Source organism: Micromys minutus (assembly GCF_963924665.1).
Source record: "Micromys minutus genome assembly, chromosome: 10".
NCBI classification, from domain to species: Eukaryota; Metazoa; Chordata; class Mammalia; order Rodentia; family Muridae; genus Micromys; species Micromys minutus.
Genome location: NC_137979.1, coordinates 59,254,010 through 59,325,099, shown reverse-complemented (window position 1 = coordinate 59,325,099; position 71,090 = coordinate 59,254,010). Strand labels below are relative to the sequence as shown.

At 49.6% G+C, this 71,090-nt stretch overlaps 2 protein-coding genes across 3 annotated transcripts in view; both read left to right on the top strand.

Moving 5' to 3' along the window:
• The window catches only part of SDK2 (sidekick cell adhesion molecule 2), a gene marked incomplete at its 3' end in the record, with an annotated part of 267,015 nt that extends 255,121 nt beyond the window's left edge, over positions 1–11,894 (top strand). The window contains exons 43-45 of the mRNA XM_080924572.1: positions 1–64; positions 2,208–2,334; positions 11,541–11,894. The exon at positions 1–64 is cut by the window's left edge and continues 75 nt beyond it. Coding sequence (XP_080780698.1) covers positions 1–64; positions 2,208–2,334; positions 11,541–11,894 — 545 coding nt within the window. The remainder of the gene's footprint in view (positions 65–2,207; positions 2,335–11,540) is intronic.
• Positions 11,895–38,921: 27,027 nt separating this feature from the next.
• Positions 38,922–63,209, top strand: CDC42EP4 (CDC42 effector protein 4). 2 transcript variants are annotated; one of them, XM_080922781.1, is made up of 2 exons: positions 38,922–39,050; positions 60,467–63,209. In XM_080922781.1, the coding sequence occupies exon 2, from the start codon at positions 60,569–60,571 to the stop codon at positions 61,625–61,627; it is 1,059 nt and encodes a 352-aa protein (XP_080778907.1). In that variant the 5' UTR covers positions 38,922–39,050; positions 60,467–60,568; the 3' UTR covers positions 61,628–63,209. The 2 variants fall into 2 exon arrangements, with proteins under 2 accessions (XP_080778907.1, XP_080778908.1); XM_080922782.1 differs by lacking the exon at positions 38,922–39,050 and adding an exon at positions 39,725–40,044.
• The last annotated feature ends 7,881 nt before the right edge of the window (positions 63,210–71,090 follow it).

Genomic DNA, 71,090 nt, shown 5'->3' with positions numbered 1-71,090 from the left:
AACTGAACAACCGGCGGCTGTCTGTAAAGAACTCCTTCTGCAGGAAGAACGGCTTGTACACCAGGTACTATGCCTGCATGTGGGACAAAGGACAGGGACTTGAGGGCCACATACCAGTGACCAGCAGGGATGGCTAGGAAGGAACATGGAACATACTATGCCCCCTAGGGCTTCCCCTTTCCTGGGAAATAGCATCCAAGCTTCAAGGCTGACAGTGGTCAGCAGAAGGTCATTGGGACCCCAGGAAGACACTTAGGGGTTTGTGCTTGTCCCACCAGACCCAATCACAGTTTAGAGAATGTTGGAAAATCCAAAAAGAGGTGGATACTAAGAGTTTCTGCCAATAGCTGCAGAATGCAGAAGCACACAGCACTGTGGAAAACAACCTGCAGTTATTTGGGGTCAGTAGCACTAGTAACTGGCCTTACAGATGGCCATACACTCCAGGAGTAAGCTGGACCCAGCTGAGGTACCTCAGTGGGAGGTGCCAGGGACAAGCCCATTGCTTATGCCTTTCTTAGAAAGGGGAGAGTAAAAATTGTCTTCCCTGGTGTCTTAGTCAGAGTTTCTATTCCTGTACAAACATCATGACCAAGAAGCAAGTTGGAGAGGAAAGGGTTTATTCAGCTTACACTTCCACATTGCTGTTCATCACCAGAGGAAGTCAGGACTGGAACTCAAGCAGGTCAGGAAGCAGGAGATGATGCAGAGGCCATGGAGGGATGTTACTTACTGGCCTGCTTCCCTTGGCTTGCTCAGCTTGCTTTCTTATAAAATCCAGGTCTACCAGCCCAGGGATGGCACCACCCACAATGGAATGAGCCCTCCCCACTTGATCACTAGTTGAGAAAATGCCTTACAACTGGATCTCATGGAGGCATTTCCTCTTCTGAGGCTCCTTTCTCTTTGATAACTCCAACTTGGGTCAGGTTGACACAAAACCAGCGAGTACACCTGGGTGTGGCTTACTTTTGTTGAAGTAAAGTCAAGATCCTGCCGCCATCTTTCAGCCTCTGGAAGCAGCTAAGGTGGAAAGGCCTTGTGGTATATAACCCAGCTGCCAGAGAGCTTGCCTATCACGCTTGAGGCCCTGGGTTTGATCCCCAACATTATGAACATGTTGGGTGTGGTGGCACATACCTGTAACCCTTGGGAAGGGCTTGGGAAGGCAGGCTCTTGGGAAGCAGAACAATGGGTATCATACTGAAAGATCAACCCTGAATTCCATAGCGTCTAAGGCCAGCCTCCACCAAATGGGGTATTCTATAAAGCCCAAAGCAATGGAGTGTAGAGGCCATTTTGGTGGGACCCAACTACCATTCTTGACTTCTTTCTGACTCCAGTCTCTCCTGGGTATTCTTCCCTGAAGCCACCAGGCTGTCCATTTGTAAGGGTCAGGGATGCTCCTGGGACCCACCTGGTCCTTCTCTGATAGGACTCCCAAAAGCTCAAGGGAGGTTGGGGCCACAGCCAAAGGGACTCCTGTCTCCAGCCTCAGCATATTGACATTCACGGTTCAGTGGAGGCAGCAGGCTGGGGCGGGGGGGGGGGGGTGCGCGGTGGGGGAAGCGGGGAGCGGGCAACTACTTTGAGCGAATTCACAAAGCTTCTCTCTGTCTCCTCTTGCAGGGATAAGCCATGTGTACTTCTCCAAGGGGGTGGAGGGGAAGGCTGGGGGCGGAGCAGGCAGGCTCTCATCCCTCGCCAATCCAGCCTTCCAAAGAAAGAAACATTTGAAGCTGTGGTTAAACTCACCCAAGCCTGGCATCGCTGCCACGGCCCCACTGGGCAGGCTCCTGGGCCTGCCACAAGGAACAAGGGGGCATTTCACCCATGGCTCCGCCTCCCCTTGTCCCCCTTCCTCTCCTACTCGTGGGACACACACACAGAGGCCTGCATGTTCTATGCCCCCATGAGAATGAGAAAAATCTTGTTCTTACCAAACCAGATTCAAGCTGAACTGGTCTCAGTAATGTTTGTACATACATGTATGTGCCCGGGCACATAGACACACATTCCATTTGCCCTGTATGTTCAAGGACATTAGTGCAGCATCCTGTTTTTTCTCATCCTCTTCTAAGCCCTCCACAACTAAGGTCCAGGCTGACATAGTTTGGTCACAAGGAGAAACCCAGGGTAGAGGGACTGGTGTGTCCCTCCAGACTTCTCTGAGGCTACCTCTCAGCCTCACTCCCTTCTCTCTCTAGGTCACCTCCCAGACCCAGTCCGGGCAGCCTGCATTACTCTGATGAAGATGTCACCAAGTACAATGACCTCATCCCGGCTGAGAGCAGCAGCCTGACTGAGAAGCCCTCGGAAATCTCTGACTCCCAGGTGAGGGGCACAAGGACCCAAGCCGAGACAGGGGGTGGTTGCTACCAAATGTGGGTGAAGGGATGAACTGCATCCATCATCGCTCAGCCAGCCTCCTTCTCCCCTCCCCCCTCCCCTCTTCCCTTCCTTGACGACACCAAAGGGGCTGGATAAGCTGTCCAGGGCATGTGGGAATCTCATAGGCCAGTGGATGAGCACTTGCTCGGCATGCTAGAATCCCGGGGTTCAGCCTCAGCAGCTCAGTGGATGAGCACTTACCTAGTATATGGGAATTCTGGGGTTCAACCTCAGCAGCTCAGTGGATGAGCACTTACTTAGCATGTGGTAGACCCAGAGTTCAGTCTCCCGCTCATTTACACCAGCCACACCCCTAATCCCAGCACTGAAGAGATGTAACTGGAAACCCAAGACCATCCTGGAGTTCACTCAAGTGCGGCAGCCTGGGATTCCAGCTCCTTTGTTTCAGGGCCAGATGCTACCCTGTGCCTGCCCATAGAGTTGGGTCTGAACCTTGCTTCAACCCTATCCCAAAGCCTTGCCTATGGGACTTTCTAGAAAAGTCTTCTGCTCTGTCCAAAAAGCCATCTAAGAGAACCAAAAATTCCTTCTACTCCCCAGAGTCATGTTTTACAAATAACTTGTGGAGTTTCAAAAAAAAAGAAAGAAAGAAAGAAAAGAAAGAAAGAAAGAAAGAAAGAGAAAAAGAAAAAAGGAAAAGAAAAATAACTAAGTCCAACCTTTAAAGGCAATATGTGCTCTAGGCACTGAAGTTATTCCCACCCCTCCCAACCCCCACACGGCTTTTGTAAACACACTCAGATGATAATCCTATCTCTCCAGAGTGCAGTTATGGGGGAATGCGTTCATGTGAAAGATAGCACTTGGTTGTGTGATATGATGCCGAAGCCCTCCCTACAGGGTGTCTACTCTGACCGGGAGGGTCTTTAGGAGCCCTTCGCACACACGAGGCAGGAACCCTGAGCAGGATGAAGCTGGGCCATGTGGTACCTGGCTCCTCACAGGCTCTGGAAAAGGCACGGAGTGGGAATCGGGTCTTCTGGCTGTAACAGTGTTACTGAAAACTAAACATTTGGCTTTGGGATCACCACAGAGAACCCAGATTCTAAACTCCCTAGAACCCTAGCATCTCAGCTAGGAGTGCCGAGGAAGACACAGAGAGACCTCGGTGTGAGAAACTTGCATTCTATACTGTGATTAAAATGTTTACCTAGCTGCTGGTAAATAGCCACATTCCGGAGCTCTTAACTGTGGCCAAAGGGACCCCAGACAGACAGCTTTACCACTCTGTAATTACCAGAAACACAGGACCCTAATTCTAGATGGCTTTCTTCCGTGTTTCTAGGCTTGACAACCATGGGAACTGTGTTTCTACATCATCCCAGGGCTTAGGACAGCTCCAGCACATTCATAGGGAAAAGCTGTCTCTGACTTCTCTCAAATCATCCTGTCTTTCTCCCTGTCTCTCTGGTCCTGGAAATGGGACACAAGGGCTCCCACTTGCTAGATGAAAACGTTACCCCTGAGACATATCATCTGCCTCTGGCCTACTTCCTCAGCCTATTCTCAGAACATGGAGGTGATGGAGACATGGCTCTGAGCACCCCACCCCCACCCCCACAGGAGCTCCTTGGAGTCCACAGAATTACATCTGGAGGTAGAGCAGCTGAACTGTCCCTCAGACACCCTTGTTCCACACATGCCTGCCAGAGCGCTCTGGATTATCAGTCAGGGGCTAGAGTGTGGCGTATCTACCCTGATGGCTGTCCTGGGCAGATGACAAATGCGGGTCCCTGAGGATTGGCAACCATTCCCCTCCCCTCCCCCCCCACCAGTGTCTGCAGAGGCTCTGAGAGAATCACTCCCTCTTTGAGGGGTCCCTTCCTCCAGGTCCCCTGTGCATGCCTGGTTTATGTTCTGAGTCAGGTCACCCGAATCTCATTCTCTAAACTGATACAAGTCTGTCCAGCCCCTATCCTGTGAGATGGTCATAAACAAAATGTCAATTTGATTTTAAAATAAACATATATGATAAGATGCGGTGTGAGAAAGGCCTCCCCAGAAGCTGGCTCCTCCCAAGAACCCAGGGCCATGCCTCAAAGAGGTGCCAGAGACAGCACCTCCCCCACCCCGCCACCAGCACAGGAAAGGCACACACCCAAAGAAATTTGCCTGTGTCTTGTTTGGCGAAATGTCTAAAAATGCAGCCTGGCTGCATTCCAATTCGATTCCAAAATAACAGCACAAGTTTAGTGGGAAAAAAAAAAAAATGTATACTTAGCACACAAATACATCTCAGGGGAAAGAAGCACTAGGCCTGCGGCCCATGTCTTCCGATCCTAATATCCAGGTCCTAGCGGATCTTGGTTTGGCCAGCTTCAAGCTCATTCTGAAAAAAAAATCAAATCTGTGTGAAAACATTTTAAGAAAATGCATGGGGACCAATCACATCTATTTATTAAGGACTATGAGTCATCGATGGGCCCTGAGAATTGTGGGTACATAACACTCTAAATCCCTGGAAGATCCTGGTGACATTATGATTATTAATTACTTCAAGAAACAGTGTTGGTAGTATGGGAGGTGGTGGCCATACACACCTCAAAAGTTCAGACCCCCCCCCAACTCCCTGTTATACTTTTCCTAGTCCTTTATGCGGGTCAGACACACTGAAGGATAAGGGTTGACTTCCTGTCTCTGTGGAATTCATTCTTTGATCCACTGGTCCCTTCCTTGGGAAATGCATTCAACAGTCATTGGTCCACACCACTGAATGGTACCAGACAACAGGTTTTCTCTGCCAGTGAAATAAGCCAATCTGAGCCAAATTAAAAGTATAGAATTGGGTTTATTGGAGGCAGCTCTTGGGTAGGTGCACTGGTCTCAAAGAACGAGGCCAGGGAAATCGCTATGCAGAGACGCAGGCCAATGGGATAGGGGTAGGGGTCCCAGGTTTATAGTCGAACACCAGACACATCAATGGTAGTAGCTGCAGCAGGAAGCAAAAGATGCTTCGTGACATTCTATTATGGTCTGTCGGAGAGGGCTAACTGTACATAAATCATCACATGTCTCGATTCTCAGATACCATGCAACCATAATGGCTCACTTTAGGAAGAAAGGGATGTCCAAACTTCCTTCTCTTTCCTGCTGTTTGAGGAAGTTGAGGCACTGAAGAGACCTGAGGAAAAGGTCACTACCCAAAGGCATGTGACAGGGGCATGAGGGTGGTGCTCCTGGAAGATGCGGGTACACACTCGGTGTGTGCCAGTTCCAGTCAGGTACACTGAGTCAGGTACACCGTCCACTTTCCCACAAGGCCTTCGTCTGCTGAGTGTTTCTCATCTTTTTGTCCATTTTGTTTCTTGTCCATCAGGTTGGGCCATCCCTGGAACAGGCTCAGCTAAGGCCCTGTCTATCTCTCACTACTCTCCTTACCACAGGACAGAGAAGTTGGTCAATACCTTATCCGTGCCAAGCCTCGTGCTTTATGCATCTCCTTTAGAGCCCACAGTAATGAGCTGATGTCCCAGAAGGCAATGGGGGACTTGGACACTTGGAGATGGCCAACATTAAGCTCTTGATTACAGAGCTCAGAAGAGCAGGTGACTGGCACTCAGTCTGTCCTGATGACTCTGAGGAAACATCCATCCCAAACCTCCCTTGGGAACCTCCCTCTAGGCCCTTGAATGCAGACATCCCAGACAGACAGCGAGGCTGCGTAGGCTGACATGTCTCAAGCTGTTTTCACACAGGGAGTCCAAAGTTCTAAAAATGATCTCTCACAGGGGTGTCAGTGAAGTCCCCTGAAGATTCTCAGGAGCCCCTTAGCAGGTCAGCAGCCTCTCCAACTCCAATCCCCCAACACCCTGCAGAAGGTAACAACAACTCTCCCTCAAATGTTAGCATATCCAAGGGGCAGGGCCAGAGTACTGTGTCCAGAGTGTGGTCAGGCAGGACAAAGCCCCTTGGGACCCCAGAGAGGAAGGGGAGTCTCTTAGTCTCTGAAGTTCTTAAAATAAGAACTGGGACACACACACATACCCACACCACACACTCACACATATACCACCTGCCTGGTCCCAGATCTCAAACCTGTCCCTTATGCCCTGAGTTTCTCATCCAGCACCTTCACCAGCCGACTCTGCTACAGGAAATGAGCAAACAGGCAAAAGGCTTTTTCTCCTCGTTGGGATTTCAGCTTTTTCTCTAGAATTGGCCCTCCTTCTGGGTTCCTCCCCCACTCCTGTCCCCCAGCCTGGCGTCTGCCCTCCCGCTCCTGCGACCGAGTAATTGCTGATTGAGTGGTTTTGAGGAGCTGTTAAGAGGCCAGGGAACCGAAGCAGCCGCTTGATGGCCTGGCAGGACGGTCCCTGAAAGCCCCCTTTGTGTTTGCCCGCTCCTGGGATGCTGCATTCAGTTACTGAGAGAGGCCTGAAAGCTACAATTGGAGTCCCTGGTTCCCCTCACACTCTTTCTTGTCACCCCACCCCCACCCTGAAAAGAAACAGATGTTCAGGGAGGTGGAGGCGGGAACTACCCCGTTAGTCTGAGGCAAAGACACCCCCCTTCTTCCTTGACCTCCCCCACGTGGGGGGGCTAGAGGAGGGACTAACCAACAGCTCAGACCCCACCCCCTGAGCACCCCTCACCCCACTTCCCATCTGTCAGGGCTGCTGTCCCAGAGGACTAGGCATCCAATAGGTGCTCAAGAGACAGCAGCTGCTGGTCTGAGATGGTATAGATAAATGGGCTTTCAGATTTGGGCCTGGAAGAGCCAGAGGGGACCCACCCCATCCCCAAACCAGACCCCACCCACTGTTGGCTAGCAGGGGAGGCTGTCCCATTCCAGTGACATCACTGAGACAGTCTCCAATCCCTGACCCCTTGGGATCTCTCCCAAGGGGGCTCTGAGTCCTCACACTGAAACCCCACCCCTGCCCCAGCCTTTCTCCCCAATCATAACACCATTTACTCTACTCTTGTTGCTTTGTCTACTTTATGCCTAACTAGGTAACAAGCTACCATTTTGCAGACCAGTCCACCAAGGCTTAAAGCAGTGGCGGTTACAAACATGCTTTGCTAGCAAGGGCCATGCCACCACTTCTGACCACAGAAGCCAGTGCGTTGTAGAGGTGGCACACCATGGTCTGGGACTCCTTCCAAATGTGCGCACGCCTAGGGCTAGCCCAAGTCCTAGATGCCTCGGAGATGGCTAGCAAACTTTCAAGACAGGAAGCCAGTAGGAAGATCTAACCTGGTTCTGTACACTCCCAGACCCTTCCCAAAGAGAGACACCCACCCACCCAACCACACACACACACACACACACACACACACACACACACACACACACACGCACCACTGCCATGACCACCACCATCACCCCCAGCCTCCGGCCTCTGTATTAGCCTGGCCTCAGCATATGGACCCCTCTTGTTATATGTCTTTTGTTCTGGGCAGGCAGCTAGCCAGACACACACACACACAATTGTTCACAATGTGCTGCCTTGAACCCCAGGCTAATTGCCTGGAGGGGCTGTCCATTGCGGGCTCTACCCTCCGGGAAAGATGGCTACTTGGAGGCTTCAAGTGGGGGAGAAGCTGAGACTGCAGGAAGATGGAGAGGAAGGATGGATGGAAACAAGGGGAGCTAAATTAGCCAATGGCTGAGGAGTGTTTGTCTCCCTGGGAGTCAGGGAAGGACTCTCATTCTCCTGCAGGGGCTCCAGGGGAGAGTAAGCACAGGTTATATGCAAGGGTGGACATCAGAAAATCAGGCAGATCTGAGTCCCAGCAAACCCTCTGCCTCTGCATTCAGCATCAGCACACAAAGTCCTCAAGCCCAGGAAGCATGAGTAGTAACATAGCACCAGTACCCAGTCAGTACAGAGCATCACCACAGAGCCCAGCACCCGGTCAGTACAGAGCACCAGTACCCGGTCAGTACAGAGCACCAGCACCCGGTCAGTACAGAGCACCAGCACCAGGTCAGCACAGAGCACCAGTACCCGGTCAGCAGAGAGCACCAGCACCCGGTCAGTACAGAGCACCAGCACCCGGTCAGTACAGAGCACCAGCACCCGGTCAGTACAGAGCACCAGCACCCGGTCAGTACAGAGCACCAGCACCCGGTCAGTACAGAGCACCAGCACCCGGTCAGTACAGAGCACCAGTACCCGGTCAGTACAGAGCACCAGTACCCGGTCAGTACAGAGCACCAGTACCCGGTCAGTACAGAGCACCAGCACCAGGTCAGCACAGAGCACCAGTACCCGGTCAGTACAGAGCACCACTACCTGCATACTAGTAGTACTCACTGGGCATCAGTACTCTCTCACACAGAATAAGTACTTACGTGGCACTGGTACCCATGCAGCATTAGTGGTCACACAGCCCCCTTCGTATTTACAGAATCAGTGCTCAGTCACATAATGCGAGCAATCACTCACTGACAGTATCCATGAAACATCAGTACTCACTTAGCACCAGTACCCATGATGCAACAGGCATATCCCCACAACATCAGTACTCACTTAGCACCAGTACCCATGATGCAACAGGTATATCCCCACAACATCAGTACTCACTTAGCACCAGTACCCATGATGCAACAGGAGTATCCCCACAACATCAGTACTCACACAGTATTCCCAAAGCATAAGTACCCTGGCCACATGCATACCGAAGCAGTCTTAGCATTCACATAGTTAATTTACAGCCACAGCACAGAGGTGTGAAAACCAATTATAGAAAAGCCAAGTCAGCAGCTCCTGCCCCTCCCCAGGAGCTCCTGCCTGAGAAGTCAACATAGCATCTCTCCTAGATGCCACAAAGGGCTTTGTCCCTAAAACACTTTGTGCATTCCATCTCCCTTGGGCTCAGGCCTGGGAACAAAGTCACCTCCAGTTGCTCCAGATGTTAAACAGGACACAGTGGATCACCCCAACCTCACTGGTGTTGGCCAAGCTGGGTTTTGTTGCCAGCACTCTCCTTGACAAACATGTTCTCTTTAGGTTCACGTAAGTGATGAATTAGCCAGCCCAGGACATGGCAGGCAGGGGTGAGGAAGGCGAGGCAGCCTTGGTGGCAACCTCTGGGCTGCATGTCGCTAAGTGTGTCTTTCCATTCAAGCAGATCTGTTCCCCAGAGTCTCCATCTGTTGTCTTAACTCCTTCTCAAAACATTGGTAGAAGCTTGGGGTGGGGGGAGGGGAGTGGTAATTTTAGCTCCACAACTCAGAGTTTACAATTCAGATTGACTTGTCTCCCACAGAAGAAGCATGTGCCTTAACTGCAGAATGTCATAACAAGAGTTAAGAATAATTGAGTCTTTTACATTCTCGGGGGCAGGACGGCCTCCAGAGTCATCGTAGGAGACCTTGGAGCTTCTGTTAGCATTTTAAAAGAAGTTTCATGTATGTATGTGATTCTGTGATTCATGTACGTAGGCATGTAGGAGCCCAGAAAAGTCAAAAGAGTGTACCAGAGTCTTTGTAGCTGGAATTACAGGCTGTTGGGAATTGCACAGAGTAGGGGTTGTGACCTGAACTCGGGTCCTTGGAAAGAATGGGAGATATTCTTCACTGCTGAGCCATCTCTTCATACCCTGGTGGCATTAATTTTCATGATGACTTCCTAACTGGCTTACCTTTATCCTGAATCACATATGGGTGAGCATCTGTATTTTTCACTGCCCAAGGCTTCCCAAGTCTCTAGCTCAAACTTTATCCCTTGTCACAGAGTACAGACCTAGGTTAGAATGCATTTCGGGGCTGGAGAGATGGCTCAGTGGTTAAGAGCACTTGTTCTTGCTGAAGTCCTGGTTTAATTCCCAAGACCCACATCGTGGCTAACAACTGTCTATAACTCCAATTTCTGGGGTCCACTGTCCTCTTTTGACCTCTGGAGACCAGGTACACACACAGACAGTACAACAGCCATACATACAAGCAAAACACCCATACACATTAGATAAATCTAAAGAAAAAAATTAAATTTTTGATAGCATCTTTAGGTAGCATGGATAGTCAAGTATCAGAAATGCAAACTGTCCTTAAATCACGGTGCCAAAGTCAAGGGCACAAGACACACACAGAGAGTGTGCATCTGCGATTCCAAGAACTCAGGAGGCTGATGCTTGAAGCCCGTCACACACTGGAGAGCAGCCTGGGCTATATAGCGTGCTGTAGGCCATCTTGGGCTAAAGAATGAACTCTTGTCTCAAAAACCAACAAGCAAGAAGATGACGCTAGACAGAAAGCATGTAATATGCATCCCCTTGGGTGGAGAATTGGAACAGGTTCTTGAAGACAGAAACTAGATGTGCAGTTGTATCGGGGCTGAGGGAGCTTAATAGGTTCAGGGTTATACTTCGGGGTGACCAAAATATGTGGGGTCGGATAGGCCTGGTGGCTCACAGTGTCACACACAGACTGAACTAAGTTGTTCGCTCACTTTAAAATGGTTGGCTTTGTGTTAAGTGAATTTTATTTCAGCTAGAAAGAATAAAGGTTAGGATTTGAGTGTGCAGGTAGCTCAGTCGTATGGGTCTGAAATCCTACCTGTCATGAGGCTAAGCAGGGAGAATGAAGTCCAGCATAGTGAGTTCAAGGCCAGCCTAGGGAAACCCTGTCTCAAAATGAAAAATAAACTAGAAAGCGGGGTACAGGGTAGCTCAGTAGTAGAACACCTGCCTAGCATGAGTAAAGCTATAGTACCACAAAGAGAAAGACTGCCTTCGTGTTCTGATAACACATTGAAGGGTTTTGTAGAGGTGTAGTCAGGTATGGGGGAAGGGATGCCTCTGAAGGCCCATGCTGAGACATCCCTTCCCCATGAGGGACCAGCCACATGACCATATAAATAGTTTATTCAGGGCCGGGAGGGGAGTTGAGAGGGAAGTGGGGGTGTGGGGAGGGAGAGAGAGGTGAGGGGAATGGGAAAGAGGGGGTAAGGGGTGAGAGGCAAGAGCAAGAAGGCAAGAGCAAGAGAGAGCTGAGGGGGCAAGCAGCCTCTTTTATAAGGAACCAGGCACACCTGGCCGTTGCCAGGTAACTGTGGGAGGAGCTTAGACAGAATGCTAACAGACACCGGTAGTGAGGGGTTGAGATCCAGTCCTGGAAGAGCCAGACTGTTCTGTGCCTTTGAGCCCTGGCTACACTGACACCCCTGATTCTCTCCTCCCAGGGGAGTGACAGCGAGTATGAAGTGGACACGAACACCCAGAAAGCCCACTCCTTCGTCAACCATTACATCAGCGATCCCACATACTACAACTCTTGGCGGCGCCAACAGAAAGGCATCTCTCGGGCCCAGGCCTACAGCTACACAGAGAGCGATTCCGGCGAACCTGACCACGTCACTGTCCCCAACAGCAACAGCGCCCAGCAAGGCAGCCTTTTCCGGCCTAAAGCCAGCCGGACTCCAACGCCCCAAAACCCCCCGAACCCCCCAAGTCAGCAGAGCACCCTCTACCGTCCCCCCAGCAGCCTCGCCCCAGGCTCCCGGGCACCGATTGCTGGGTTCTCATCCTTTGTTTGACATCAAAAGAGGAGAAAGAATAGGGAGGGAAAGACACCAAAACCCTCCTTTGCCGTTTCCCAGAACGCCTGCCGGAAAACACACAAGAAAACCCCACCAAGACATCGACTCAACTTTCACCTCCCAAGTTTATTTTTCCAGAGATTCCAGGGCCATCAAAGCCGGGGTGGAGGACAGGCAGAGGGAGAAGAAACCCACAGGAGGACTCGGATGCATGTGACCAGCAATGGCTTCACATCCTCGGGGTCCGTTTTGCGATGTACAGGGCTGGAGACTAGATAAGTCTCACTTCTGCAGAGGACAAAGGGGCTTGGGGCCCGGGAGAGAGGGAGCCATAAGGCAGGTGGGGCTAAGGGGTCAGGAAGCTTCTAGAGATTCAGACAGCTTCTCCCCTCACACTTGCGCTAGATCCCTGGGCTTACTCTTCTTTGATCCTTTGCAAAAAGGGTGGGTGCACTCAAAGGTAAAGCCTGCCTGCTGTCTCTGGCTCTTCCTGGCAGGTGTCCTACGGCTTTGTCACTCCCCAGCCCTGCCTCAGCAGCCTCCAAGGGCTCATAGCCCTGGTTCAACTTCTCCATCAAGCATTTGGCTTATTTGGGGAGGTGGGAGGGGGCAAGAAAAATCAAATGGTAAGAATCCACTTACCAATGTCCCTGTTTCTACAAAACAAATTTTTTTAAAATTATGAATTCAAGGAAGAGGGCCTAGGGCTGGGAGAGAAAGAATCCTTCCACGGCCACATAATTAAACCTCCTGTTGCTTGGACTCACTTCCCTGAATGCACGTATGGAGAGGTGGCATCTGGAGGATGGAGGGAGACCCAAGGTTCTGGCTCCATGCTAGGGATGCTTCAGGGAGGTGACCTGCAGGAAGTCAGAGGTGCAAGGATAAAGCTTTGACTATTTCCTTCTGATCCACCTGCCCAGCGCTAAGAGAAAGGAAAAGGGTTGGGGGCGGTGCCTCGGATAGGAAGCTCAGCCCACCTAGAGGTTGTATGTTCAGGTTGCCACTTTCTTCTGAATACATACCTTCCTGCCAGCCTATCCATCTGCCCCATGAACTTGGTAGAAAACGGGCCCATGGGCTCCTCCTAAGAGGATACCCTGGGACTCCTTTGCCCCACAACTTTAAGATCTCACTTTAAGATCTGTGTAGCCGCCCCCACCCCCTGCCCCATCTCTACACAGGTGCCCAGAGGGTTGGGCCAATCCCTGGTCCTGAGGCTTTATAAAGAATCACAGGTTGTATGGTTGTGGGTCCCTCGTCCACTCCACCACAGGGCATTGCTGCTTGAGAGGCAGAACTCGGAGAGATATTCACTGGGTGGGTGTTGGGCTGTTGGAAAACATAGTCTGAGGCACAGGACAGCCGGTCTCTGGGGTTTCTAGCCTTCAACTGAGAACCAGGCTACCTTTCACGGTCCACTTCCCCACCAAAGGTCACTTCAACTCCCCCTAACATCTCCCAGGCTGGGCTTAGCGAAGGCAGAGCTGGGAAGGGCCAGCCAAGAAGCTTTGTCCAAACTACACACAACAGTTGAGATGTGTGGTCAGCCCAGCCAGAAGAATCGGGTCAGATAGGATCAAGGAACCAGAACTGATGGGAGAGAGAACTGTTACTCCCAGGAATGTTCTGTAAAAAGCCACAGGGGCCTGAACTTCTCCTCAGCTTCGGCCTTCCGATACAAGGATTTGGGGTGGAAGTTTTCCGATGTCCTGGATTGGCTTAGGCACTTGGGGACATCAGCCAGCCTACTGCGGGGAATGCAGGGCTACCTCCCTCAGAGGCTTCACAGGGGCATGTCCAATTCGATGAAAGACCAGACTTGCTGGGAGTCTACAGAACAGTGACTGCTGGCCTTGTTGAGAGGCCGGAGTGGAGAGCCTTAGAGCTGTCCTCAGCTGTCTCTAGTCACTGCTAATTCTCACTGGACAGAGAAGCCAGGGTCAAGGCCTGAGTAAAGAACACACTTGAGCAATATGTGTACTCATCCCCACATACCTAACCCCTGGAATATGTGAACTGTGGGAAGCTAGGTCAGCAGGCAGGTGACCCAGCTGCTGTGTGTGAACCGGGGCTTTTCACAGTGACTTCTTTTAGCCAGATAGGACAGCTCCTAAGCCAGGAAGCACAGCCTTGTCCCCAAAGGACAACAAAGGGCTGAGACCGTGCCCTTCCAGGGATACAGGTTCCCAGGGTGACCTTTGTCAATCAGCTGGACCCCAACCCTCTCGGCATCTGGCATCCCCCGAGCCGCACATGTGCAGAGGCTGCATGAGCTCACACTGCCACGCTCACTGTCCGTCCCTCACGTCTGTTTAAAACAACTTCATCTCTTTTTTTTTTTTCCTGTCTTCGGAGGCTTTAACCATTTAAGGATGTTCCGAGTTTACATTAGGGAATTACTAGAGCCCAGTCTAGCCCAGCCCAGTGAGGGAGCTCTAAAGAGGAAGTGGGAATGGTTTAAAAAAAAAAAAAGTGAGTGTGTGTGTGTGTGTGTGAGTGTGTGTTATCTCACAGAAGGCCAATTTTCCTTTGCCTTTAATGAATCACCTTGTGCACTGAGACTCCCCCTCCCCCTTTCGTGTGCTCACTGGTACCCTTGCTGACATCCATGAGCACTAGTAAACTTGTGCTTATATGTACAAGCTAAAGATATGCACAGAACATACATCTACGTGTGTTAACAAAGGGGCTCTTGTCATGTCCTCTGATGGTCCCTTGACTGTCTCTCAACCCCATGAGGCACAGATAGCCTGGGTCCCTTGCACTTGGGGTATCAATGGGACCTATTACCCAAGCAGCTGAGCACATTACACGATTCGATACAACTCCTAGACGAGCCTGGGTGAGAGCCCTCTATTTAGGCACTACCTGCTGGGGCAGGAAGTAGGATTATTGCCTACACAGCCCCGGCCACGGCTGGACACCCAGTAAGTTTCTAGCTGTAGGACTCTAGGTTGTTTAATGACATCTCTTGGCCTATGTTTACATTTCTGCTGGGTACTAGAGGATCCCAAGAACTCCACCCACACACCCCGACACATTCTAAGAAAATGGCGGGCACTGACCCTGGGTAAGGGGTCTTGTGACCTTATGGGAAGCAGGTTCACAGAAGGACATGCCTAGCCCTCTTGTTGTTGCCTCTCTGTGCCCTGAGGAAATCTGTCCTTTATTCAGGAGCTCACATTTAGCATGCAGGGGCTGCACTGGCCTCTCCTGGCAGTGCCTCCTGCAGGCTCTGCACCCAGATTGCCAAGACTAACCAAATCGCTGCTCTGGGTTCCAGAAGCATCTTCCGGGGAGTTTACAAACCCACGCCGCCTCTCCTTTCCCCTCTCCACCCTACACCTGTTACTGCCACAAGTCAGAGGGAACAAGGACACAGCTGGGCTGCCCTGCCAGCCCTTGCTTCTTGAGGCCTTCTGTCATTGTTGTCCATGCCTGCCCTGGACAGCATTTCTAAAGGTGCCAGAGCCTCACAGTAGGCTGCCCTAGGCAGGGGCTCTCCTCACCTTCTTGAATGGCACCCAGTGAAGGTACCAAGGTATGCAGCCAGCCAGCTGGGCCATTAACAGGGGAAAGAGGGGACCCACAGACAGCCACCACCAGCTCCTGAGTGCCTCTGTGGTCCCATACAGGGACACCCACCCTAACCAACACCTCGAGCACAGGTGCCCCACCCCCTTGGGACAACCTTCTCCTTTCTGTTTCCATAAAAACAAATCCAAAGCATTTAAGTGTGTTACCTTCCTCCACCCATATAGACTCCCAAAACAAAACTCGGTACAAATCTTTATTTTTTTGATTTAAAAGCTATAATGAAAAATTATAGGGAGAGTATTCATTATGGCAGGTGTCTATCTGTAAGAAAAAAATATATATCTATATGTCATATAGCTTGTTAGCAAGTTTATTTTTTAAACAAAAGGTAAGAAAGAAATTGATTTGAAATATATACCGCGAAAAGTCCCATGTCCTGTCAAACTGTCAGTATTTTATAAATAAACTTTTTTTTTTTTTTTTTTTTGGAGTTCTGAAGCAATAGTCATTCTTTTCCTCAGTACAAGTTCTGTTCCTCAAATATATGTTTCTATTTCTAGCCATGTGGAGATTGCGCAAAGCTAGTCCTGGGCAGGGCTCATCTGCCCTCTTAGCTCATCCCTGCAAGTTATCTATACCTTTAAACCAAAAAGTCCTGCTTGAGGGTGAGCAGAGCTCCGTGGTGGGCTTCAGCCCAGCATGCAGAGGCTCTGCGTTTGATCCTTAGCACCAGAAGAAGAAAAAGAAAGTGTTAAGTTTGGGGGGATCAGAGTCCCTCAGATGTCTGAGAATGGTCAGTTCGGACAGTTGCATGGGTGGGAGGAAAGCTCAGTAGTTAGAGAACCCAAGTTCAGTTTCCAGCACCCACATCATTGGGCTGCCCACAAGTGCCTGTAATTCCAGTTCTAGGGGATCTAACCCTCTTTTTTGACCTCCACGGTTGCCCATGTACACGCACGCACTCACACACACAAGCTTTCACATACACACACACACACATGCAAGCTACACTCTTACGAACACAAACACTAATAAATAAAATTTATTAAATAATAAATATAAAATGAACACATATAATAATAATAATAATAATATTAGTAATGGCAGTAAGAGGTGACCCATTGAAACCACACTCCATGGGGTCAGATGATCACTTGATCTGCAGAACCTGATGTAGCCCTGAGTGTGACAGCCAAGGAGGGGCATAGGCACAGAGAGGCTCGCTCTCCGGAAGCGGAAGAGGCAGAGCCAGGACTGGTTTAAGAGAACATTTTGACTCTGGAAGCGCACGTTCCCACAGACAAGTAAGGCAGCGCCACTCCTTGCTAGTTTTGAATCATTACAAATCTAGCGCCTAAGTCCAATCAAGGTTGCTTTTAATGTTTGTGGTGGGACTTTTGGTTGTGCGCTTTATTTGCTTTTTAACTTTTTCTATTTTCCCAGAGTCTTACTTCCCAGACTGACCTGAAAAATCACGATAATCCTCCTGCCTCGGCATCCCAAATGCTTGGATTGTAGGATGTTGGGCTGATCAAAATACATTTGCCAGCCGTTGGGAGGCAGAGGCAGGTAAATCTCGGTGGTTTCAGGATTAGCATGATCTGTACAGTGAGTTCAAGGCTAGCCAGGGCTATGTGAGGGCTTTTCCCCAAAAGGGAAATATATATATATTAAATGTTAGTTTTACTTAAAATGCACAAATGTAAATTCGTTCACTAATCTGTTGGTGTTGAGCCATGACATTATTCATTTTCTGCAAGTTGGCAGTTCTCTTTGATCATCTCTTTGCATAAATCCCATCTCTTTTGCATAAATCACACTAGGAATCATTAGTGCAGCTCCCTTTCTGCCTTTTCTTCTTTCCTTTCTCCCTCCTCTCACTCTTCCTCCTTTTGTTTCTTTATAAAGTGGTTCCTAAAATATTTATTTTGTTTTGCATGCACCAGTGGTTTTTTGTTGTTGTTGTTGTTGTTTGCCTGCATGTCACCGTGTGCAATGTGTATGTGATGCTCTTGGAGGCCTAAAGAGGGCGTTGGACCCCGTAGGACTACAGTTACAGATGGTTGTGCCCTGCCAGGAGGGTATAAATAATCCAAACTGAGTTCTCTCGAAAAGCAGCTAGTGCTGCTGACCACTGGGCCATCTCTCTACAGGCTGATCATTTCTTGAGCCTGTATTCCCAGATGGCCTTGAACTCAAATGGTCCTTGGGTTTCAGCTTCTGCTGTTGAGATTACAGAGATGCACTATGTTTTGCTTATTTGTTTATTTAAAACAAAATCTCACTCTGTAGCCCTGGCTGGCCCAGAATTCAGCGTGAAGTCTAGCCTAGCCTAAAGCTCATAGCAATTCTCCTGCCTCAGTCTCACACGTGCCTAGGTTATAAGCATTCCCGGTTTGAGTTTCTATTTAACTGAGTATAGTTAACACATACAGTTATCCCAGCAGAAGCAAGCAGAACTCTATGAGTTCAAGGCCAGCCTGGTCTACATAGCAAGTTTCAGGCCAGCTAGGATTACATAGTGAAGTCATAACACCACCCCAACCCCTCAGAAAAGAAGAAATTTAAATAAACAAATAAATAAATAAATACAACAGCTGTGTGTGTGTGTGTGTGTGTGTGTGTGTGTGTGTGTGTGTGTGTATGTGTGTGTGTGTGTTTAGCTAAAGCAAGCTTCTTTAGCCACTTTGGCCAACCCTGAGTTTCTATTTCTTTCTTAAAGTCTGGGTCTTCTTCTTCCTTTTCCTCCTTCTTCATGTTCCTCTATTAAGCCATGAGTTCCTGGGGAGCAAGTTCCAACAGCGCAGGCGCTCCTTCCAGGAAGTTCTCACACAGCCTGCTCTCCAGGTGATGCAGGCTGGAGCAGGCTGGGCCTTTCAGGTTGGCTTCCTTTCATCTTTGATCATTCCCTTGCCTGTTTCAGGGCTGAGGACTATCAGAGTACTTGCTGTGCCCCATTTGCACATTCATCTCCCTTCCCTTGCTCATTTACAGCACGCTGAGGGACACTCAGGCCTCCTCTCTGGTTTTGTCACACTGACATTTATACAGCCGTCCATTCTGGACAGTGCTCATTTCTCTGACGTCTACAACATCACCCTTGACAATACATGCACCCAAAGGACTGCGTCCCCATTTTCTAAAATGCCCAGAGAACATGTAGTGGGTGCCTCTCTCCCCTCCCTCTGAGTCATTTTAGGGAATTACTGGAAGTTTATGACTTGGGTTGAAAGGTTGAATTTCTATTTCTTTAACAAAAGCAGTTTGTAGAAATGACCAGTTGCTGAAAGAGCAGACCTGTAGCTCTCATGATCTTTTCCCAAGATTCTCCAGGTCCTACCTATGACCAAATCAATAAGACTTTTATTTTATTTTATTTTATTTTTGTAGCTCCCCTTTACCAACAGGAACATAATTTGCAGAGAAATGACAATTCTGTTTCCACTCTTATTTTATAACTTACACTATCATTTATGAAGTTCTGTGAAAACCATCGGAAGGTTTACCGTCATAAACAAGTTCGGAACAACTGATGCTTTGGAAGCAGCCTCGGGAAGGGAGAGCAGACAGCCCGATAGACAGCATCCTACCACCTTCAGCACACCGGGCTCTAGAGAGGGCTGCGTGTTTTGCCAGGGAATCTAAGGCCTGCATTAAATCCAGGAGTCAGGAAAGAAGAGGTCAGATAAGAGGTTTCTATTTGTATCACATTGCGAGCCCGGAGTACTATACTTTCCAACTGATTCTCACATTGATAAGAGGTTTCTGAGTGGTCGTTTTGACTACACATAATTCTTATCTTGCATATAATTGGGAACCCCATTCCCACATTAGAAGTAACTTACAGACCCACAGCCTGAGGATGTTTGCTTAAAGTATAATAGCAGGGCCTCTCTGTCAGGTCTTGGCTCCAATTTGAACAAAAAAAGAGAAGAAACAACTGTCTCACCAAAAAGGACCACAGCCATGGGTAGCAAACTTACTGTAGGAACCGTGGCCAGAGCATGGCCAAGGACAAGGCCATCAAGAACCGCATCACTCAGAGCATGGTAGAGATGTCTGCCATCTTCCACAGTAAGCATGTTTCCCGTGCGTACATGCTGCCTGACCTGTAGCTGAAGCTGCATCACAGTGTGAGCCGTGTGCTTCAGAGCAAGATGGTCAAGGGTGAAGCAACCCCTACCACAACATAGACGTAACCAATGTGTCGTGGTAAATATTATTTGGGGATTTCTACCCGACCTCTGATCACTTAGATCCTAAATAAAAGGCGTACAATGTTTACATCTAGAATAACTCTTAAAAGCACCAGAGCCGGGCAGATATGAACCCTCTGTGCTATTGCCCTAACCCTGAGACAGAACTCCCCAAGTTCTCCCTGGGCCTCTCCCACTCCAGCAGGGCTGTGCTCTCAGGACCCACCTACCCCATGGCGTTTTCTCCCTTTCTCCTCACCCTCTCCTCCTCATCTCTGCCTCAGACCCCAAACCCAGGAAATGGAAGCCCCACCTACCTCTCTTCCGCCCCACTCCAAGCTGTAGGCATCTTCATCAACCAAGAGTTTTAAGAAAAGGAGCAAGATAAAAGCTTGTGAGGCCACCAGATCCTGGGATACAGAATTACAATACACAGCAACAGACCAAACCTCAACCCCCATGACCTCCACCAAAGCCCACGTAAAGAACTGGCTTCCGGGGGATATAGGAAAACCCGCCTGGGGAAAATAAAATAAGATGGAAATTATATATAGAAAGAGAAGCATAACATGGCAGCCAGGAGAGAGATATGATTCTAGAGGCGTCTTTCAGAAATATTGGGATCTGGAAGGATCTCATTATGTAGATTCGGTATGGAGCCCAGGCTGGCCTAGATTTTATGATCCTTCTGCCTCTGACTCTCACTGGCTGGGATTACAGGCCTGTGCCAGCCAAGCCTCCTGCTTTACTTAGGAGAACTGAATGAGGCTTTATGCACCATCAGTGAGATTTCAGGGCAGGGGTGTTTGCTGGAAAGCCCAAGCAAGGTGGCGTGGTCCTTCAATTCCAGCACTGGGGAGGCAGAGATAGGCACATTTCTGTGACTTAGGGGCCAGCCTGGGCTACAAGAGACTTCGTCTCAGAAAACAAAACGAGGTGGCTCCGTGAGTAAAAATGCTTGTTTTGCAAGCATGAAGACCTGAGTTCAAATCCCCCATGTAAAAGGACAGGCATGATGTGACTCCAATCCCAGAACTGTGGGGTTGATGGAGACATGTACCATTATTTCTACTGCCATCCTCACCTCAAGTTGAGCCCTGCTCTCCTAAGGGCTCCCCAGAGCTGGATGTTATGTCTGAAAAACCTTGCGAATTCAGGAACCCTTGGGAGGCAAACAGGCCTGTGAGAGCAGACAAGACAAGCTTCAAGGCAAAGTTACACCCAGGTGAGGCTCTACGGGGAGAGATTTGAGGACAGATCTATGCTGGTTCGGTTTCTCTTTTTGTCAGCTTGACACAAACTACAGTCACCCAGGATGAAGAAGTCCCTCCATTGGACTGCCCGCTAGGCAAGCCTGTGGGGTCTTTTCTTGATTGCTGATTAATATGCAAGGGTCCAACACACTGTGAGTGGTTCCACCTCTGGGCACATGGTTCACGACGGTATAGGGAAGCAAGCTGAGCAGGTCATGGGGAGCAAGACGGCCAGGAGAATCCCTCCATGGCTTCTCCCCAGTCTGAAATTAGTGTTTTCTCACAGCAACAGAAATCATCCCCAGACAAGAAGATCCCCTTCCTCAGTTGTGGGTAAGTTGAGGGAAACAACGACAGTGGGTACTCCAAGACACAGGGGTACGACAGCTGAATGTCATTCCCACCTATGCTATGGCCAATGGAAAGAGAATTTTCTAGAACTTGCAATAAAGGCAGGGGGGGGGGGAGAGGAGGAGGAAGAGAGGGAGAGAAGAGGAGAAAGAGAGAGAGAGAAAGAGAGAGAGAGAGACACCCAGTGGGAGTAAGAGGGGGCTTGTCCTGGTCCCCCACCCATACGATTCATTCTCCTGTCTGAACCCCTTGGAATACAAATTCAATTCCCAATGAGAATTTGAGGGTGCTGGGGTGCAGCCCATGTAGAAAAGACTCCCTGTGGGGTAGAGAATACGACGAGGTACAGTCAGGAGGGCAGGACAAATAAAAACCAACAGGCCCACGGGGAGGCCCGCTGGTGTCACGTCCTCCTAGAAAGTGCCATACTTGAGCCCACCGTGCAATATATACCATCTTTCCTTGGCATCCCCAAGGGTAAAACATTGGAGCTCTTGAGATGCCTTGGCGTTTCTATTGCTTGCGAGCACTGCCACATTTCTGCCCTGAGACTCCACTGATGTGTCAGCCATTGCTCACAGGAACCCAAGGATGTGAAAACCTCTGACCCCAGCCACAATAAAGGGCCTGCTATAGAAACACCAGAGCCAGGATTTGAACCCAAGCCTCATCAGGTGCTACGGCGTTCCTCCCTTTTAACCGGTGAGTAGTATGGCTCAGTTTAGACACTGTTCAACCAGAGGAGAAAGGCTCAAGGTCTGGGAGATTTTTGAACTCTGTGTGGATGGCAGATCAGCAGGAGGCATTGCCAAAGTGCCCCCCCAGCCCCCCCCCCCCCCCCCGCATCACATTGGTCATAGAGGATACAATGAAGAAACATGCAACTGTTCTGAGCAGATGTCACGTGTGGATATAAAAATCTGCGTAAGATATGGTTTCGTGTGTAGCCAAATAGCATTCTGGTTTCTTTTTTCCTCAACTTACCAACCATTTTTAGCTCATGGGCCACACAGAAACAGAATGGACTAGTTGTCTAGTGCAGCTTGGGATTAAATATGCACTCACTGGATCTCTGTGGGATTTTGGCATGGTTCCTGGATGACGTAAGTATGTTAGAGTGATGTTTTCCCAAATTCACTTCTAATAGGAACCTCGGAAGTTGGATCTTTACAAATGTAATTAGTTAGAAGGAGGCCAGGACACCGGACACATGCAGGAGAGAAGGCAGACAGAAGGCAGGTACGGTGGCCTGCAGATACAGTCAGGGCACTGGGGAGGCAGAGACGGGCCAATCTCCGGGGCTCAATGGCCAGCCAAGTCTAACCTAACACGCTCCAGATCAAAGTGAGAGACCCTGTTTCAAAAACAGGTGGACAGTGCCTTCAGACGGACACTCAAGAATGTCCTCTAGCGGGCTTGGATGTTAAGAGCACTGACTGCTCTTCCCAAGGTCCTGAGTTCAAATCCCAGCAACCACATAGTAGCTCATAACCATCTACAATGAAATCTGATGCCCTCTTCTGTTGTGTCTGAAGACAGCTACAGTGTACTTATATATAATAAATAAATAAATCTAAAAAACAAAAAAAGAATGCCCTCTAACCTCCACATGCATATTACACATATGTAATATGTAATACGCACAGCACATACAAAAACACAGGTTGAGCCCAAGTGACATTGATGTTGTTACAGGTTAATAATGGAAGACTTGCCAGGAATTATTAGAGGTTACAAGAGCCTGGAAGGGGCACCCCCAACACCCCAAAAGACCTGGCAGACACCTTGATTGTGAACTTCCGGTCTGAAGAATACATCTCTGTTGGTGTAGTCACAGCAGACCGAGACCCCAACTAAGAGCTGCCCTTGGAGTTGATGCTCATCCTTTTTTCTCCAGGGGTTTGAGTCAATAAACTTACAGGGGCTGATGGGATCCCAGCGTCAGGGACCTCAGGTCTCCGTTCCCCTCCCTCCTCCGGCAACTTGAAGTTTCTGTAGAAAACTCCAGGCAATTATAGGACGGTTGCCTTCCTCTCTCTCCCTAGCCTCCCCCATTTAAATTGTTTCTGCTTCTCACTGAGAGCCAAGCCTGTCCTTCCCTGGCTGGAAAAACTCACTGCTAACCAACCAGCAAAATGCTAATCCCAGATGCCGGGGTCCAGAACTCAGGGCTTCTGCCCTCTGAGGGGAACATAAGCTGAGTGGGGAACACAGGCAGCTTGGTTGTAATGGAGGTGGGACCTTGTGCCCTCTTGGCTGGCACCAGGCCTGACCCGTGGGAGGCAGAAAGCAGGCATCTGACTGGAACCTCATCACCCTCACCCCACCCTGGAATCGCAAGTGGGCAGATCAGATCGGCACGTGTTCTTGAAGTCAACAGTACAGCGGTAGACAAATGAAGGAAACCAGAAGCCATTGACACTCGGGAACATTCCGAGAATGCTCTCCGGGACGCCCCTGCGCTTTGCAGACACATTCGTTTCATGTCACAATGACCTGAGACTGGCAAAGACAGACCTGCTAATCTGCTGAGAGGGGACAGAGCTAGGGATACCAGAGACATAGGCAATGCCTGGGGACCATCACAAATCAAGCTTAAAGACGGCTCAACTCCCAGAGCAATGGGACCTGTCTGCCTCCCTACATAGACCCCCAAACAGCAGGCCTTCCCTGACTCCTAGGCCTGGGCCATGAGCTGTTGGGTGGAGACAAGGAAAGCCCCTGGGGCCACTTAAAAATAATGCTGACAGTCTCGGCACAGTTCCCTCCCACTGCATCTGTACGTTAGAGGATTTGGGGGAAGCTTTGGGAAGAATCTAGAAGCTCTGGATGGACTAGGTTGGTGAGAGGTCAGAGAAGCTACCTCAGATTTAGTCCGGATGTAATTCTTAGACCAACAGCCATGGGGAGAGACAGAGGAGGTGGCCGAGGGCCGTGATAACCACATCTGACTGCTGTCCTCCATTGTCCTTCACCCTCCCACCCCCACCGAGCCCTTCCCCTGTAATCACCCCACTGTCTGTGCTTGTCCAGCCCCACCCTCCTGCCTAGACCAGTCCTGCCGACACTGGGACTGTGAATCAGAGGCCGGGCTCATTCCTGCCGCCTTCTGCAGTTCTTGGGGAGAAGGTGGTGTGGGGTAGTTCAGGTCAGGATGCCTGGATTTCACCATAGCAGGAGTTCCAGGGGTTCTGCCCCAGGGAGCTTCCTCTGTGGGTGGGCGGGGCCGGGGCACACCCTCCGACTCCCGGCCAACAGGCAGGCAGCAAGAGAGAAACTGTAAGGGAAATGACAAGTGACAGTGGACCTCGGAAGAGGCAGGCAAAGGAAGCAAAGGGCTCATTTGGGGAGCCCTCCGGCCTCTTAACAGGGGCAGCCATTAATGGCTGCTGACATGGGGCTCTGAGAGCCTGAGGCAGCCTTCTGATTTTGAAAGACTCAGGAGTCAGAGTTATGTAAATTTCCCTTATGTTTAAAGCCTAGCAACTAAAACCAACGCATGTATTGAAGGCATGCTTGCAACAGCTTGAGCTCCCTAAAAAATGGCTCCGACGATCTCCTGTCTCAGAGACGTCTGACGTTGCTTGTCAAAAAGGTAGGGTTCAAAAACCCGGTGTGGTGGAGCTTGTCTGAAACCCCAGCGTCTGGGACTAGAGGATCAGAGGTCTAAGGTCATCCTTAGCCATGCTGAGTTTGAAGCCAGCCTGAACCTCTCGAACCCAGTTCAATGACAGCAAATTAGAGCCCCAGGGCTGGGGGTGTATTTTAGTAATAGAATGTTCACTTAGCACACATTGCTGTATATAAAGTATGCTGGCAAAATTCTAGCACTCAGAAGGCAGAGACAGAGTGGGTTCAAGGCTAGTCTGGTCTACATAGTGAGTTCTAGGCCAGCCTCGGCTATGTTGTAAAAGCCTGTCTTAAAAAAGAAGACCAAACCAAACAAGAATCCTGACAAAAGCAATTTAAGGGCTTAAGGGAGAAAGAGCTTACTCTAGCTCACAGCTCAAGGCTACAGACTGCCATAATAAAGAAGTCACATGACATGAACTTGAAGCATCTGCTCAAAGCCTATCTATACTCAAGATGCAGAGAACCTTATTATTATTATTATTATTATTATTATTATTATTATTATTATTATTATTTATTATTTATTATTATTGATGTGTTTGGAGTGTTTTTGCTATGTATGTACACCCTGTGTGTGCCTGGTGCCTAGGGAGGTTAGAAGAGGGCATTAGATCCCCTGGAATCGGAGTTACAAGAGTTGTAAACTGATTGTGGTTGCTGGGAATCAAACCCATGTTCTCTGAAAGAACAGCCAGGGCTCTTAACCACCGATCCATCTCTCTAGCCCACTGGCTCCTTCTTGTACAGTGCAGGGCCCACCCAGGGAATGGTGCCACCCACAGTGGACAGGTCTTCTCATCTCAGTTAACCTAGTTAAAATAATCCCCATGGACATGCCCAGAGGCCTGCCTCCCAGGTGATGCTACATCTTACCAACCAAGTTGACAGCTGAGATAACCATCATAAATTTTAACTCCCCACCCTCCCCCAATGTGATTTCATTTGGTCACTGGAATGAACTGTAATCTAGCGTGTCCACATTAAAAAAAAAAAAAAAAAAAAAAAAAAAAAAGGAAAACTTGGGCCAGGCACTATACTGTATAACTGGGTAGTAATTAATGTGTGGTAGGTTGAAGCAGGGGGATTGCAAGTTGGAGGCTAGCCTGGGCTATATAATGAGGCCCTGTCCCCAAAATCTAAAATAATAATAGTAATAAGTGATGAAGGGGAGGGACAGGTTGCAGGGGCATTGGGACATAGAGAGAAGAAACCCGGGGACACAAACTTGGAGTGAGAACGCTATGTGAAAGTGGAGGTCCATAGGGATGCATCAGCCAAGGAAGGGATGAGGGAGCCGGAAGTCAAAAGAGAGAGGTGCAGAAAAAATGATTCCATACCTGATTCATAGCCTCCAGTACTATGAGACAATAAATTTCAACAGCTCGCCATCCTCTTGGAAAGAAGCCCAAAGCCTTCTGTAGACAGAGATCATACCTAGGTCTTCTGGCTGATAGTCCAGCCAAGACCCCAGAGAACAACCAACAGCAGCCTCCAGCCTAATCATGATCCAGCTGACTCCAGCTCCAGCTTGGGGTCTCCCAGCTAAGACTCTTCTGAGGAGCTATTACACTTAACCCTCTTAGAAGCTGGCCTAGCATCTTACAAACACTGACATGTATGGAGGGCTTAGCTGCTACGATGAATCTCATGATTTTTCAGATGATGCCTTGAAGCCCTGAGGTCTCCCAGAAGTACCCCCCCCCCCAGGAACTCGATTGAAAACAGCTGAACAAATGGGGCTCTGGGACCTTGCTTTCTAAAATAGCAGGACCACCTCATTGGCTTTACGACTTGCCCAGCTTCTCTTGGAGGGTGGGAGGAGGTCCTCTGTTTACAAAAGTGGCTTTTAAAAACGTCCCTTATAGTTGAGCTAGCAGCAGCCTCCAGGAGTAGGAGTGGGGTTGGCAAGTTTATTCTCATCCCAGTTTCTGCTGACAGCTAGCCTAGTGCTCGTAGACCTCATTCCTCTGGATTTTATTTTCTGTTCTATAAGTAGCTTCCTTTGCATCTTATTCTCCCAGATGTAGCCAAACCATTGGCTGAAGCAAAAAGATGGTGGGGGCCTGTGATGTTTGAGTAATGACCTTGGGGCAAGATCCCACCCAACTAAACTGGCTCCAGGCAACCTCCTACGAACCTTTAATCGCGGGAGGCAAAATCAAGCAGATCTCTGAGTTCAAGGCCAGCCTGGAATTTAGCAAATTCTAGATGAAAAGAAGCTTAAATCCAGGTGTGGTGGTACACACCTTTAATCCCCCCAGGAGACTGGCAAACAGCTCTAAATTCAAGGTCAATCAACAGAGCTAGATCAGAATACCCAAACTTAGGTAGTGAACAAATTAGAAAAGAGGAATCTAGTGATAATGTAATAGAACTAGGAGGGCATGTTCCGGCTCCTGCAAGCAGCAGAACTCAGTTTTGGCCATGTGTCTCTGGCTTTATATTCAAAAAGAGAAGGAGACCACTGGGACAATTGATGCTGGTCAGCTGGAGCTAAGAAATTAGTGGTGATTAAGAAGAGACCAGGGTCGTTGAGGTGAAATCTTCTGGGAAATGTTTTCTGAGAGCACACAAAAGCTATGCTCCAGAGATAGCCAAGGTTGTATCTCATGCTGCAGCTGACCTTGGTAATATGTAAGAATCACCCAGGTGGTACTGGTTTTGAAGGCATGAAGGCCTCATGAAGAACAGCTGAGGCTTGGGACTGTGAGAGGCCATGGGAGGCCATTAGTGAAAGTGCAGCCTCAGTTGTAGTTGACAGCCCAGGACTGAAGAGTTCATGCAAAGGATTTGAGGCTTGGCACCATGAAGGGAGCCTATGAGAAGTTATTGGTGAAGCCTAGTTGCAACGGAAGACCCCAGTATATTAGAAATGCCAGTACCATGGGGTGATCACCAAGAACAGCTGGTTGCCTGTCTTAATTAGGGGATTACAGTTAAGTGATTGGATGGATTTCAGAAGAGACTTTGAACTTTGGACTTTTAACATTGTTGATTCTGCTACAGACTATGAGGACTTTGGAAGTTGGACTAAATGTACTTTTTATTATGCTGTGTTTAGGTATGGCCACCATAGACCCACGTGTTTGAACAAGCCTATGGGGGCCAGGGAGTGGAATGTGATGGTTTACATATGTTTGGCCCAGAGGGTGGCACTATTAGAAGGTGAGGCTTTGTTGGAGGAAGTGTGTCACTCTGGAGGTGGCTTGGAGACTCCCGTCCTAGCTGCCTGATGATACTCAGCCTGATCCTGGCTTCCTTTGGATGAAGAAGTAGAACTCTCAGCTCTTCCTGCACCATGCCTGCCTGGATGCTGCCATGCTCTTGTCTTGATGATAACAGATTGAACGTCTGAACCTGTAAGCCAGCCCCAATTAAATGTTGTCATTTATAAGAGTTGCCTTGGTCGTTGTGTCTGTTCACAGCAATAAAACCCTAAGACAGGGGCATGAAGATGTTTCAGCCAGTAAAGATGCTACCAAGTCCAATGATGACCTGAGTTCAGTATTCCGGAATGCACATGATGGAAGAAAAGAAGGAAACTTCTGAAAGTTGTCCTCTGACCTCAGATGTGTGCCATGCTACATGCACATTTACACACACACACACACACACACACACACACACCAAATAAATAATGTAATAAAAAATAAATGAATAAATATACTGTGGCTGGAGAGATGGCTTGGCCTTTCGGAGCACTAGATACTTTTCCAGAGGAGCGGGAACAAGGGGGAGGGAATTATTTTCTAGAACCCACATGGTAGCTCACAAAGTCTGTAACTCCAGTTCCAAGAGATCCAATAGCCTCTCATGCATGGAAAAAAAAGAGAGAGAGGGAGAGAGGGAGAGATCTTTAAATAAATAAATAATAAAAATCACAAAGAAAAGCTCACATTTCCTTCAGCATATAGATTCAGTTGCAAAAGCTCCGGTACCTTTTCCCCAGCCATCCATGACACACACCAGTGACCTTAGACTAAGTTTCACTCTGCTGGAGGGGCGTGGCTTTTGCTACTCTAGTGCTCTGGGCTCAGGGCCTGCCTGGGTCTGGGTCACTCCATTTATACACCCTCACTGCAAGCTTGCTTAACACGTCTCTCCTCTTCAACGTTCTGGAGAGCCAGTGACTCGTGAAAATGACAAAGGGCTCAGGGAACGGAGAGCGCTGGCGTCCTGAGACATGAACCTGTCAGGCTGGGGGAAGTGTAAATCAGCCTTGACATCAGTTATCGTTGTGATTCAAAAGCTTCCTGGGACTAAAGGACACACACTCATGTGCACACACAAATACACACACACACACACACGCGAACACACACACATGACCTCGTTGACAGTTCTGGATTGATCTGTCTAGACAGATGTTTCTCATAACCTTTTTCTTGCTGATAGCCTCTGTTCTACATGCAGAGGTTGGGACCATGCAGGCTAGGGTGAGGCAGAAATACCAGGACATACCCAGCCCAGCCTGGGTCTGCTGAGGCTCAGCTCGAAGAAGCGAAGAGGAGATAGAGGAGTTTCCTAATCAAGGACATAGGCCCCTGAATCTCCTGCCTTGAGAAGGCTACTTCTCTAAGCCAGTGGTTCCCAACCTTCGTTAACACTGCGACCCTTTAATACGGTCCGTTACACTGTGGAGTTCTCCAACCATAAAGTTATTTTTGTTCCTACTTCCTAACTGTCATTTTGCAACAGTTGTGAACCGTAATGTAATCATCTGTGTTTTCTGATGGTCTTAGGGGAGCCCTGTGAAAGCAGTCCCAACCCAGAGGTTGAGCACCGCTGCTCTAAGCACTGGGGACAGCTGAGCAGAGGTGTGTCACATCATGTTGTGCCTCAGAAGGTGCTGACTGATGCCTTCAGCTCCAATCAGTTTCCCCTTTACCCTTGGGCTTTGAGGTGAGCTCTAGGGGATGATTTAATTGGCAGTGGCAAAGGTAGTGATTTTAGCCATTGCTTTGGCCTTCCAAAAGTGCCCGGAAACAGAACAAGTCTCCTTAAAATTATATTAAAGATTTCTGGGCAGAAAAGAGTCTCCTATCTTGATAAAGATGGTGTCTAGCTTGCCCACTATGTTCAACCTAACGACATGAGCCCTTCTGCAGCTAGAATCCTCCTCCTGCTTCCCATAAGAAAGCCTTCATTACGGAAACCTTCCTAATTTGGGATCTGGACTTTCCTGGAGTATTGTGTCAGGCAAGTGGTTCAGTCTTCCAGTTTCTGAAATTATTTTTGTATGTTCGAGTGATGTGTATCTGTGAGCTGCATGCCGTGGTGTTCACGTGAAGGTCAGAGGACAGTCATGTGGGTTGAGTCACATTTCCACCATTTTGTGGGTTCCGAGGATCAAACTTAGTCATCAGCGTTGCATGGCCGATACCTTTACCCACTAAGTCATGTAAATAGCCCAGGCTTCTGTTTTTTAACAGAAATGGTAACAAGGACATCTGCTCTGTGAGTTTAAGATGCAGCATCTGTAATCTCTCTCTCTCTCTCTCTCTCTCTCTCTCTCTCTCTCTCTCTCTCTCTCTCTCTGTTTCATGTATCTCTGGCTGACCTTGAACTCTTCATGTTGATGAATATGACTTGAGTTCCCTTACCTCAGCTCCTGAGTGCTGAAATTACAGGATGTAAGGCTAGTCCTGGTTTATGCAATGCTGAAGAGCAGACCTGGGATTTTGTGCAAGCTCTATACCAACCAAGCTAGCTCCCCTGCTCTGGCTCCTTCCTTTTCTAAGTATTCCCACTGAAGGCATGTTTGCCACAAGAGAAGAAAGGTCTCTTTTCTCCCAGAGTGCTTGTCACCCGAGCCCCTGGGAGAGTTCTGGCTGACAGGGACTGATCTCCTCCAGCCTAGCTCTGCCAACTGCCCAGAGACAGTTGATGGGAGGGGCATACCACCGATGAGAAGCCACCGAAGTCCTTAGGAGATGCTCAGGCCTTGGTGCTTAGAGTGTAGTTTATAGTAGAGCCCTTGCTTAGTATGCAATAAGGCCCGGAGTTCCATCTCTAGCACTGGGGGATGAGACACAGCTGAGGTCTGCCTCCTACCGATAACGTTGCTAACGGTTTTCTGTTAGCACAGTTCTGATAAACACTGATGGTGGTGGATTAATCTTGTGCAAAGGGACCAAGCCTGGTCCAGCTGGCACTTGACTTTGAGACTGCTTGGTGACTCCTATGTGTCCTTAGCTCTGCTTAGCTAGAGCTTCTTTTAACTGTTCACTAATACCATAGGATATGTGCCCATGTGGTCCCCCCATTGCCCCCCAGGCTTGGGAGAGGTCAAGTGGCTTCCCTCAGGTCATGCAGTGCCAACTGGGATTCAAAGCTAGGGCCCTTGTCCCTAGGGCTTGTGTTCCTAGTCTAGACTTGTAGACACTGGGGCACCAAAAGGAAGCTTGCTAAGGGCAAGCCTGTGTTCTTCTTGTCTCTCCTGGAAACCTCAGAGGTTGGTCACATAGTGCTTTGCCTCTAGGGACTCTTCTTCCAAGACATACTATGATTGATTGGGGTTGACGACAATTTGGTCAGGAGCCCAGACCTCTGGCTGGTTCTTTCTGGCTCATTCTCTTCAGCCTCTTGAATGATACCCTCTCCTGGCTCAGGGGTCCTTGAGCAGCCTGTTAATAACGGTGGTGCACAGTGACAATGGGGTTTTGTTGGCAAGCACAGACAAACAGGCTCAGACACCCATTCCTCAATACACCAAATAGAGAGGAAGGAAATGCAAAGATTTATTCCATGTGGCTACACTGGGAAGAAAGAGAAAGGATGAGCCCCGCCAACCCCACCAAGTCATTCTTTGGGGTACTATCATGAGGTCTGGGTTGAAAAAGAAACCTAGAAGCATGTGTACCCAAGCAGTCCTAATCAAGGGGTGATCCTGCTCATCTCTGGTCCTTAATTGTCTCCGTTCTAGGCTTTACCAAAAGATAGTCCAATAAGTCATCAAAACGGTTTAAAGTCAATCTGGCTGTCAGCAGGCTTCGGCCTTTCTCTTCCCTCAGCATTTCCTGGGAAAGTTTCAATTCCCTGGAGACCTTTGTTTCTATAAATTGGAAACTCAAGTGCCTGCCTTCCACAAATGCTCTTTCTGTTCAGGACCCTCCATCCTTCCTCTCGTAGAGAGATGGAGGAAACCTAACACCTGATTTAGCAACACTACATAATAACCTGGGTCTAACCTTGGACCATAGTAACATGGTCTAACCTTGGACCATAGTAACATGGTCTAACCTTATATTTAACTGATCACCAAGCACAACCCAGGGCTTGGTCCCCTTGCATTTGAACGAGAGAGTGCCTATGAGCTAAACTATATCTTTGTCACAGATGTGACCCAGTGGGACCAGGCAACACCCCTCAAGGTCTCACAGCTAGGGAGGAAGCACAACCAACATGTTCTGACCCCCACAGGTCATTTCTGGAAAGTTCTATGACCTGTCTGCTCTGCTACTTCCCCTTCATCTACCTCAGCCCTGGTGTCACTCCTGTCCCCAGAGGTACCCAGCCAGGTATGCAACATCTCCTGGGCCAAGGGATCTCTGGTACAGTGGCCTCTGTGGCACTGGAACCCATGTGTTCGATGAGCTCTTTGGAGCTGTCCCGCTGTTCCAGTATCTGGCCCTGTCAACAGAGCACACAGCAGAGGAAATTCAACCAAAGTTCAGTCTTAAACAGGGGTGGGGTGGGTGGAGTGGGGTGTATGGGGTGGGGTGGAGTGTTCTTAAAGTTTCTCTACTCTTAATTCCTTTCTGCCCAAGAAAAAGTTTGCCCCAATATAGATGGGAATGTAAAACAAATACACGGATCAAGCATTTCTCAGTAATAAATCACATGTAAATTCACTTTAAAAAATGATTCTTTGGCGTGCCTGTAATTTTGACATGTATTAAAGATGAAAAGCAAACTTCCATACAAACGAGATGGACATGCTTGTCTATGTTTATGTAGGTATTAAATGTTGGCTGAATAGTTTGATACTGCAGGGAGTGGGGTATCTTATAAGGTTTTTCAGAGTCGAAGGATATTTTGATTTTGTAGCAGTCAGTGACAACATCTTTTTGTATGAATATACAGCACAAAAGGACAGAAGTATCCCCAGGGCCACTTCAGGAGCTGTTAACAATTCTGCCCTAATCCCAAACCAAAATTTGTAGATTGTCCTGAAGCTGTTTGTATTTTAATGTTAATTACACTTCTCCAAGAAGGGCTGCCCAGTCAGATACTCAAGAGGTAACTTCATCTGAACCTTCCCATTTTAATTAGTAAAATAAAGGAAAGCCGGCTGAGGGAGGTGGAGAGAAGAGGGGTCTAAGGTCAGGCAGGTGGTAGAGGTCGTGGCAAGTTCCCAAGGACCAGTTAGACCCAGGTGATATTGATTGGTGTTAAACAGCTATGACCATTAAGGATTTTATAGGTCTGGTATCTCATATAGAAGGGCAGTTTGTATCTTTGTCTATTTGATGTAATCTTGTTGTGTAGAGGGTTTGTGGATTAAGAGTCGAATATATAAAGCTGTATGAAAGCTATCAGGCTGTAGAGTTCTGTTTGTGTGGGATTTTGGGGTACAGAAACACCCCAGGACAGAGGCAGAGAACAGGCAGTAGAAAACCACCAGGGAAGGGGGTTTCGCAGACAAGTTGGGCCACGGTGGCGGCTCAGACAGGGCACCAGAGTTGCACGCGACTCCGAACTAAAACCAGGCCTGAGGACTGAGATGTCAAGGCTGATAAAGAGATAAGTCATTTTATTTTTTAATATTTACTGCAACAAAGATTCACATTAATTTTATCGTTCTATTTATTTCACAAGCCTCAAGTCAACTACTCGGACAGCAATGTTTATAACCAAATATCCTAACATAACTCAACCCATTGGGCTTATCTGGGCTCTGGAGAATGACTCAAAGGTTGAGTTGGCACTGCTCTTGCAGGGAACCTGAGTTTAGTTCTCAGCACCCAGTCACACAAAGATACACATAGCTAAAATTAACAATAAAAATAGTTGGCCCGCATGGTGGTGCATACCTTTGATCCCAGCACTCAGAAAGCAGAGGCAAGCAGATCTCTGCGTCTGAGGCCAGACTGGTCTATAAAGTGAGTCCAGGACAGCCAGGGCTCTGTTACATAGAGAAACCCTGTCTCAAACCAAAATAAATAGATAAATAAGTAAATAAATATTTAAAAGATTTACTAATTTGATGGGAGTATTTGCAGGAAAGCTTTTTTTTTTTTTTTCTTTTTTTAATGTAAGTCTTTTATGGTCTCCAAAGACACCCCAAAATCACTGATAGTTCAGGATCTTGTTACTGGAACTAGATAACTTAAGTCTTACTCTGCAGCCTGCATTTCAGACACATAGATGCCCCCCAAAAACCTTCTGCTATCCCTGTTTTTAACTGTTGTGGCTTGCTGAATCAGAGCCGCTGAATCTGAAACAAACTCAATGTTATTTCCTTCAAGGACTAGGTCATCCTTCTGGGTTTGAGAGACAGAACAATCAACACACTGTCTATCCAAACCCCAAGAGGTTTCACATCTCCACTAAAGACCCATTCCCCCGAATAAGGACTTTGATGGGGAAGGGAGCACCCATGGACCTCATCTTGTAACGGAAGCCCAGCCTAACATCCTTGATCATGTTCTGAACATGACTGCCCGAGGCTCAGACAGCAGCCAGCTCCTCTCTGCTACCCCATCATTTGTCAGCTCGGAGCCTCTTCTTTTTCTTTACAAGGAGACTCAGCTCTACACTGAAGTGCTTGAAGTTCCTCTGGGGGCCTTCACAAAGACTGTGTGTCCCTTCAGAGCGATGCTGGCATTTTCTGGAATGTCAGCAGTCTGGTTCCTTATTGGAGTAGATCAATAAAAGCTGGAAAACTATTTTTAAAATTTAATTTTTTTTCTGGGTGATGGTGGTCTATGCCTTTAATCCCAGCAACTGGGAGGCAAAGGCAGGAGGATCTCTGTGAGTTCATGGACAGCCAGTCTTACCAAATATACCCCTATCTTAAAAAAAATTTTGTGTGTGTATGGGTATTTTCCCTACATACATGTCTGTGCACCATGTGTGTTGGATTCCAGGTACTAAAAGTTACAGATTGCAGAATTCTGTGAGGTTGAGGCCAACCTGGTCTACAGGGCAAGTTCCAGGATAGCCAGGGCTACAGAGAGAGAGAGAGAGAGAGAGAGAGAGAGAGAGAGAGAGAGAGAGGGAGAGAAGTCATTTGTAGTAATTCATTGAATAATGGATTAGTGTAAGAACAGAAAGCTTTGTGTGTGTGTGTATAGTAAACACACTGTAATTCATAATGTACAATTGTCTAGAATCTGATTGGAGGAGGTATCTGCTGGTATTTTGTGGTGTTATACACTGTGCCAAAGAGCAGGTGCTCCGGGTTCAGAACCAAGGCTGCAGTGGGCTATGGGAAACACCTTGGATTCATTGTGTGTGTCTCGGACGGTATACATTCAGACACTACCCTTTACTAGTGTAAAGGTTTTCTCTACCCCCATGTTTACACTCTTCCATGGCCTAAGAGGCATCACCTATAGAAACTGAGAGAAGCCAGCTGCTGGCCCCGGATAGTTCATTTCTCTGAAGAACTCTGCCTCAGCCTGTCTACACTCTTGAAGATTCAAACTGTGAGTCAGACTCCCCACTGTCTCCCGGAGACCTAGGAGAGAACTTTGTCTGGCTTCCTAGGAAACCCTGTTTACCTAGACCCCAGATGTATCATGGGCCTGGAGCCTGGGCCAAAGAGCCCCCAGATGAGGTACTTTTAACTCCACAGTAGGCTCGGGGCAGACCTTGTCTTGAGTCCTATGCACTGCTTAGATATCCTAGGGATTTTCCTAGATGCTTTGCGGAGGTCATCTGAAACCTTGGAGGTGCCCCAGGTGGTTCCCAACTACTGGGAATTCAGGAGTTGAAAAAGTCTTTGTCCTGAGGCCAGAAAGTGAATAAGCCCAGAGCCCAGGCCCCAGAGGACAGTGACAGTTCTTGACCTGGGTCACCCAGGCCACTCCAACCTCAAACTTCCAGACACCAGGCTCTCCAGAGGATGATGTGACAGGATCTCAGGTCTGTTTTGTTTCAGTGGCAGAAGGGGCCCAGCATAGAAAGAGGTGTAGGAACAAGTGATCTCACAGGAAGGAGGCTAGCTGATTCCAAAATGCAAGTGAGGGTCAGGGGTGTGTGGCACCACGGCAGAGTGCTTACCTAGCAGGCACCAGACCTGGTTTCAGTCCCTAGCACTGCAAAGGGACCACATTGTACAGTAAACACCAGAGAAGACTTGAGTGTGGTTTCCAACTTCTCTGTAAGGAGTGGGATTAGTCAATCCATTTAAGGCTGTGGTAACAGAAGGTGAACTAACGTCTCATTGTTAACACCTAGAGGTATGCCTGGGGCTTGGGGACGGGCCCACACAGCTGCAGGAATCACGCATGCTCAGACTCCAAAGACAGGCTGAGACATATGCCCAGGCCTAAAGGATTATAGGTCAGGTCACACCTTAAAGGTTCAGTTAAGACCTTAAATCCCTCTCCAAACTCTGGGGTTTAGCACTGCAGAAAGTTTCCAGCTAGGCATTCAAGTCTCCATAGCTGTCTAGTTGATTTTCCCCTGCCTAGCCACAGATGGCACCAGCCTAAAAACAACAAAACAAAACCACCACCACCAAGCACCATCACCAAAAAGCGTTGGGGTGAAATTTAACCTCAGTGGAGTTTTAGGAGAAAGATTGCTGGGACTCAGGTTGTAAACAGCTGGGAGAAATTAGCATTTTCTTTTGGTCTTCCTCTCCCTGGTGTGTTCTAAAAGGAGACGGTCTAGATCCCCCATGGTGAGGGACCAGTTTCCACCCAGAAATCTGAGGACTGGGACCCAGGTGACTTTTGTCTTCTAAGGATTGAGTGGGGGAACCTACCCACTACAAATGTTTGTGGAAAGAGTTTGAATTAGAATAAAAAGAGGAGACATTTCAGAAAGACCAAAAGGAGGAATGCAAACTCAGGATCAAGGGAAAACCTGCAACAGCGACCTGAGAAGATGGGGTCCCTCTTCCTCTAATATACCCTCTTCCCTAACCGGGGTGGATAGCTGGCTCTTGAAGTGGGCTGGCATCCCCAAATGATTTACTGAGCATGAAATAAGATGAGGGAGAAGACTCCGAGAAAACCAGAAAAGCACTTATGAATCAAATTAAAGCTTAATACTAACAGATGAAAAACTCCTGGGATTCTAGGCGCCCAACAGGGAACCGCGGTCCCATCCGGGAAGGCCATTAAGGGCCTGCATCTACCAGAGTCCAGGGGAATGTTAACATTTGGACCAGTAAGGGAAACGGAGGTGGGGGGGGGATGCTGTTGTGTTTTATAAAGAAGAAAATGAAGCCAGGGGTGTGTTTGGTGGCCGTGCGGTATGGGGGGGGGGAGTGACTCTGCGGGCCCAAACTGGGGCATCCCTTTCCCCCCCGGAGGTGCCAGCCACAGTATAGTAGAGAGTTTATGTAGGGTATAGGGAGAGAAGCTGAGGTAGCAGAGAGAAAGGGGGGGAGGGGCGGCCGTGTGGGGGAAAGAGAGAGGGAGGGGAAGGCGGAGAGGGAGGGAAGAGAGAAGAGCGTAAGAAGAGCAAGAGAATGAGGGCTCTTTTTATAGTGAGTCAGGCACACCTGGCTCTTGCCAGGTATCTGTGGGGCGAAGCTTAGAAGGTATGCCAACAAGTCCTATACCCATTTTAGAGATGGAAAGGCTTGTGGGCCAGAGAGGGGCAGAGTTGAAAGTTTAAGCTGGAGGTAACCCAACTCCCTCCAACTGGTTTGTCCTAGAGCCCTGTCCCAGCCACCTCTGACCCACAGCCCTGTGTCTCTGACACTCTCTCTGTTCTAAACCAGGTTTCTCCTTCATCTTGACAAGCTTCAGGTGAGGTTAGGTGAGGGACCCACACAAGAACGGCCAAACCAGGGGGAGGAGGTATAAGTTCCCCACTGGTAACCCAATCAGGGTCGAACCCCGGGATACCTCCGTTCCGAGCTGCTGTGGACCCCGTTTTTTAGTTTCACTAATTTCGACATCTCTTTTGGTTGTTGGTGGTGCTGGGCTTGAACGCAGTGTGGGCTAGCCTCGTGCTCCGCAGCACAAGCTAGACCCCTAGAATAGACACCAAACTTTCAGATTCGATTTTCACACAACATGGGAAGTTTGAAGTTTTCATGGATAGACGGGGATGGGGGGTTGGGGGGGATCCTGAGAGACGGGTTTTTCAGAGGTCGGTGAAGGAGCTGAGGAACCAGGAGGCAAGCTGGGGAAAAGCCTGGGGCCTACACCACGTTCACGCCCACTTCCTTTAAGTAAGTTAGGGAACTTTCGCTTTGGGATGGCTCCGTTTCCTCTTTGTTGACTATTTCACCGCCGGCTTTTATTTATTTTCAATGATCACTCCTAGCTGGGGCTTCTTCTATAAAGAGAGCTCCGAAACGGTTGCTGCTCCAAGTACCCGGCCCAAGAACGCGGGAGTTGTTCCCTCGGAGGGTACTTCAGAGCCCGTGGTCACCAGATCGAGCGATCAAAGCCAGGTCACCTTGATGAAACGCCTCTCCACTGTCCAGCCCGGGTATGGACTCGGCAGGACCTGCTTCTCCCGCGCTCCAGATGAGGATGGGATCCACGGAGCCCAGGATCCTGCTCTCGCGTCCCCAGAGTGGGTAACTGATCCTGGAGGGAGTTGTTTTTTTAGCATAGTTCATAACTGGAAGAGCCTAGAGAGAGCTTCCCCTTGAGCCCTGGGGAGGGGATGCGCCCGTTTCTGCGGACCCCACGTCGGGTTCCGCGGCAGAGGACTGGGGGCCGTACCGGCGCTACCCCTCTAGGAGCCTGTGGGGGCATCTCAGGCTTTTAGATTTGAACCTGGGAGGCCGAGCAGCCGGGCTGAGTTTGGTGACAGCCATTGGCTGCTGCGGCGGAGTGACATCAGCGCGGAGGGGTATGGAAGGGAGGGCTGGGAGGAGCCTGAGAGGGGAGTGTCCCAGCTTCTAGCACACTCGGAGCCCGGGGAGCCGGAGGAAACAAACGCCGGCGCTGCCATGGGTCGCCAACCTTGTCGAGGCGCCAAGCACACAGAGGGGAACGCACTGCCGCACTTGGTCCGCGCTCGGGGATCTGGGGACCGAGGTAGGCGATGAGCATCCGTTTGTAGCCCTGCTGGCGCGTGAGGCCTGGGTAGGCTCGAGACCCCTGGTGACGTGGAGAAGGTAGAAAGACCCGGGGATGGGGAGGACGAGGACCCAGGATCAGGGCACACACAGTCTCGCGTGTACACACATACACACCCCTCTGTGTCCAGCATGGGTAGGCATGGCTAGGGCCAGACCCAGAGCCACATACCGTGTCCCAGAAAATGGTTTGCGGAGGAGCGGGTAACAACAGGGCTCAGCGTCACCAGGACGCCCCGATCTGGCCACGGGAGCTGCTTGGGGTGGGGTGAGTGGGCAGGTTTTAAAGGTCCACCCCCTCGCGCAGGAATGGGGTGTGTGTTGCCGTGGGCAGGCACACAACAGTCGCGGCGGTCGCCCCGAGGGGGGCGTGTGCGCAGACTTCTCCGGGAACAACAGCCGAGTTCGTCTGTAGTGGCAAAGGGGTGTTCGCGTGCTCTCCCGCTCGTACACACACTGTAGTAGGCGCCACCCGGTGTCGCCCGGCCCGGGAAAAAGGAGGGCAGGAGCCGGCTGGAAGGCAACAGCCTAACGAGCAAATACTCCCCGCCCGCACGGGCCCTTCCCTCTCCCGCCCCGCCCGCCAGCCCGCCTCCCTCGGAAGACTTGGAGGCCAAGGCCGCAAGAGGCGCAGGCTCCGGGCGGCCGGGTGGGGCTGGGCCGAGCTGGCTGTCCCTTTGGAACCTGGAACGAGGCTTTACCCCGGGGGGACCTGCGCGCGCGCCCGGGACGCCCGGAGCCTGGTGCTCGAGGCTTGTTCAGGGGCGAGTAGGTAGCGGTTGGTTAATGATTTAACCGCACGCTTGGGACGTTGAAGCCGAGATCTTGGTCTCTGGCTCCTCCTCATTCCTGGAGCGCCCCCAGCCGGAGGAACAAATCTGCCCTCCTGTGTCTGTGGCGTCGCCTGCTGGAGCTGACTGCCCGTTGGTGGGGTGCTCCCCTGGTTGCTGTGGGTGAGTGTCCCAGACCGGCGGGGTAGATGGCGGTTGAGCTTCCTGGGAGCAGACCGTAGGACTTGAGTGTGTGCCTGAGGGGGGAGGGGCGCTCGCTCTCTGTTAACTCAAACCAGGTTCCTTGTGTTTGCCCAATGAAATACTGAGGCCTGGGCTTCGGAAGTTTTCTTTTTCTCCCAGGGAGAATGAAAAGGAAATACAATGCTTTCTCTTTTCTTCTTGGCTGGGAACTTCTTCCCCCCCCCCCCCGCAACCCCCCTTCAACAGTCTCACCTCTTGCAATCTGACCGGCTCCCACGTCCCTCCCTGGACCGACAGTTCCCATTCTTTGCCCAGGTAATAGAATGAGGAAAGAGCCCTTGTGGGTGTCTTTACTTTGAAACCTCTTGTCCATTCTCGCTGGAGCGGTTGGGGTGCTTTTCATCCTTAACCCCCAGCAACCATCTGGACCAGAGAGAGATCTGTCTGGGGAGCATAAACAATGTGAGGCCCCTGGCAGGGGGCCTCTGCCTTGCAACTTCTTTGCCCGGTCTGGGTTTCCAGTAAAGCCTGCGGCGGCTTCTCCCGCCCCTTTCTGAGGCCAGACTGGAGGAGCGGACCACCAGAGGGATGGAGTGAATTTTAAAGAACAAAGAACTGGGCTCAACGGCATGGGGGGTGGGGGGCTCAGCTACAGGTTTCTCCCAGAACTTGGGGGAGAGCTGCGCTGGAGCAGAGCCAGGCCTCTGGGCAACCCAAGGGCAGTTGGCAGTAATGGGGCATCCACTAGAGTCCTGGAAGCTCTTATCCATGTTGAGGAGCTTGAGTGTGGGAGGACCATGTGCTCTGATCAGCTGCCTGTATGTGACTGCTGATTAATGTGGTTTATCTCTGCTTCGAACAGGGACTTTGCCCCTCAACTGTTTCCCACTGTGTGGAACCTTGGGAGATGCGGGAGGGGAGCTTCTCAGGGCTCCTGGTGATCTGTCTTAGCACGGACTTTAAGGAGCTGAATGCTAAAGCGAGCCTGCTCTCAAGCAGTGTTGGTTTGGGGGGAGAGCAGTGTCTCGGCCCCTCTGGTAACTTCTCGGGGTTCACAGGATCCCTTGCTCACTTGGGGTACAGCTATTCATGCTGTTCCTTTGAGCATTTTTTCCATTTTCTGGGGCTTCTGTCTCCCTCTTTTTTGAACCCTCCTTTCCCCCCTTCAGTTTGTGGCTTACACATGCCCGCTCTCTGTTCTTGTTTTGATCCTGTGTGTGTGCGCCCAACCGGCTTTTGAAACTGACAATCCAAGTCGCTTTAAGTCCTCCTTAAAGCAGTGGTCCCAAGGGTGGACTCTTGCTGATCTGTACAGGGATCCTAAGCCCTCCTTTCAGAGCTTTTTCCAGGAGAGTCTCCCCACCCCGGAAACTGATTTCTATGGCCCCGACAGGCTGTGCTCAGCTGTGGAAGGCATAGTGTATGATGTTGGTGTCTTTCTCTTTTCTTTTATCCCTGCCTCCCCCTTCCCTTGAAGTTTGGATGGAATTGGCAGAGGAGGGGGTTCTGCAAGCCAGCTCCAGCTGTTCTGTTTGGTACATCCATCCCACAGTGTCAGCCCCACAGACACTTAGGCGCTTGCCCCTGTTGGGGGCGGGTGGTGGTGGGAGAATCTGTCCCTCAGAAGAACAGAGGGGTTGGGTTGATGCCAGCGATAAGGCTGGGGAGTGGAGAGAGGTTGAGCAATCTCACCCTGTCAGTTGAGCATGGACCTGAGCTATGGTTAGGTCTTTTGACCTAAGGACTTAGCTCCTCCCCAGCCTTGGAAGAAAGGACACACTTCAAGTGGTAGTTAAGAGAAGAACCTTGACAGCAGACTCCAACTAATACTCTGAAGTACCCCTGGGATGCTCAGCTATCCTTGAGCGGGGTCTGGGACAGTCACTGAGAGAATGTGGCTAAAAAGTAGACTTGCCTGACTTGCCCGGTGAGGAAAGTTCAGCCACTAAGCGGTCCACGGTTTTTTTTTTTTATACTCCTGATACTGGCAAAGCCCCAGCTTAAAGGTGGGCCTCCTGGAGCCTCGGGCTTCCTTCCAGCTGAGGAACACTAGAGCCCTTCCCTGTGCCCCAGACGCTGCTAGCATATCACTCCTGCTCAGTGCCAGAGGGGGGGTCATCGTGGCACATGGAGCCCCCTTTAGAGACTGGTGGTCTCTACCTGACCTTTTCAAGTGGAGGTAGGTGCTCCCTTTTTGGTCTGAGGTGGAGTCAGTTTGGGGGTGTTGTGTGTGCAGACCCCTGCCCTTAATTAATCCCAGAGCCAGGGCAAGAGACCCTCGTGTGTCTTACTGTTCAGTCACAGCTGCTTGGGCCGCCATCACCTTGGTTTCTTCAGGGTGGGAGATGATGCTGAAGCCACTGCAGCTCCCTGCCATCACTGGGGTCTCCTGTCACCTGGCTTCACCCAGTAGCTAAATGGTCAGGAGACTCCAGTTTTACATCTTCCTGGATGTGTCAGAGCAGCTAGATCTGAGGGCAGCACTTCACCCCATCCTTTCCTTGCTCTTCTGTTCTTACACACACACACACACACACACACACACACACACACACACACACACACACACATCCAAAACTCCCATCAGTTAGGACCCTCTTCTTTCTTCAGAATGTTGCTCAGGCGCTAAAGCACCAGCGATGGGACTATGTCCTTCTCTCTCCGTGGAGATAAAAGCTTTATCAGTGGTGGGGAGGGAGCGCTTAGAAGGAGCAGAGAGGCCAGCGGTACCCTGTGTGGAAGTCTCCCAGGAGAATCTGGGAGTTGCAGAGGAGCAGGCTGCTCTCTCCAGAGTCCCGCACATCTGTCTCCTTTGAGGTCTGTGCAGTGTTGCTGGTAGCACCCAGGGTCACCCCAACCTTGTCTCTTCCTCACCCTTATCCTGGGGGAAGAGTCTTTCTCACCGTCCCTATTGAACTGAAACAGGAAGGAACTGACGTCCTGTTTGAGAAGAGCTGGTCCTCTCCATCCTGTATCACTAAAGGTCAAAGGTGAGGAGAATCAAGCCCCAGGCTGAGCGGCTTCATGACCTTCTGCAAGGTGGCAGTGCTGAGTGTCACTGCGCATGCTCTGTAGCTGCAGCGTACTGACTGAGTACACACCTCAAGGCTGCCTTCATTTCTGTTGTGTAGTGCCACCTCTTGCAGTGTTGTGCACAGTAGTATGTGTGTGTGTGTGTGTGTGTGTATGTGTTTAAGCTTACACCTTCACCTTAATGTAGATGGCTTTGAAAGCTATGGGGAAACTGAGGCAGAGATAGCTAGCAAGCTCAATGTGGTGAGCCAGATTATGATCTGGTGACTGGTTCTTAACCCCCTTTATTCCAAAGCCAGGGTGGAAGATCTGTCACCTTTCTTAGGGGGTTTTCTCTGGAGCCCCGGAGAACCCTTGTGTTTGCCTCTCAGCTCAGGAGTGGTTCCTAGGAGAAGCAAAGTGAAACTAAGGCAGGCCTTGTGGATGGATCTGGTTTTGAGCGCAGCTGCTTCCTTCTGACTCAAGACCAGGAGCAGAACCAGACCTGAGCAGCTTGTCCTGCTAGACACCTCTCTCATCTCTGTGGTGTGGCGGGTGTTGGGCTGACTCCTGGAAGCCCACGTTTCCAGGAAGGGCACTGTAAGCAAGTGAAGCTGCCGGATGTCCTTGGGTCATTAGTTCTTTGTCCTCTTGGCTCCTTGGCCAGTTGTCAGTTCCCGTCTCTCCCAGGCTCTGCCTCCCTTCTCCTGGTTCAAGCCAGAGGGTTCTGGACTAAGGATAGAGCAGACACAGAGAATGAAGTAATTCCCAGCTCTCAGAGGATCCTGGGAGGATGCATTCCCCCTCACCCCACCTCCTGTTTCCCAGAATTAGTCAATTTTCTCTGGAATGGTAGAAAATAGAATGCCCAGACTGGAGAGAGTTTAAATATATATATATATATATATATTTTTACATATGTGTATCAGTGTTAACCTGCATGTATGATTGTTCATGTTATGTGTGAATTGCCTTCAGCTGGAGCCAGGTCCCTTGGAACTGTAGTTAGGGACAGTTGTGAGCCTCCATATGCCTGCTGGGAACAGAACTCTGATCCTCGCCATAAGAGCAACAAATACTCTCAACTGTGTCCTCCAGCTCTAGAGATACTTCAAAATAATTCTTTTACACACACACACACACACATCACAGTGAGGTCAGAAGACACCTTTGTGTGTGCCCTTCTCTCCTTTTACCATGTGATTGGGCAGGCTGAGTGAGTTCAGGCTATCAAGAGCTTGGTGACAATGACAAGTGTCTTTACATTTGTGAGCCATCTCATGGGTCTTGGGGAAATCTTTAAGAAGAAAGCTCTATGAAGCTATGAACTTCCTGTGGGTGTTTGGCCCCAATAGCCCTCATCACCCCTTCAGGGCTTGATGGGTCCCCTGCCACCCCTAATGTGCTTTGCACAAGAGTGGAAACACTCAGAGTTCAGAATCAGACTTACCTAGATTCTGTCCTTAGGAGCTGTGCGACCTGTGTAACTCGTGGGCTCTCCGTCTTCAAGATGTAGACTATGGTGTTCATCTGTGGTACTTGGTGTTGTTGGAAAAAGGAGCTGAGATAAAAACTGTCAGACACTCCGCATGGGAACCTTCAGTACTAAACGCCATAAGAGAACACAGCATCTAGGACCTGGAGTGTCTACTTGGCATTATACTCTTAGGACCTGTGGCCCAGGGAGAGGACATCCTGGTGCAGGGTCTGTCCCTCTCCCTGAGGCTAGAGAGCATCTCACATCCTAGATGCCAGTTGACAGGACCAACTTTGGGAAACGTCTTACCAGACCACTCTGGAGTCCAAAGTTGACTGAACTCCCTCTTTTGCGACTACAGGGTTGATCACCCAGTCATATTGTGTTTCCCAACTTGTCACCCTGGCTCAGACATTGGAACCAGGGATTGTTAGATACTGTTAAGGGGGCATGGTAGCACTCACCCATGAGGCCAGTACTCCCAGCACTGGTGGAGGCAGGCATCTCTGTACTGGAGGCAATGGGGGCTGTCTGTCTGTGAATCTGAAGAATGTGACAGTTGATGACAGTAGCCCTAGGACAGTGCTTTTAACAACGGAATGCTGGGAGCTGAGGGCAGCTCAGTGCTAGGACACAGGTTAGCATGTGTGAAGCCTGGCTTCCGTGTCCAATTCCGATTACCACTTGCCCTGCTAAAGGATTATAAGACCAGTCATACACATAAGTTTGACTTTTCTATAAGCTTTGTTTGTTTGTTTGGGGTTTTTGTCTTTTTGTTTTAGAGACAGGGTTTCTCGTATAGCCCCGGAACTTACTCTGTAGACCAGGCTGCCTCCAGCTCACAACGCTGTGATTACAGATGTGTATCACCACTGCCCAGTTTAATGTTAACTTTCCTAATAGTCACATTTTTAAATGAATTTGTATATTAGCCCAATATACCCAAAATATTGTCATTTCCACATAGTTGTTGACATTTTTCAGTGGAGGGGCTTGGGACATGGCTCAGCAGTTGGGAGTGCTTGCTACTTTTTCAGAGGACCTTAGGTTGATTGCTACCGCCTACATCAGGCAGTTTACAAATGGCTGCTAACTTTAGCTCCAGGGGAATTGAACTACATCTTCTGGTCTCTGCTGGCATGTGTGCACTCGTGGGTGCATACACATACATGCACACACATATAACATAGACACACAAATAAAAGTTAAAAGGACACAATGGAGAGACACGCCTTTAATCCTAGCACTTAGGAGGCAGAGGCAGGCTAACCTCTGGTTCAAGGCCAGCCACGGCTACCGAATAAGGCCCTATCTCAAATAAGTATATAAGTAAATGTACAGAAATTATTATCTATGATGTATTTTATATTCTGTCAGATACAAAAGCTTCAATATCTGTCATGTGTCTCATACTAAATAGTACACTACAGTCTGGATGCCAAACTTTATAAACATTTGATCAGTGTTTGGATTTTATAAAATTTACTTTCACACACAGGTTCACACACTCAGATTTTCCCAACACTCTGAAGTTTTCCTGTAAAGGAACCAAATAACCTATTTAAAATTTAAAATACCTTGATTTAGGGAGGAAAAAAGTTTCCCAAGTCACAGTAGCCACAACGCGAGCACTTGGTGGCGCCTCCTGGCTGGTGGCAACCATAATGGGTAACTAGGTTTAGGCTGTCACTGTGGATGCCAGGCACGGACCAATGTGCCGCCTGTCTGCTGCGGTGCCCCGTTAAGTAACGACAGTTGCTGCAGATGGGACAAAATTTTCTCTTCCCTTCTCTCTCGTCTTTTTGAGGCAGGCTCTTGTTTTGTAGCCCAAGCTAGACTAGAACAGTGGAGGATGCCCAGGCCTTCTTTCTGCAGAGATACACATGGCTGAGCAAATAGATCAGAGCAGCCAGGACTTAAATGTGGACTCTTAGCGCTGGATACTCACCCTGTTCGGCTTGGTGAGACTCCAGGTCTGCTTCAGGAAGCAGCAGAACAGGAAACAGAACAGCTCTGTGGAAGCCAACCTGCCATGACTGTCCAGGATCAGGAAGGAGCGAGTTCATACCCAGTAAAAACATCTTTGGTTGCTTTCTGCTCGTTTTACAAGCCTGGTTCTTAGAAGAGTTCAGGAAAATTATTGTTCTTTGCTGCTATTATTTTTTCCCTAATTATGTTATTTTATGAATATGAATGTTTTACCTACACATCCAGTCACCTTGTGTGTGCAGTGCCCAAGGCAGCCTGAAGAGGGCATCAGATCCCCTTAGAACAGGGGTTACCGGTGGCTGTGCTCTCCAGGGTGGGTGCTGGGAACTGAAGCCAAAGCTCTTATCCCTCCAGACCTGTTTCTGGTTTTTTGTTTTCTTTTGTTGTATTGTGTTTTTGTTTTTTGTTATTGTTGTTTGAGACGAGATCTCAGTTTTTAACTCTGGCTGGCCTGAACTCGCCAAGCTGTGACCAAGTCATGAAAGATCTGCCAGCACAACCAGGTTTAAAAACACACACACACACACACACACACACACACACACAACAAATGAATGAACAAAATAGGCAACATCCTGCTCTGTAGCTCAGGCTAGCCTAGAACTTACCGTGTGGTCAATACTGCCTCAATCCTCTTGCGTAGACTTCTGCAGGTGTGAACCACCAAGCCTAGCTAACTGACTGCTTCTGTGTTTGATTTACTGTTATTTGTGTTACTGTGTTATATTTTATATAATACAATTTACCACTAATGTGTGTGTTTGTTACCAGGGATCAAAATCTAGGGCCTAGCACGTGCTAGGTGAGCAGTCCATCTCTAACTTAATGTTGAAAGAGACTCTTGGCTGCATTGTCTCGGCTTACCTTGAATTTACCACATAAATGAGACCATCGTGACCTGGGGCCCTCCTGCCTCCCACTGAGTAGTTGGGAATCATAGGGCCAGTGGCTCCAGGCCTGGCACTTGACTGCTACTGGTAATTGTGTCCCCCTTCTAGTGACTCAGTGGTAGAGGTCACAGACAGCTGCATTTTTTGCTGCATTTGTTTTTGGGGTTTTGTTTTGTTTTCCTGTGAGTAGCTTGCCCTGCATTTTCCCCATACTTCTAGCACCCGGAACCCCACCCCCACCCCCAGCCCACATATTGGCCAGACTTGGGGAATAGAAGTCTTTGATTGACGAGATGAAAGACAGAAGCAGCTTGGACCACATACAGATGAGGCACTTGGCAAAATGTGAATCACCATAATGTAAACAGGCATATGCCAAATTTGCCAAAATATTTGCAGAATCTGACTAGGATTTAAAGATATCAAGCAAGTCTATTGGAAAGCGGGAAGCCCCTCCTGCCAATAGAGGAATGGGCAGAAGCTTCAACAAGTGGTTTCTAAGAGAGTAGGTATGCATGGCAATGATACGTAAGTACATCGTCTTCAGACACACCAGAAGAGGGCATCAGATCCCATTACAGATGGTTGTAAGCCACCATGTGGTTGCTGGGAATTGAACTCGGGACCTCTGGAAGAGCAGTCAGTGCTCTTAACCACTGAGCCATCTCTCCAACCCCACAATAATACATTAAAAAAAACAAAAAACAAAAAACAAAAAAAAAAAAAACAAACCACTCGTATTTAGTAATCAAAGAAATGCACACTACAGGTTCAGAAGGAGAGGTTATATTTTGTATTTTGGACTTTCAGTTCGGTGAAAGCTTGGTGGGCATTCCTGTCATTGTAGTAGTTGGAGGCAGAGGCAGGAGGATGGCTGAAAGTTTGAGGCCAGCCCTGTCTGAAGCAAGTTCCAGATTAGTCAGGGCTGCATAGCAAGACCCTGTCTCAAAGAGGAAACGGAAGCTGGGTGGTGGCCAAGGAACCTGTCTTTAGTCCCAGCACTAGGGAGACAGAGGCAGGCGATCTCTGAGTTCAAAGCCAGCCTGATCTACAGAGTTCCAGGACAGCCAGGGCTATACAGAGAAACCCTGTCTTAACACCCCATGCATACACATAAGGGAGACAGAGCCAGGGAAGGCTGGCAGGACACTTCGTGATGCTGGGACTAACCTGGCAGGGCATCCTCAAAACAGAATGGCAATGGGAAATGGAAATGATTTTTCCCGCCAGTCTTAACAGAAGAAATAATTACAAGCTGGTATAGTTATGGAAAAATAGAAGTTATAGCCTTAGTGAAACAATAAAACATGTGACAGACTGGAAATGGAAACTCAGGGTGTTAGGGATGGTGTTTGACATGGCGTGTGATTTGCCAGCACATGAGTACCTTCCGTCCCAGAAGGAACAGTGGCTGACTTTATTCCTCATCTGTAATGCAAAGTCCTGCCTGTGCAAGTATCTAAATCTGTACTTGTACTGTCCCGTAGAAGAGGTATGTTTTATTATACTTTTAGTATATTTAAACTTGTACGTGTGTGTGTGTGTGTGTGTGTGTGTGTGTGTGTGTGTGTGTGTACACCTGCATAGTGCATGTGCCCACGGACGACAGACATTGAATCCTATGGAGCTTGAATTACAGGAAGGGGTGAGCTGCTGATATGGTTGCTGAAAACCGACCATAGGTCCTCTTACCTGCACCATCTTCCTAGTCCTGCTGCCTTATCTTTGGAGACAGGGTGTCTCACTGAACCTAGAGCTCACCCATTTGACACGGGGAACTTCGTTGCCTCCCTGGCCCCGGGATTCCAGCCATCTGCTACTCTGCTGGGCTATTTAGGTGCCAGCAAATCCAAACTCAGGACCTCATGCTTGTATAGTGGGTGCTTTGCTGACTGAGCTGCCTTCCAGTCTCCGGTATGAAGTATTTAATATCTCAGCAGCCACATGAAGCCAGGGGGCCTTGTACCGGATATCAATCAGGTGTAGAATATCTAATAACCCAAAGCTTGAAGAGATGGCCCAGGGGCTAAGAGCACTTGCTTGTCTTGTGGTAGGCCCAGTTCAGTTTCTATTACCCCATCGGGTAGCTCGAAACTGCCTGTAACTTCAGTGTCTGGGCTCCTGCACATAATTGCATACAGACACATACATAAAAATAATATAAAACCAAATATAAAACCTTTTTTTGGTTTTGTTTTGTTTTTTTTTTTTGTTTTGTTTTGTTTTGTTTTATTAAGACAGGGTTTCTCTGTGTAGCCCTGGCGCCCTGGCTGTCTAAGAACTTATTCTGTTGGCCAAGCTGGCCTTGAACTCAGATCTGCCTGCCTCTGCCTCCCTGAGTGCTGGGGTTAAAGACATGCACTAACACCACCTGGATAATAAATACAAAAAAAAATTTCATACATACACACACACACACACACACACACACACACACACACACGTACATACACACGTACATACACATGTAAATCGGAGAGAAGTGGCAGAGAATGGGAATTGTGCAGATGTTCTGGTGTGGAGAACTGCTCTTCTCCTTGCTGGGTTCATGCTGGTCCCCACCCTGGCTAACTTATTATCATTCATCTCCAGCTTCCTGCCACCCCACCCCCATACCTCCAGTCCCCAAAAGGAGGGGGCTGGTGACATGCGTCCTGACACAGCTGTGGAAAGCACCAAGTGATGTCTGGAGCCTCAGTCACTTTCCCTTCCAGGAAAAGCCCATCAAAGAAGGGATGTTTATCTCTGGGAAGTAGGATGTGCCCTGGCTGGGCTTGGGCAGTGTTGGCCGGGTTTGACTGGCCTCTGGGGAAAGGTGCAGTAAATGGCCATATCTAAGAATTAACCATCTTAAGTCAGGATTCTGATCTCTTTCCCTGGGATCTGGAAAGTTTGAGACTCAACACTGGACCGGGACTTCCTTGAGAAAGATTTGAAAACTAGGCCTTGTGCTGACCCCATTCCTAAGTACCCAGGGGAGACCTGGCTTGGAGTTCTCACGGATCCTTTCTGCTGCCTTCTCTGCAGGACTCTGTAGGACTCTGACTCTGTGGGGCTTTGAGAGGCATCAAGTTCAGCTGTGCCTAGAGACGAACTTCTAATCGGGGTTCTGGTCCCATTCATTTTCAGGGTAAAGCCTCTCCAAATACATTTGCGCCAAGGTTTGCAGAGATGGGCTCCAGTCAGTTCAGAAGCTATGAGAGGAGGAAAGACATTTAACATACCAGAGCCTCAAGTCCCCTTCCTGTAAAATAGATGTATCATGAAAACCTCCTGCGTGGTTGCTTTGAGGTGCAGAAGAGTTCGTGTCTGTTCTCCCAGCCCCATGCTAGACACACAAGTGAAGTGGAGTAGTTGGTAGTCATAATTTTTCTGTGTATGGTCAATTGAAGGGAGAACCTTGAGTAACCCTTGCCCTTTTCTGTTTTCCCTCTTTGCTCACAGTATTGGGGTGGCCAAGCTGGGACTGTGGGAGGAGCAAAAACCAGGCTTTCACCTGCCCAGAGTGTCTCCGGATTGGTTCCCACTGTCCTGTGGGTGACTGACCTCCAGCTCAAAGCTCCGGTGACACTGGCTAAAGGCCAGGCTCTGTTGGGTGGGCGGGGTTGTTACGAGTCGCCTGCTTGGCCAAGAAGGCGGCTTGTGCACCAGGAAGCAGCTGCTAGTGTTCCCTTTGTGGGGGTGGCGTGGGGACAGGTGATCAGTCTATACAGATCTGGGAATGAGTCTATGTAATCTGGCATAGGTCTGTGGGTCTATAGTCACAGATTTATCTTGCTTTTATTTTATATATATATATGGGTGTTTTTTGTGCGTGTATGTTAGTGCAGCCAGTGCCGTGGAGCCCAGTGGAGAGCATTAGATCTCTTGGGACTGAAATCACAGATGTGAACAGCGATATGGGTGCCGGGAATTGAACCCAGGTTCTCCTCAGTGCTTTTAAGCTGCTGAGCCATCTTCCCAGCATTCAGATCTCTATTTTATAGACTGTCCACTCTTAACGCTCAGACACTTAGCATAAAACATGATTCTTGGGGGTGTCTTGGGGGAGGGAGGAATGACAGATGTCAGTGGGAGAAAGTCTGTAGATGCGCAGTCACGCTGGCCCTGGCTGATGTCTTGTTCTTGTAGATACTGAGCCCTGACAGCTGGAGAGTTTTAAGCTGTTTTGAAATTAAAGTCTTTTCCTTAAGCCTTTGATGCTTCGGGATTTATTATTATTATTATTATTATTAAAAGCAGCTTCACCACATTAAAGGGAACTTTCGGGGAGGAGAGGCGGGGAAATAGTTGAGTTGGTAAAACAGAAGGCGGAGGACCTGAGATTGGTCCCTAGAAGCCCTGTTTATCAAGGGGGCGGGGGATGGGGCACCTGCTAGCAAGCTCAGAAACCTCTCGCATCCCTGGATCATACGTGGTGGAAGGAGAGAATGGACCCCTTTAATTTGTCCTCTGCTAGTGAGCCATGGCGCATGCACAGGAACACGCATCCCTCTGACCCCCCTTCCCCCACCACCACCAGGGAACCTTTTTAAAGACATCTCACTGTGTAGACCAGGCTGGCTTCAGACTCAAAGCCACTTAACTCTGCGAGCAAGTGCTAGAATTTAAGGCAGACACCCTCCACCCCTTACCCTCTCACACCTAACCTTAGCCAATTTTTCTCTTGGGCCCAGCCTCATACCTTGATTTCCCTCTGTCCTTTTCAATGAATGCATATCTGTGCGGTGTTGAGACAGCTGTGAGTGACTGGACATGCACGTCCCCCCTTCCCCACTTGATACTGACTACTATTTGAGGACCTGTCCCATGTGGCTGCGTGGCCTGTGATTAACAGACTCTCCACCCCATCCCGCCCCCACCCCGTCATGGTTTCGTGACAGTCCGTGGATCTCGTGCTTCCTCATTTTCTCGGTCTGCCCCTTAACTGCCAAGCATTTGGTTCTCTCCCAGCATGTGCTGTTGCGGATACAGCTTTGGTGATGAGTGTCTGTGCATTTGGGACTTCTCCTTCCATACAATTCCACCAGCTCTGTTAGTAGATGTGGAGGTGACTGAATTTCTGTGGCCCAGGTAGGTCTTGAGCTTGCCGTCCCCTGCCTCAGCTCCTTAGCTCTCCCACAGTTGTGGGTGCCCCGTTGGCCACCCTGTCCTGAGGTCATTAGGATGTAAGTAGTTCTTGGGATCAGGTGCCATGACTCTCCCAGCCTTGTGAAATGTGTCCCATGCCCATCCCCCCTCACCCCCTGACACCCCTCCCTCGACACACACACCTTTATTCCGCCTAACCTCTTTTTCTGACTCTTACACTAGGCAAGATGATAGAGAGACAAGGTCTGACTTCAGTCCTGGCAGGGATCCAATTGCAGGAGTTACTTGGGGAAAGCTTGGAAATTGGCCGAGGAGGTCTGGCTTCTAGTACCACCTGGGTCCCTCACAAACTCTTATGACCTTTGGCAAGTCACCTACCTCTCTTTATCCCTCACTGCCCCCCAAAATGTTACCCAGGTCACTGGGTTGGATCATCTCTGTGACCCCAGGGTGCCACATTTCAACACCCACTGCTACCCCTGGGCTAGGGGACAATCCGCCGGTATGTGGGAGACCAGAGCCATCACAGCTGTCCTTTGGCGTCTGCAGTGGATTGGTTCCAGGTCCCCCTGGGACACCAAAATCCACAGATGCAAGACCTTTACGTGAGACAGCTTAGTGTAATGTGTGTGTATCCCCCGGGGCACTTTAAACTATCTCTAGAGTGCGAAGTGGATGCTGTGAAAATAGATGGTTGCCTTCTGTTGTTTGGGGAGTAACGATGGGTTGGGGTTGGACATGTTCAGTATTTGTGTGTTTAGTGGTAGGGGGTGTTTCGCCTGCCTGCACCTGTGTGTGGGGTGTGGGGACTAGAGATTAACATTATTAGTGTATTAGTCTGTGTGTGTCTGTACATGACTGCTGGGGGGGGGGTGCGCTTGTTGTCGTCGTGTGTAGAGGTCAGAAGACAACTTTGAAGTTGGTTCTCTCCGTCCATGTTTCCTAGGGTTACAGGGGCTGGATTCGGGTTGCTGTTGCTAGCTTGTGCTGGAGCGGCTTTACCAACTGAGCTATCCCTCCAGGCCTGCATGTTACTTAAAGAAAAATGTTTTTAGAGGCCTTTATTTTATATGTATGAGTGTTTTGTGCGCGTAGTTAGTTATGCATGTACCATATGCGTGCCTGGTGCCTGTGGAGGCCGGAAGAGGGGATTAGATCCCCTGCAAGTGGAGTTACAGAGCCACCATGTGGGTGCTAGAAATCAAACCCAGCCAGTGTTATTAGCTGCTGAGCCATCACTCCAGCCCCACCTTAGTGAGAGAAGATAGGCTGACCAGGGAGCCCCCAGGATTTGCTCATCTCCTCATGACGCATGTGTGCCAGGGATAGAGCTCAGATCCTTGTAGACGGCACATGCTTTACCTACTCCACTGAGTTCTCTCCCCAGCCTGTTTCTGAGATCTTTTCTTTTGACTGAGTCCACAGATAGGGAGTCCACAGATTTAGAAGACTGGCCATCTGTTGATTTTATTTTTCTTAAAAGACTAAAACTTGACTAATGACGGCATGGTTGGCAGTTTGCACATAACCTATAAGAACCCTGTGCAGGCATGGTTAGTCTTTCGTCCTAGTGGATGAGAGGCAGGTGGATCTGTGAGTTCGAAGCCAGCCTGGTCTACAGAGTGAATTCTAGACCAGCCAGAACTACATAGTGAGACACTGTCTCAAAAAACAAAAACAAAAGAATTGTGCACACATAAAGGACACTTTAGGTGGATGTTCCTACGTGGCACCTCCACACTTTGGATACTGCATCACTGTTTTAGCAGTGACCTGGGGAGAAAATTAACCATGGCTGCAGCCTGTGGTGTGGGCTGAGTCTCTGAATAATTCCTTACCCTACCCGAGTATTTTAGAGACGTTGTTCTTAGGATGAGAAGTGGGGAGTCTTGATGACTGTTCATGGTTCTATCTCCAGCTTTTATTGTGGAATGGTGGCTGTTGAGGCCAGAGGGTATCTTAAGTCAATACATCCTAGTTCCTTGTATAAACAGCAGACTTTGAGATAGAGTTTCCTGCATCTCTAATCGCAGCTCTCGCCCCTTAGACTTCCTCCTCCTCACTGTGTATCTAAGCTGCCATAGCTCTGCTGTCCCTAGCCTTCCCCTAGCACTCCACAACTTTTTTAAAGCTTCATAAAGGCTAGAGAGTATTCCAGAAAATACCAGATCTTTCTCTACTGTCAAAAGGTGGAGCGCTAGCTTCTCTGGGAGAGATGTGGCCTGCAGCAGGCTGGGTTTCCTGTCCTGATGTAAATAAAGTACTAGCGCTAGACAAAGTTAAGTTCTGCCTTGGGGCAGGTATAGTGCTGGCTCTCAGGAAAGAGGTATGTTGTAACTCAGTTCTGGGAAAGGATCCCCGGAGTCTCCATGAAGGCTGTCCTTTGATATACCACTGGGGACATCTTCTGTTGGCCACAACGCTGAAACATTCCCATGATGTGTCCCCCGGTGTCCTCCCCAACCACACTCACGTCTTGCCTCCTTCCTCTATGACCCAAACACCAGTAAATAATATCTTCATTGGATTTCTGTTTCCCCTCCCCCATGGCTTCCGGGTCAGCTGCCATCAGGAACTTCCCAAGGTTATTGGTTTACATTCCAACACCACACACACACACACACACACACACCTAACTCACCTGGCCTGACCTGACAATGTGGATTTTTATTCTATCCCTCACATAATACAAGCACATTCCCACCCCTCAGCCAGGGTTTGACATAGCTGCCCCCTGGTTGCTCAGGACTCTCAGTTCACAGTGCTCCTTCTTCCAAGGACCCTCCTTCAGTATCCCTACTTCCACCCTCGATCCCATCACCTGGTCCCCTGTTTACACCCCACTCCTACCCCACCCCCACCCTGCTGTCAGCTGTACCTTGGAAACCTTGATGTTTTTTAACACGGCCTAGAAGAAAAAGGTTATCTCTCGGTATTCATGTTGACTGCTCTGGGACCTTTTCAGACACCCCAAACCCAGATGTTTGTCCCAGAGTCCTTTGTCTCTAATTGCATGGTTTGCATATAATTTTCACATGCCTTTCCTGTGTCCTTCAAGTAGGCTCAGGTTCCGGTATACACTACACAGTGTGAATGGTTGGTAGGCAGAGCTGAGCTATCTTGGTTACAATAAATCATAAAGGAGATATCTGCGCATGTTTTGTACAGCTGTAGAATTCCCCCCTGCAGAAGGCTTTCTAACTGTAGTTGGCTGTATCTTCAGGTATCAGGAACCCTTGCAAGCACAGAGGGCTAGCCGGCTATATGTAGATACTGTTGGCTCTACAATAACATAGTAAGTGAACAAGTGAGTGAATGGTAAATGAAACCGCTTATAGCCAGTCTGAGCTATTGACCAAAGTTTCCATGTGTCCAGTGTCCTCTTCTGTCCAGCCACATTGCCTAGAGCTGGTCTCAAGATGCAGAACCAGGAAAGGACAGACAGGGTGTGGCTGCCCTTGGCAATGGTCGATGAAGCATGCGTAACTCTGGGGCGGGGGGGGGGGGGGGGGTGAGCCTTCCGTCATCTGCAGAGCCAGAGGCCTGCCTGTCTGGCTGTCTCAGGAGAGCGTAGCTCTGGCTCCTGCCTAAGGCTGAGAGGCCAGGGACCGGCCACCGCCTGGGCATTTGGAGTGGGGTACATTGATGCAGCCTGACCTGTTTGTCGGTCTGCTGTCCAGTCTGGGAAGGTATTGTTCACCGTTCATCTCAACAGGGAGCGTGGTGACAGGTCCAGGGTTGGTGGCAGGGCTTGTTGACAGTGTCTTAGGGGAATGCAAGCTTCTCGCCTGTTTCCCTTGTCTACCCAAGAAAGTGGAATGTGGCCTCTGGGGTGGGATATCCCCCTGCCTTATGAGGTGGCCTGTTTTAGGCACTTCCCCAGGGCTGACTCATGGTGTTTAGTGACACTCCTCCCAAAGCCACAGTCCTTGTGCTCAGGTCCCTTTCAGCAGTGAGCTGGAGCCCTCCAATGTCAACTCTAGGCAGGTCCAGCTTCCACCTAGATACGAGACCCTCACCCTCTAATGTCCCTGACCATCTCCACCGTCCAAACCCTTGTCCATTAGAAGCTTAGGGGACTCACTGTTGCTTGGGTCCTTGAAGTTAACAGCTTCAAACAACTTACTTGTTGAGTTTTTATTGACCCTTCGGCCTGCTGCGTGCTCTGTGTCACAGCTACACAAACTCTGAGACCCCCGACGAGGCCTCGGCTCACCCACCCTTATGGGTGGTGGGAGAACTGGGGACCCTATCTTAAGTTCTGTTGCCAGCTATTGAAAATGGTTACTCACAAGTCATGCAGCCTATACACAGCCTCAGGGGCAAGATCACAGGAAGTGGATGGTATTGTGTAGACCTGTCATTGTTTTTCAGGAGGCAGAGATGGGGAGGGGCAGGAGGTCTGGCCTAGGATGGCATTCCTGAATGTGGAGTGCCACAGTGATTGTCACTACGTGTCCCTACTGATCCCCATTTTTATAGCCTACTGGCAAAGTAGTGCTGGGGTGGGGGTGGGTAACAGGGTGGTAATGGTGGATTTCCCCCTTCTTTCTTTTTTTTAAATTTTATTTTAAAGATTTATTTATTTTCTGTATGAATACACTGTTGCTGTCTCCAGACACACCAGAAGAGAGCATCAGATTCCATTAGAGATGGTTGTGAGCCACCATGTGGTTGCTGGGAACTGAACTTAGAACCTCTGGAAGAGCAGTCAGTGCTCTTAACCACTGAGCCATCTCTCCAGCCCTTCCCCCTTCTTTCTAACTGTTATGGTCCTCAGTCCCTCTGGGTGGCTATGGGGATGTTTCTGGATATTCTTGGGATGCTGAGCCTGTGGTTCCCTTTCCTTTCCTTTCCGCTGAGCGCTTCAGATGGAAAACCACAAGCTTCTGAGTTCTTGGGGGATTCCTGAACTTAGCTTGAAGCCTTTTCACACGTTGGCATGATCTTGGGTCCCTTCTAGCCTCTACCTCCTCGTGTCCCTGATTTCTGTTCTCTGTGATCTTTCCCTAGGAAAGCATTTCTCAGTTCTGCTTCCCAGAGAAAGTAGAGGATGCGTGCCATGGCCATTTGGGATGTCATGAACAGAGGATGCTAGGAATGGATGCTGCTGGTGTCTAACGACAGAGACCAGGGATGTTATGAATGTCCTGTGTAGCACCCAGACAACACCACCTCTAATTGAGAAATTTTTGATTGGCCCCAAGCATCCTCAGGTTGCACTAGAATAATATGACTGTTTTTAGACTGCAGAAGACTCCTTTCATCTCTGGGTAAAGAGGGTACCCTGTTGCTGGTGGGCAGCAAGCAGAGCTCTAGTTAAGGATCCAGAATCAAGAAAAAAAAAGGCTCAGAGGTGCCCGCCCTGAGCTGGCATGGCTCACCGGGGTGTGAACCCAGCTGAGGCTGAGTCAGCTCTTCAGTGTACCACTCTCTCCTCCGTAAGATGGAGAGCAGTTTGTGTTTCCAGTAGCGTGTGTGTGTGTGTGTGTGTGTGTGTGTGTGTGTGTGTGTGTGTGTGTGTGTGCGCGTGCGCGCGCGCACTCAGGCGCTCTGAGCCCATCTCAGGTCACTGACAGCAGGGATACCAGAGGGATCACCAGGATCACATTGTAATGACAGAGACCAGCCCCCCCCCCTTTCTTTTCTTTCTAATTAGGAGGTGGGGACTGGAGGGATGGCTCAGTGGTTAAGAGCACTGGCTGTACTTCCAGAGGACCCAGGTTTGATTTCCAGGAATTACATACTGGCTCACAGCTGCGACTCCAGTTGCTGGGGGCACAACACCCTCTTCTGGCCTCTATGGGCACTGCATGCATGCGACACACAGACATACATGCAAGCAAAAGACCCACACACATTAAAAAAACAAAAACACATATCACACCAAAGTCTCTGTATGGAGGTTAAAGAATTACCTCACCACCTAACCACCCACTTTGTTTGAGACAGAGTCTCTTGTTAGCTATGGTGTAGGCCAGGCTAGCTAGCCTGCACTTTTCTGTGGATTCTCTCTGTGCCTCTTGTCTCTCTGTAGGACTGCTGGGATGCAGATACCTGTAGCCTAACATGGGTTCTGAGGGGCTGGGACTCAGTCCTCTCACTTGAGTGGCACACGTTTTACTCCCTGAGCCGTCTCCTCAGCCCTTTTATATTTTAGGCTAAAGAGCCTCAGCATTTGTCTAGGGCTTCTCCCCAGCTCCCCTTGGTGTTTGCTCTGAGACCATCAGGCTGAGGATGAGTGCTTGGGGGTGTTTAGGTACATCCACTCTTCCTGGTGGGGGTGGTCATCAGACTGGATGGTGGCTGTTTGACGTGGGCTTATAAAATGTAGGGAAAGAGTCAGAGGGCATAGAGAGATCAAGCCAGGAGCCCAGAGGCTATGCTATGGGCTGAAAGATGCTGATGTGAAAGGCAGAAGGGGAGAGATACTGAAGGACTAGGGGGTGAAGGCTGGCCACACTTTAAATGAGTATTTGAAGTCCAGCTAGACAGGATTTAGAACTGAGGCCTGTTAGAAGCCTCTGGAAGCCCATAGCCTGGAAGGAAGGTTAGCTTCCAGCTGGCAGGGACAGAATGATGGAACAGGTGCCTGCCGGGAGATGCTCTGAGGCCTGGAGGAGGAGCCCTGGCTGTGAGGCCTTCCTTGGAGCATCATTGTCCTGGCTGGCCATGTTGGTGGCACCGGATGGTGGGGTGTTGGAATAGGATACCTTTGTATCAAGCCCACAGTGGGGCAAGAGAGCAAGAGAAGGGTTGCTGGCTGGCAGTGACATCAAGGGCCATCCTGGAAGGTTCACAGGAAAGAGAGTGTCACTTGTGGACTTGTGGTCAGAGTTTGTTTGTTTTTGAGGGAGGGGTGCTGTTTGTTATTTAGCTAAGAAAGCAAGAACAAGAGTTATGAGAAATACCAGCAGCCATGAAGACCAGCAGAAGCAACCATCAGGGACAGGTGGTCTGGGGTGGCCTAGTATGTGACAGCGGAAGCTCTCTAGCTGTCAGCAGGAGTGGGAGGGGACAGACACCTGGGGACCCAGTCCCGTCTCTCACCCGCCCGCCACCCATTCTGCTTATTAAATTCTTGTGACCATCTCTCTCCATCCTGCCCAGCTCTGCTGGGGAGAAAGGGCCTGGCTTGGGACACTGACACAAAACTTCAGCCTAGCCCTTGCCAGATGTTCTGCTGTGGCTTCTCCTAGTGCTGTCCTCTGGGTTTCTCGTCACCCAGAGTCCTGCACATCCCAAGATAAAATCATGTGGCCCTAATAGGAGGGGATTTTCCCAACTTCATCTTCCCAAAGAATGAGAGATGAAGCATGTTACAGAGTTTGGGTCCTTACAGGGTTGTCACAGGGTGTCTCCATGTATGAGGGCTGGAAGGTCAGGGAGCTGGTCCTGTGGGTTCCTGTATATCCATCCCAATTCTTATGTGGAGAGAGCCAGGCCAGCCAGCTGCCCACGTGTGTGGAAGTGACAGACAGCATTTGGGCTTGGTCTACCAATTCCATTCTCTCTGACTCAGGCTGAGGTGTCCAACTCAGCAGGGATTCAGGTTATTCAACAGGAAGTTCTTGCAGCTTGCCCGCAGACCAGCTGTCTGGGACCTACTTGATTCAGTACCTTTAGGATTGTAACTGCCGATTAAGGTGGTTTGTTCAAACAGTGTTCCGCTTTGGCAGGGATGGGGGTGGAATCTGGGAAGAATTATTTTCCTCTCGAGTTTTAGAGAAAATATACCTCTGGTACCAAACATTAGCTCAACTTATAAATACGTGGGTGAAGAAACCACGAAGTTAGAAATTCACTGCTGATGATTTTTCCAGTAGTTTTTTGATGGGAAAGCAGGGGTCAAATGGTTGTCCTTCGGTGGGTAGATGTCATATTAACCTTTTGATGGGTACCAGTCTGTATTAACCCTTTGCCTCCTATTCTCTGCTTACAGCCCTCTGATTGCCCTGTGTACCCTTTGCACTTTGGACTTCAGATCTGACCCCATACCTGCCTATTGCCTTGGGGAGTACACAGCTCCCCTGCAGCCAGCACGATGCCCATTCTCAAGCAGCTGGTGTCCAGTTCTGTGAACTCAAAGCGTCGCTCACGCGCAGACCTCACGGCCGAGATGATCAGTGCCCCACTGGGTGACTTCCGCCACACCATGCACGTGGGCCGGGCTGGAGACGCCTTTGGGGACACGTCCTTCCTCACTAGCAAGGCCGGTGAAGCTGATGGTGAGTCCCTGGATGAGCAGGCCTCCTCATCTTCCAAACTCAGCCTGTTGTCCCGGAAGTTCCGGGGCAGTAAACGTTCACAGTCGGTGACCAGAGGGGACCGAGAGCAGAGAGACATGCTGGGCTCCTTGCGGGACTCAGCACTGTTTGTCAAGAATGCCATGTCCCTGCCTCAACTCAATGAGAAGGAAGCCACTGAGAAGGACTCCAGCAAGCTACCCAAGAGCCTGTCATCCAGCCCTGTGAAGAAGACAGATGCTAGAGATGGTGACCCGAAGAGTCCCCATCGGAACGGGGCCACTGGCCCCCACTCACCTGACCCACTCCTGGATGAGCAGGCCTTTGGGGACCTGACGGACCTACCCATCATGCCCAAAGTCAGCTATGGGCTGAAGCATGCTGAGTCAGTCCTGTCCTTCCACATCGACCTGGGGCCCTCCATGCTGGGAGATGTCCTCAGCATCATGGACAAGGACCAGTGGGGCTCAGAGGAGGAAGAGGAGGAAGGTGGTGGCAGTTACCGTGACAAAGAAGGCCCCAGTGGCGTTGTCCAGGCACCCCCTATGCTGGAGGTAGCTCCTCCTCTAGGGAGACCAGAAAGCAAGGCCAGCTGGGACCAGGCCTCCATGCTGCCCCCCCACACTCTGGAGGATGACGGATGGGCAGCGGCAGCTCCCAGCCCCAGCTCAGCCCGCAGCGTGGGCAGCCACACCACACGGGACAGCAGTTCCCTGTCCAGCTACACCTCAGGCGTCCTTGAGGAGCGCAGCCCAGCTTTCAGAGGCCCAGACAGGGTGGGGGCTGTTCCGCCAAGGCAGCCAGACAAGGAATTCTCCTTCATGGATGAGGAAGAGGAAGATGAGATCCGAGTTTGAGGCCAGACAGAAAGTTGAAAGTAGCTTCCACAGCTCTGGGCTGCATTTTCCCCTGCTGCTGCCTTCACTGTGACCTTTGACCTTACTATGTAGGTGCAGCTAAGGGCCTTGGAGTCGACCCTGGACCTTGGGGATTGGGGTGCCAGGGAAGTAGCATGGGTACTGGGATACCTAGCGGGCTCACTCTGCCCTGTCCTTTCTGAGCACACTAGCCTGGGACAGATCCGAGTCTCAGGAACCCATTCTCTTCCAGTGCCCTTGCTTCCATCCTGGTCTCAGATGAATGCCAGATGTTAAGTTTTGAGTCCCTTACATAATGACAGAGGAGCTGGGTGTGGCCTTCTCTCCAGGGTCTTGGACACTTGGCTCCCTTTTGTTCACCTTGTGTCTGGTGCCCACCAGGGAGGTATATGCAGCAGGAGACAGGTTCCCACACATTCGGCCTCCTTCTTCCTCCACCCCTGGCTCCTGGTGCTCATTGGGGTTCAGCTAGAGCCAGGGGACGGCCTCAACTATTACACTAAACACAGCCTTTCCCAAGGGCTAGGACAGGATGGGGCAGAGAAGGAACCCCCTCAGCTCCCAGCTTCAAAGGTTCTCAAGATGGACCCCTTCCTCAGTGACACTAGGAACAGGAAAGGCCCCCCCCCCCCCCCGCTCTGCCCATGGGGGGCGGGGCGTGTTTCTTGTTGCTATGTTTAAACCTGAATAGAGCACTGTCAAAATTCCCCACCAGGAGGAGGACTGTCCCAGTGGCAGAGTGACTGTTATTTGGTCTGAGTCTGGGTGTACAGACCCTGCCCGGGTTGAACTGTGTCGGAGCAGCCGCCACTAGTGTTTGTCCCTGAACCCCCACCTCCGTGGCTGTTAATGGCCGGAAGAGGAATATGACGCTTAAATAAAACGTGTTTCCCCAGAGTGTGAGCTGTGCCCTCTCCTTGGCTTATGGGCCAGGCTTAGGGAAAACGTGAAGCAAAACAGGACCATATTTGATTTGAATTCCAGGGAAATGAATGTGGGTTTTTGTTTGTTTGTTTTTGGCTTTTTGAGATACAGTCTCACTCTGTAGCCCAAGCCGGCCTCAAGCTCATAGCAAGCCTCCACTGGCTGTTTGTTTTTTCTGAAATCTGTTTTGCTCAGCCCCGGTAACTCTACCCAGAGTGTGAGTAGAGGCAGGGGCCAGAGCCCCTGGGGTAAGTAGCTTATTACTTCTCCGTGCTGGGAGCAGGCTGACCCACTCCCGTCTAGCATAGCCAGTGGGAAACCTGGGGAGAAAGCAAGCTAAATTACAAGCAGAGTCTGGCCAGATGGGGACCAGCCAGGGGTTGCTCTGCTTCCAGAGGCGTCTCGGATCCTGACCCTGAAATGCTCACTGGGCTCCTGACTGGTGCTCCTACAAAGGTAGGCATTGCCAGAGCTGCAGAGCTGTGCCTATAGCCAGCAGCGTGCACACACACACACACACACACACACACACACACACACACACACACCCCTCTCCTAAATCTTCCTCGTTGGTTCGACTCTAAACTTTGTATTTTTTTTTTCCATGACATTGATAAAGCAGTAAGAAAACATTAAAATTTCCTTCTAGTACTCCTGGCGTCTGTCTCTTCTTTGTGTGTGTGGTGTGTGGGTGAGTGTCTTAGTTTAGGATTGGAAGAGGCTGGTGATAGTCTTAGTTCTGGCAAAAGCAGGAGCTTGGTGAAGCAGCTGGTGACGTCCAAGAAAGCAGTGAATGCTGGTCCTCAGCTCACTCTTTTTATACAGCCTAGGAGCTGACGTAGAGAATAGTGCTGCCCATGGTGGGCAGGCCTTTCTTCCTCAACAGCACATGCTCACATTATGCACATAAACATGAGCACATGCATACACACATGTGCATACCCAGAGGCCCTTCTCTCTGGTGATTTTATTTTAATTATCTATTTACATTTCAAATATTGTTCCCCTTCCTGGTGCCCCCCCCCCAGTTCTTTATCCCCTCCTCCCCTTTGCCTCTGAGAAGGTGCTCCCCTACTCCTGCCCCATCTCATCTCATTTTAGATGTCATCAGGCAGACCATTGAGATGAGCCATTACAGTCAACCACTTCCTGACTTGACAAGGCTTAAGGAAGCTTCTCTTTCCCAGCTTGGGGCCATCCCATCTTCCGGTTTCTTGGAGGGCCAAAGCCTCATGCCAACGCAGGCCCTACAAACTCCGGGGCTCTGCTTATAAGTCCCCACTGTTCCTTAACAGTTCAGGAGAGGGGTCACCGAGCCATTGTGTCCCCTGGCCCTTTCTCTAAAGTAGAAGGAGGGCTGGCAAGGTGGGTGGAGCCTGTGACGGGTCGGGGAGTTATCCAGGTGTTCCAAGTGTCACAGAAATCATGCAGCATCCTGCCACCCCCAGGATTGCCCTTGGCAGAGGGCTGAGATAAATGGGCCTCCTTCCTTTTCTACCATTTAGAATGGACTTCCAGATGGCTTGCTTTGGGCTCCACCTCAGTGCTCAGCCAGGTAGGCTCTGGATAAAGAGACCTCAAAGCTGCTGCTGGCGTAGAAATGGAATGGGAGATCACTGATTGACAGCTTCTGCTCCTTCACCACCTCCCCTGGGTGCATCTCTGGAAATGAGGTCAGGGTGCATCCACCCTGGGCGTGGGAACCAGGTGACCCCTCCACCCACAGTCCTCGCTCCTCAGACCTTGCCTTCTTCACACCCACATCCCCACAGCCTGGGGTGGCTCTGAGAAAGGGAAGCATGACCTGAGAAGGGTTCTCTGTACATTTAAGGGATTCTCGTGCTGAGGTCCAACAGAATCCTCCACAGCACCTACAGAGAAATTTGGGTTTCCTATTCATCCTCTCCCTGGGAAGCAATTAAAGGCATAATTAAGAATGACACCCATGTGTCTATGTCCCCAGACAGGCTCATTAAAGCTAGTGAGAGACCTGTTTAATGAGCTAAGAGCAGGGTGGGGCAATGAACCTGAGGGAGAAAGAGCCAGGCTGGGGCACACAGGAGCCCCCTGAGAACATTAGGGTGCCTCTGGCCTGAAGCCTGTCTTCAATGACCGGGGTAAGAAGGAATGACTGGGCTGATGGAGCAAAAGATGCCCTTTCCTCCCAGACGTGGTGTGAGAGTAAAGGCCCTCTGCCAATGTGGGACTGGCCTAGGGTTCTTGGGAGTCTAGAAGGCAGCAGTCTTGGCATCTCTTTTGAACATAGTAGGAACTGTCACACCAGGGCTTCCAGGGACTTAGGCTCTGACTGGGGCCCCACAGACCCAGGAGATGGAGACAGAGCAGTGTCTCTGGTTGGCTTCTCTGCCTTCCGTCTCTGCAGTGATGATGCCCTGAACAGGTATGTACAGAGTGGTAGCATCTCTTAAGTGTGGATTATGGTTGGCAGAAGGCCCTCCTTTCACCAGCCCCATGTTGGTCTCTCAATTGTTACCCAACCTACCTAGGGGTCCCACACAGAAAGTAGCATTTCTTTTCTTCTTAAGCTGACCTTGAATTCTGCTCCTCCAGAGTGCTAGAATTTCAGGTGTGAGCCACCAGGCCTGGTCCAGGTCTCAGAGATTCTGTAGAAGCCCCCCCCCCCTGCCAAAAACAACTGGACATCGCTATTTTAATTCAGCTCACAGATAAGATTTTCCAAAGGCTTCTGAGGGGACCCCAACGGCTTCTCACCCAATAACAAGCCAATGTGGGGCCTGCTGCCTACCCTGCCCAGACCCAGCCCTCCTCCAGGCATGCCCCCTCCCTACCACCTCCAAGGGTTCTGTTTCTATGTCTTGGACCCATACTCTCTCCCATCCTATTGAGATAAGGGGTCCACATCAGGACCATTTAAGTATCTGGTCTCAGGTGTCATTTAATTACAATTAATTACATGTTTGCCACAGTGTACCTGCAGAGGTCTCCTTCCTCCATGTGGGTTATAGGGATTGAATTCGGGTCGATGTAGAAGCAAGTGCCATTGGTCCCTGAGCCACCTGGATGGCCACAGCACACACGAGGCAGCTTAAGACGAAGGAGCTTACGGACCCCACACAGACGCTTCAGGACACACCAGGAATGGCCCCTGGAGTCATCAGGCCTTTTGGCAAAAGTGGCCTACACACCAGGACCTAGAGTGAGGTCCCAGGTGGGAACAGTGTTCAGAGGGCTGCACATGACAGAGGCCTGTCTTGTAACCTGCCTAAGGAAAACTGGCAATTCCTGGCTTTCCAGGGAATGCTATTCACTCACCAAAGGGCTGCTGGCTCTGCCCAGCAGGCTTCTCTTCTCACACTCATCTTGTCCCTCCCACCTCAGCAAGGCTGGACAGCACAACCATTAAGCCTTTTGCCTCCAGAGCCCAAGCCTCAGATCTGACCTGAGCTGCTCCTGTGTGGTGTTCACATTCAATCCCAGCATCCCCCTATACCCCAAGCCGTGCCTTCTCTCTCCCCCCAAGGCTCCCACCACATCCCAGGAGGAAACTGCTGAAAGGAATGGAAGATGCCTCAACCCTAACATCCCAAGAATCCTTAGCATCAACCAAGCATCAAATCCAGCTGCCCCCGTGTTACAGCTTGGAAGATGGAGACCGGACAACAGGGGACTGAGGAGAAACACAGAGCAGAAATAGAGAAACTATCCCACTTGGGCTGGGAGGAGCAGATTGAGGGCTGGGCCCCGTGCCTCAACACCGGGAGGGCTTTAGAAACTCCGAGAGAGATGGAGGGGTTAGCCTTCACAGGTGTACATGTGGCCCTGACCACCCTGACCATCCTATAACAAGTTTTTGGAGACCTCCCTATCCTATCCACACCTGAGCAGATAATGCCGTTCTTGGACTACAGGTCTAACCTGTGCACATCTAGCCATCCCCAGCAGAGGCTCTGATTTAGGAAGTTAGGAGTGAAAAGAACATTCATCTGCTTACCATCCTTCTCCCTTTGCGAGCTTCTCTAGGCCCCGAGGCTTCCTGCCACCAGCCAGATGGGAAGCCAGGAAGAGTGCTCTGGGGGAGGAAGCCAAACGTGTCTGCAGATGGTGGCTTGGCCTCTGCAACCTGTTGCTTAGTCCCACTTAGTCGCTGTGGCCCTGGAGGGAGACTGGTAGGTGGTGGGGACAGAAAGAGTCAAAGGTAGCTGTGCCCCTCCACTCCAGGAATAGAATCCTAAAGTGACACAAGGCATCAAATAAACAAAAGCAACCTGCCAAGGCCACAGGGCTCTACTGAATTGTGTTTTCTTTCTATGCCCACTCTGATCCAGAAAGTTTGGAGGCAGCTTATGAAATCACATAGAACACAATAGGGTAAAAATAGAACAGAGAAAACAAGGCTAGAACAAATTGTACTATGACCCGTGTGTTCAGGTGGACCTGAATTGGGCTCTGGGCTCTCTGTCAAGACAGAGGGAAATCTATTTATCGATTCACAGGGTTAAGAGATGGATGGACGCAGGGCAGTTTAAGTGTTTTGTTTTGTTGATACTAAAGTCTAAAATGAGTTTGTTTCTGTCTGATTTCATTTTTCTTAAGAGCACTTGTGTAGCAGCGAGTTCAGCTAACTGCTCTGTGCTCCCGGTGAGTTGCACACTTCCAGCCACCCACCCAGAAACTCTTTGGTTCCTAGAATAATACACACACACACACACACACACACACACACACATTTTTGAAATGCCTTAGCTAGCTCAAAGGCTGAGGCTAGGCAGTTCTAATCCTCTGCCCCGCTGTCATAGGTTTCCCTTCGGTACTCCTGACTCAACATCCTCTAAATCTGTGAAGTATCTTTGCCACCCAGTTCCTTCTGGGAGGCCCCCTTATTTGCTGCCCAAGACTCTTCTGGGCAGCCCTTCCAGGGGCCACATTCCTTCTCACCTACATTTCAGATGATTTTCCTCCTGCAGCTCTGAAACATCAGGATTCTCCTTTCCTCCTCTCTTCCACATCCTAGCCTATGCAAATCCAAGGATTCCACTCTGTCTCCCTTTGCCTAGATATTGGTCTGACTAAGCCAGCTCAGTCAGTCAACAAGTTCTCCAGGGCAGGAATAAGGATAAAAAAGAAAAAAGACAGACAACACCAAAGTAAGACCCCAGCCAGTTCTGAGACCGAGGTGAGTTTATTTTTTCCTAGTCAGCTTTTATACCATTTTAGTTACATGCAAGTAATAAGGTCAGTTCTAGGTTAAGGGAACAAGCAAGACAATAAACAAAAGTCCCGTGATCAGTGTTTCTAAGGGCTTATCAGGAGGACCAAGATATCTGAGCCTACTTCCCTGTCCTAGCCCAAAGTCATATTCTTGCCTGAAGCCTACTTCTTTGTTCTAACCTAAAATCAGATTTCTGCCTGAGTTTACTTTCCTGTCCTGGTCCAATGTCAAATTTCTGCCAAGGGCCCCAAAAGGTCTCCGCATAAACCCAGCCATTAGCCACTGACATCTTTATTGATCGATCAAAAACCACTCGAGGACTAGGACCTTCAGTGTTTAGACATGCAAATTTCCTATTAAGTCGAAACATTAGAACTAATCCCTAACACACATGTTCTTGCAGAGGACCTGAGTTCAATTCCCAGCACCCGCTGGGAATTGTTCAATTGCTCCTGATCATATGATCCCAGTGATCTGATTGATGGCCTTCTTCTGACTTCTGTGGTACGAGGCATACACATGGTGCATGTACACACATTCAGGCAAAATAATCATACACATAAAATAAAATAAATCCAAAGCAGGGGGCTGAGTATGGTTGCCCATAGCTTTAGCTCTACTCACTTGGGAGGCAGATGCATGTAGATCTCAGTAAGTTTGAGGCCAGCCTGGTCTACATGATGAGTTTCCAGGCCAGACAGAGCTATATAGTGAGACCTTGTCTCAAAAATAAAGTCACAAAATGATAGGTATCCCAGTCCTCTTAGGAAGAGTCAATTAGCCCAGCCCCATAGGACGGAAGTCAGTACCTGAACTGCAAGACAAGCTCTTCCTTAGGCAAGGGACACCTAGCTGATGGCCTGAGTGTGGGTGCTGGTAAGCGTTATGGGAGGGGAAGACTGAGTAGGCCAGTGGCTGGGGGAATTAGAATCTGTTGTCAACAAATGCCTAGGAGGATCGACTTAGAAAGTAAAAAAGGTTTGTTTTAGCTCAAGTTCCAGGTTCCAGATAGTCTGTTGGTCCTGTTCTCAGGACTGGGTGGAGGCAGAGCATCCTGGTGGTACAGACTGCTTAATTCCTGTCCTGGGGATAAGGAAGAAGGAGAGGATGGGCCCAGGGCAGGGTGTGAGGGTGGTACTGTCTACCAAGCCACACCTCCAATGACCTAAAGACCTCCCACTAAGCCCCGACTTTTAAAGGTCCCACCATCTTCCGTTAGCACTGTCCTAGGGACAAAGCCTTTAACACATGGCTCTTTAAAGAATGAATGCGCAGCCAGGTTGCGGTGGTTCCACCTTTAATCCTAGTACTCAGAAGCAGGCAGATCTCTGTGAGTTCGAAGCCAGCCTGGTTACAGAGTGAGTTCCAGGACACCCAAGGCTACACAGAGAAACCCCCGTCTCAAAACACAAGACACAGAGATACACACCCACACCACACAGATACACACAGACACACAGACACACACACACACACACACACACACACACACACGAAGAAGAGGTAGAAGAGGAACAGGAAGCAGAACAGGAAGAAGAAATAATAGAGTGTGTAGCAGGCATAGGGCATGTTGACACATGCCTTTATTTCCAGGACTCCAGGGCTTTCGTGACAAGAACTTTACCTACTAAGCCAGTTCTTACCCCTTCACCCTTTCTGAAATGGGGTCTTGTATGTGAGGCCTTGACCCTGCTATGAAGCCTTCTGGTTTTTTCTGCCTCCACCTCTAGAGCTCAGTGATCACCAGCAGGCACTAGAATACTAGAGGTGGAACCCGGAACTTCCTGCTTGCTGGGTGAGCGCTCTTTCCACTTGAGCTGTATCCCTGAGCTCCAGGATGTGTCTGTCACCTTACAGATGTGCAGTCTGTTTTGTTACAGCAGCCCAAGCCGACAGAGAGATCAAACAGCTGTTTATTTGTATGGAGAAAACACATCTGGACTGGGAAGTCCTCAGCCAAGAGGCGGAATCCACTGCCTAAGACAGGGAGCCAGAGCCAGGGAAGCTGTGGACTTGATGATCTCCAAAGGGAGGCAAAGTCACAAGGGAGAGGAGGTCATGGGAGATGTGCCTTTGCTCCATATGCTAGTCTAAGTCTCCTTCCCATGTCCTGGCCCAAGGTCAGGGTGGTTTATTCAGGAGGGAGAGAAGGGTCCACCCCTCTGTCACCTGCTACTACCACCCACGACTACTGTGATATGTGCATTTAAAAAAAAAAAAGGTCACAATGGCTTTCCTGTCAATAGTGGGGCCTGGAGGGTGTTTCCATCTGTGCCCTGTCTGTCTGCCTTGTGTCCCGAGAATTATTTAGAGATAACAGCCCCGAGGACAGGCTAGGTCGATGAAAATGTTTTTCTTGGGTACACAGTGAACCTCAAAGGCAGATCAAATCTGTGACCTCGGACTCACAATTGGTGAAGTGTATCATGGCTACCAGGCCTGGAAGAATCATTTCTTCTGGGTGAGTAGGGTATGGATCCTCATGACTCCCTGTTGCATAACCATCCTGAGTCCTGGGTGGCCCTGCTGCATCTGCTCCCCACCCATCTACTGGGTTACAGGTTTACTAACAATTATGGTCTATGTTGGCATTTTACAGGCTTTAGAAGAGACAGTGTGCCCAGGGCCTGGGGGAAGAAGCCCTTCCTTTCTGTAACTACCTTTCGGTTGCTGTGGGCTCCTGGCACAGGGACCGCGTTGCCCTTCTTTCCAGAGTGAGTTCAGGGTTTTGCAGGCAAAGGGCTTTTTCTAAAATGCACAAAACTAGGATATCTTCAGTGTGTGCCAAAGGCCTCGCTTCCCAACTTTGGGATTTGGAGGTACTTCCCAAATCCGGAGATCAGAAATGGATTCCGAAGCAAAGTGCTCTATTATTGGCCCATATTCCCAGCTCTAAGATGGTGTGTGGTGCTGAGAATGGTACCCAGGGCAGTGCTTATGTTAAGGATATAATCTATAACTAGACTTCCTCTCTGACCTTCCTCACCTGACCCAAATCTGGTCTCAAACCACCGCATGGGGAAGACTGAGTTTCTTCTCCAGGTTCAAACAGGGACTCTGTCTCTATAGTTTTTCAAGAATACCAAACCTAGCCAGGCATGAAAGACTTTAATCATAGCACTTGGGAGGCAAGAGGCAGTGGAGGCAGAGGCAGGGGGACAGGAGAAACAGAGTCAGAAGAAGCAGAAACAGGGGGATTCTTTGTGAGTTCAAAGGCAGCCTCGACTACATATTGAGTTCTAAGCCAGGCAGGGCTACTATCTATTATGAAGGAAGACATATCTCAAAAACCCAAATTTATAAAGTAAACTAAAAGAGTATCAATCC

Coding starts and splice junctions, on each gene's coding strand:
- CDC42EP4 (XM_080922781.1), top strand. CDS start 60,569: ATGCCCATTCTCAAGCAGCTGGTGTCCAGTTCTGTGAACTCAAAGCGT.